This window comes from Gopherus evgoodei, chromosome 5 (assembly GCF_007399415.2).
Source record: "Gopherus evgoodei ecotype Sinaloan lineage chromosome 5, rGopEvg1_v1.p, whole genome shotgun sequence".
In the NCBI taxonomy this organism is placed as follows: domain Eukaryota; kingdom Metazoa; phylum Chordata; order Testudines; family Testudinidae; genus Gopherus; species Gopherus evgoodei.
The window spans coordinates 108,803,490-108,875,578 of NC_044326.1; the positions used below are offsets into that span (position 1 = coordinate 108,803,490).

The 72,089-nt window shown below is 42.0% G+C and overlaps 2 protein-coding genes across 2 annotated transcripts; one reads left to right on the forward strand and one right to left on the reverse strand.

The window, feature by feature from the left end:
- Positions 1 to 302: 302 nt before the first annotated feature.
- MTTP (microsomal triglyceride transfer protein) lies at positions 303 to 41,058 on the forward strand. The gene is made up of 18 exons (XM_030565081.1): positions 303 to 363; positions 6,862 to 7,049; positions 7,998 to 8,141; positions 10,950 to 11,057; positions 12,046 to 12,162; positions 13,696 to 13,835; positions 15,406 to 15,556; positions 19,699 to 19,856; positions 20,577 to 20,745; positions 22,110 to 22,217; positions 24,508 to 24,720; positions 25,866 to 26,077; positions 27,181 to 27,278; positions 27,378 to 27,499; positions 27,993 to 28,220; positions 35,987 to 36,111; positions 38,203 to 38,373; positions 39,434 to 41,058. The coding sequence occupies exons 1-18, from the start codon at positions 303 to 305 to the stop codon at positions 39,600 to 39,602; spliced, it is 2,682 nt and encodes an 893-aa protein (XP_030420941.1). The 3' UTR covers positions 39,603 to 41,058.
- Positions 41,059 to 53,758: 12,700 nt separating this feature from the next.
- Positions 53,759 to 70,978, reverse strand: C5H4orf54 (chromosome 5 C4orf54 homolog). Its single transcript, XM_030565082.1, has 2 exons — positions 64,969 to 70,978; positions 53,759 to 60,686 (listed from the first exon to the last, which is right to left on the reverse strand). Exon 1 carries the CDS (start codon positions 69,977 to 69,979, stop codon positions 64,988 to 64,990), a length of 4,992 nt encoding a protein of 1,663 aa, XP_030420942.1. The 5' UTR covers positions 69,980 to 70,978; the 3' UTR covers positions 53,759 to 60,686; positions 64,969 to 64,987.
- Between the last annotated feature and the right edge of the window lie 1,111 nt (positions 70,979 to 72,089).

Here is a 72,089-nt window from a genome sequence, read left to right on the forward strand (position 1 = left end):
TGCAGACTTGGTGAAGAGGAGCTTGTACAGGCTGAATCTGATTAGTATTAAAAAATGAAAACTGAGATGAACAATAAAATAGGTAAAAGCCCCAATTACTTCAGTTGTTAATGATTAACTGGAAGACCATCAATGAACTTAGTACCTGAGTGTGGAATTTGGAATCTGACCTTTACTACATCTAGATAAACACGGTTGCAGATTCAGAGGCTCTTTTTGCAAACTTCACTCCAATCTGAAGAGTTCACTTCTTGGTAGCTTTAATGTTTAATGCTGTAGTCAAGAGCTCAGACGAGACAAACATGATTCTTCTTACTGTGCTTTTCCTCTGCATCTTTTCCACATACTCTGCCTCAGTTAAAGGTAAGTCTACGCTGTGTTTGATTAATCTTTTGGTGGTAGCTAGCAGTGGTGAATGTACAATGGTATATTTTTTACATATGAAAGGAAGATCTTATGCTAAATGGGTTCTCAAGGAGCAGAATTTTTAAATGAATTTACTAAATAAAAATAAATACGCAGCACACACACTTGTAATGTTAGTTTCACCCTAGTTTATAGAAAAAGCCAAGGGGTCAAGTGCATGTGGCACTGGCCTAGAAGTCAGAAGACCTGGCTTCTAGTCTTGGCATTACAAGTGACCCGGGGCAAGTCACTTCACCTCTCTGCTTCCTAATTGTTAAATGGGGCTAATGCTATTTTGACTTCAAGGGCACTACTCACATGCTTAAAGTTAAGCACTTGTTTAAGAGCTTTGATGGATCAGAGCCAGAGCACTCAGCTCTGCATAACTGAGCCCTACATGCTTGTTCCAGCTCCCATTAAAATCAATAAAAAGACTCCCATTAACTTGAATGGGAGTTGGAGCTGGATCTGGATCTGCTCTCAGGGTGAAATTCTGGATGCCCACATAAAGTGGCTTTATGCAGGTTTCCTGCACAAGAGTCAGGGGTACAAAATCCACACACAGGATTCCCCTGCAGCCCCTCTGTACACTTCCGTGTCACCAGCCTATGGAATAGTAGAAGTTGTCCTTGCACAATGCCTATGTGGGGATATTCTGCCACTGTTTGTAAATGATGGAGTAAATGTACAAGACTTTTAGGCCAAACCAATCAACATTTTGGGTGAAAATGATGTAAGAGCATTCTGTTCTGAATCTGTACTTCAAGGGCCACATTCTTAAAACTCAGATAAACAGTAATTAATATAGTTTTATGCAGGTACCCTGCATCCATAATTAACCAACCCTCTGATATTAGGCCAGGCAGTAGGCAGCCTGTGGGACAGGTTAGTTGTTACTGCCTCTTCTTGTCCCTCATGTAGAGAATCCAGGTCATTGGATCTGTGTAAGCACAGACCAAGTGGCTGCTCCTCCAGCTCACTGCCACTTGGGTCCCATTGCTCTCTTCCACACCAGTATATGTGGAACCACCTCCTCAGTTTGCAATGGGTGCAGAGGCTCCCTGTGCATCTTCTCTGCTCACAGGGCTCATCATACAATCCCTCTACCACTAGGTGAATTTCACCATGCTGCCAAAACGATCTTATGCTGTACCTCTAGTATTTGCTATTCTCAGCTTCTGAGATGTTATTTTAGCCAAGCTACTCCGTGATGTAAAATAATATGGAATAAAAATCCTTAGCACTTTACATCTCCCAAGTGCTGTACAAACATTAACTCAGTCAGTAATTCTCAAAACAGTCCTGTGAGAAATCATTATGTCCATTGCACAGATGGGTAAGCTGAAACTCAAAGAGGTTAAGAGATTCGTCCAGGGCCAGAGGGTGCATCAATGGCAGAGCTGGGATTAGAATTCAGTTCTTGGCACTCAGTCCACCAGACTGTGCTGCCTTTTTAAAATACTTACAGAGAATTCTTTACGTTCAAGTCAGTCGGATAATTGCACATGATGCTTTTCTAGCTTTGGTTACATTATAAAATATTTTCAAATAAATACATGGCTTTCGTTTTTTTAAAGGTATCCAATATCATAAGAAATGGGCAATGTAATTTATGGTCACAGAGCCAGTTAGTGGTTAGAGATGCACATGTTGTGCATGCCAAATGTATTAAAAGGCACAGGATTTGACAGCTGTCTCTGCTCATGCAGTGTAACCTTCTGTATAATACACTATCATAATTTAATTATAGAATTGGCATGTTACCCTTAATGACAGACACTTAACATAACTAGTCAAACTATGTGTTATGCACTCCACCTTGAAAGCGACATAGTCCATGCAGGCATTTCTGACCCCAACACAGTATAGCAGAATGCTGTCTCTGGGTCCAGATCTGGTCCCCTTTAAGCCAGTGAGGGTTTTGCTATTGACTGCAATAGAAACAGGATCAAAGGAATAAACATCACAACATTATTTAGGACTGACAGTACAGATCTCCGAAAGGCAGCATAACACTAAGTCTCTGATTTTTGGGAGAGGTTTCTATTGGCTAGGAACAGAAATGCAGTGCAACCTTCTATATTATACACTATCATGATTTAATTATTTACATAAACAGTACTGCTATTTTTCCTATGATGGAAATAGTATGTGTATTTTGTAAAGCTATCTTGGGTATTGGTTTTGTGCATAACATCACCCAGTCCACATAAAACATAGCTGCTAATATCTTCTCTGCCTGTTAATCTAGCCACGTTACCCTACTGCCTCTTTAATCGACACTGACTTCCCCTTTTCTACTGCTTAATTCATGATTGCCCCCTTCCGTACTTGCCCTCCCTAGTCTCTTATCACGTCTTCCCACAACAAACCCTCTTCAGCCTTGTGACCCGTGTGTCTGCTTCTCCAATACCAGTCTGTACTTTCTTCCATCCTGCCTCCTATGCATAGAATGCCGTTGCTGAGCTGGTGCATAAAGCCACTATCCTCCCCACATTTCCGTACCTCCCAAACACTCATTGTTTCCTTGGCTACCACGAGAAACTAGCCGGTGAATTCATTTGCATATCCATTTCCTGCATGTGTGAACTTCTCTGTGTGGGGAGGGGATCCAGTGTTGGATGGGTAGGGCACAAAGGGAATATTAAATGAGAACTACTGTAGAAAAATACACATGGGCTGAATTGTGGAAGAAGGGTGAGAATAGGGGAATGTAGGGAGCTTAAATTTAAGAAAAATGTAAAAAGAGAACAAACAATCCTATGCTGTAACTAACAAGACCTGTCTATCGTCACCCTGATCATTTTACTCACATGTCCTTTCCCCCACCCTTCATTTGCCTTTGCCTTTTTAGGTTGAATGCTCTCGGGGATAAGGACAGCATCATCTTCTGTGGTTAGAAAGTACCTATCACAGTGCACTACCCCAATCGCAATAAATATTAAATACTCAACAGTGTGATTGGTACTAAGTTACAGTACACGTAAAACAAGCCATGGGACTTCAGCAAAGATTTATTTCCAGGAATTGGGGGCTGATAATGTTGAGTAGCTTTTATGAAGTGCTGAACACCTGCCACTGAAGTTGATAGGAGCAGAGGGTGCTCAGCACTTCACAGGAAGCACTCACAGACCATTACAGGAGCAGGCCCTTGATTTTTAAAGCTCAAGAAAACCCTCTTGCCCACAAGTGCTTCCCAGCATCATTACTGTAGCAAGAAAACAAGATAACAGCCCCAACTTTCAGCTCTAGGGTAGTAGTTCTCAATATCAGGGCCTGCAAAATCTCAGGGCCAGATCCTCAGCTGGTGCAAATCAGCATTGTTCTATTGAACTTCTATGGTGCTAAGCCAATTTACAGTGTCTGACGATCTGGCTCTTTGGGGGTACAGCCTCCCTTAGAGAAGTACGTTTTGTTTCCCTTTGACTGTACCTTAACCTGCTATTGACTATCACATCTGAAAACATTTGACCAAAAAATGGGAGGAGTTTTTTTTTAAACTTATGAACACTTGATTTTTTAAAAAAGAAATCCATCCTGTCATGGTGGATATCCAACATGTATCTAATCAAAGGAAGAATTTAAACTTTTACCTTCCATTTGAACAAACACAAACTTTGCATTTTTTCTTGATTAGATGTATTGAAACTTTTATTTAGCCAAGTCATATCAAATGGTGCAAGATACTATACAAATTGGGAAACCCTAGTACTGTCAATTCTCTGACAGGAACATAGAACACTGTCAAGGTATTTTTCCCACTTTGAACTTTAGCGTCCAAAAAGTGGGAACCTGCATGTACCCTTCTAAGCTTAATTCCTAGCTTAGATCTGACAGCGCTGCCACCAACCAGAAATTCTAGTGTCTAGTACACTCCTTGTCCCCCAAAACCTTCCCTGGGGGACCCAGGACCCAAACTTCTTGGGTCTTAAAACAAGGAGAAATAAATCATTCCCCCTCCCAGACTTTCCTCTCCCTGGGTTACCCTGAGAGGCTACACTGATCCAAACTCCTTGGATCTTAAAACAGAGAGAAATTAACCTTCCTCCCACGAATCCCCTGGTGAGTTTAGACCCAATCCCCTTGGGTCTTAAACAAGGGAAAAAATCAATCAGGTTCTTAAAAAAAGAGAGCTTTTAATTAAAGAAAGAAAAAGTAAAAATTATCTCTGTAAAACCAGGATGGAAAATGTTTACAGGGTCTTCAGCTTATATAGACTAGAAGGACTCCCTCCCACCCTAGCCTGAGATACAAGTTACAGCAAACAGAGGTAAAAATTCTTCCAGCAAAATACACATTCACAAGTTAAGAAAACAAACATAAGACTAATCCACCTTTTCTAGCTAGTACTTAATATTTTGAACATGAAAGACTGTTTCAGAAAGATTGGAGAAAGACCTGGTTGCATGTCTGGCCCCTCTTAGCCCCAAGAGCGAACAACCAACAAAACAAACAGCACAAACAAAGATTTCCCTCCACCGAGATTTGAAACTATCTTGTCCCCCGATTGGTCCTCTGGTCAGGTGTCAGCCAGGTTTACTGAGCTTCTTAACCCTTTACAGGTAAAAGAGACATTAACCCTTCACTATCTGTTTATGACAAACACACTGAGTTCCAGTTGGTTTGAGAATCTGCCTGAGGTGATGTGGGGGATTTTCCTTTTCTGTGTTTGCCAAGAGACTTATTCATCCATCCTGTAGAAAACAATACTACCTTTTCCAGTTTAACTCTGTTGCAGAGGTTTGAATGCAGTTTCTTCAGTTTAAGGGTCTGATCCTGCACCCACTGAAGTCCATGGCAAGCCTCCCATTAGTGTAGGATTGGAGCCTAGTAGGACTCAGCACTTTAGTTACAAATAGAACGTCAAATCATTATAATGGAAAGTAATTTGGAGGGCAAGGGGGAGGAGAGATCTCATTTTTGTCCAGTTAGTTTACTTTATGCCTTTGGCAGCCAGAGATGCTGAAACTGGGGGTGCTTCCCCACCTCCTGGCTTAAAGTGGTTTCTATTATATCCAGGGTTTACAGTTTGGTTCAGTGTTCTCAGCACCCCCACAATACAAATTGTTCCAGCGCCCTGTTGGCAGCACTTTGTATGTAGTCAGTCAGTTTCACATCCCATCTCCAGCCCCAGCCTCTATATGACAAGAGAATTAGTCAATACTCCCTTGCACAGAAGTGACCTTTATAACTATCAACAAGAGAGGAGAAAAACCCTTGTAAACATTTATTTAAAGGGAATTTTATACATTTATTTCACGGCATACCATTTAAAGGATGTGCTACCGGAAACTATTTTTTTTAAAAAGGTGAGTTAAAAAATTCCAATTGATAGCATCCTTTTAAAAACAAACACTTTTACTCAAGACACTTTATGGATCAAATGGGGTAATGGTTCCATGTGCTGCAATTAAAGTGAGTGAAACCTCTGCAGTGTGACTCTCATATCAGGCCTGTAGAGGCAAATCTAGCTCCCACTTCTGAGGCTGTGGAGGGATCCCTGACAGTGGAACTGGGATATGATGTGTTCCCCTGCTGTAGCTGTGCAGAGGAGAAGGGGGAAGGGAGGAGGGGATAGGGCACTGGGCACTCCGGGCAAGTTAGCTGAGATGGTGGAAAAAACCCTTGAGCTTTGTCTACACACTCCAGCTTCGGCCTACATTAGCAGTAGCAGAGCTGAACTGCTGGGGAACAATATGTGCCATTTTTGCTGGTGCAGAAGCGCTGGAAGTATCAATAGGAGGACACCTATGGCAGGGAGTGCCCTAAATTAGATGCCTAATTTGAAAGCTGGGTCTGTGATTTTATTTTATTTATTGGGGGGCGGAGATGTGTCTTTTAAAATACATTGTGTGGTCTAAATGTAACAAAATCAAATGATAACTCCCAGAGACATGTATTTTATTTGAAGAAAATGGGTTTACTGCTCTGAGTGCAAAAAACAACCCCACTGTTTTCTACTGATCTTCATTACTTTCATTTGTGTCTCTTGGATGGAGTCTCAATGCAGTGACTACAGGCAAGGTCCTGAAAGATGAGGAGTGATTCCTAATATAGGCTGAGTGCCTTCAACTTCCATTAACTCCCATGGGAGATCAAGGCACTCAGCACTTCTCAGGTTGCCAAACAGATTGCTTTCTAGTGATAGGAAATTCTTTATATTCTGAGCTCACTCTGAATTCATTTTTTAAAAAACCTATCCAAAGGGAAGAATTGGAACTTAAGCTAAACTGTCTATCATCTCTGTGTAAAGTTACAAAGGTTTTTTATGGACATTGTCTAACTCTCAAAAGCAGTCCCATTAAAGTCAATGTAACTCAGTAAAGGTTGCAGGTTCAGAAACGGAATCCTTTGTTAGAGAAAATGTCTTTAGTTCTTCTAAAGCTGATTCTACACGTTTGAGAGAGAAGATTGCTAAAATGATGCCATGTGCATTTTTTGCCTTTCTCCACCCAGGACATACTACAGGACCAAGAATAAATAATGACAGGCTATACAAATTCACCTATTCAACAGAAGTGTTTATCGACAGGGTTAAAGGATTACCAGAGGATAGTGTGGGCTACCGGATTTCATCCGGTGTGGATGTCAACCTAGTATGGAGAAACCCCAACAATGATGATGACCAGTTGATCCAAATTATGGTAGGTGTCTTCAAAAGCATATGAAAGCAGACAGATTACTTAAAGACCACACCTTTTTCAGTCGTCTGTTCCCACTGTGTGCTGCTTTGTGACAAGTACAATAAATTAGAGTGTTTATCAAAATTGGGATGAATTACTCAAACAAAAGAGATTGTTACACATCTACAAGCCAGAAATCTGTTACCTGTTGAAACAAGATATCTGAGGAAAAGCCCAGGCACTACAAGGTTCTGAGCACCTCCTGTTGCTATAGGAGACATCCATGTGAGGACAAGATCATCTAATGGGTCCTTTCCATCTGAAGTTTTGACTCTATGACAAGTCCTCCATTATGTCTATGTAACATATGTAATATTTTGGCAGCACGTAATGTTTTGTTTACTGGAGTGATTATACTTTGTCGGAGTGATGCTCAGATGCTAAACAAATCTCCATCCAAACTAAAAATAAAGTTTTCCAAGATCTGTCTATACAAAAAAAATCTAACTGCCTTATCAAACAGTCATTATGTATGACCCTGTTGTAAACATTATTAGGAGTCACAGATATTCTAGTAGGTTCTGTTTAATTGACAGTATAGGCAGACAGATCTTGAAGAAATGTTTCCTGTTGGGGTACACTTCTTTTTTAGAAGATGAGCATATCACCATGCCATCCTATCTAAGTCTCACCAACTAAAATTAGTTTTGTAAGTTCAGTAGCTGCCTACAGAATATAAAATCACTATGTGGTACCAAAACATAACACAACAGCTCCTCACCCAACAGCTTCCATTTAGGTACCAACATGAGCTGGCCAGATTGTCAGACATGCTCAGCATCCAGCAGCTCTTGTTGAGAACAATGAGATTTGCTAGGTACTTTTGAAAATCTAGCCATTTCAGTTAGGTGCCTTCCTCCCTATGATTGCTCCCTATGTTGTTGGTGTTTTTTGCTTTTACTTTTCTAGATAAAAGATGTTAAGATTGAAAATGTGAATGAATGTCCAGCAGCAAAAAACATCTTTAAAGGGAAACACTCAGAAAATATAATTGGAAAGGAATATCTGTCAGCTTTACAAAGGCCTGTAGTTCTCCAATGGACCCGTGGAAAGGTAAGTCCCTGCCTTTTAAAGTTCATTGACATTCCTTGCGGAAGCCCTGAACAAGCAATTTCTTGTTGGCATGAAAAGATTTAGTAATTTGTTGTCTCTTTAGAGTTACTAATACACCAACCTGTCTTACTTTTGTACATATAATACATTCATTTTGGGCTAGATTGTGACTTGCCCTTATTTGGATGCATTGTGGGGAAGACATAAGGAACCTGGATTCTTGTGTTATGAGAGTGCTCTATGTCTGTATATATGTAAATTGCTCAGGGGAAGGTGCTAGGAGATTTCATTCAAGAATATGTAGCATAGTTTCTAGGTAGGACCAATAAAACTGGCTTTTTTGCATTGCAGATAGCTTCCTGTGCAGCTCTTTACACCAGCTCTTAATACCTTGCATAGGGGCCAGCCAAAACTAATCCCTGCTTTCTCTGTGCACATCTGGAGGCAAACAGCTATGCAAAGGGCATAAGCCATGGAAAAAGCAAAGCCATGGCTGCACCCCCTCCAGCCCACAGAGTTGCTAGGCATGGCACAGCAGAGAGAGCAGGCCACAGCATCCCAGAGGAACAGAGAGGAGGAGGTAGATTGGAGAGTTATCGGTATACAGGCAGTAACTGAAGCTGCAAAACTGAATGATATCACCCAATGATAAGAGGTCAAATCCTGGTTCTGTTGCAATCAATGGGCATTGTGTCACTGATTTCACTGGGGCCAGGATTTCACCCAAGAGGCAGAGGGAGAAGAGGAGATATTATTTACCATGAAGGCAGACAATACTGAGTCTAGTCTGGAGCAATGTTAATCACTCAGGTAAGTATTTGAGTATATCCCTACTGTCTACAGCAGTGTTAGTGCAAATTACTGTAGTCAGATAAGTTAATTAGGCATGATATCCAAAACCCTGAATCAATTATTTCAGTGAGATGTAGGCTCCTGACTACCTAATCCCTTTTGAAAACGAGGCGTAGACTGTAAGTCACGTATGTATTTATGAAAACTTTATCCGAGATCACCATCCAACACAGCACTTGCGTCAGATCATCATGTAGAGCTTCCACTGGTTACAAAATAATTAGATAAAATATCCTGAGATTGACCATCTGAAATCTTCCGTGTTGTGTCTGTACTGTGACATTTTCATCAAGAATCAGGAAAAAAAAATTCCTTTCCCACTGGCAAGGGGCTGAATTGTCATTTTACAACCTGTCCCAAGTAAAGGGCAGCACATAGCTATAGTGCAACAGGAACAGCTCAGAAAATCCGTGGTGACTCAGAGAGAGCTCCCATTTACTCGGGGGAAGGAATAATTTACTTCACCCTCTTTCATGGAACAGCTTAGTTTCCTCACTGTGTCCAGCCAGCTACTTTGACCAATGAATGAGGAGGGTGGAGCCAAGCTTACTCCCACCTCCTCTCTATTCCCTTGCTACCCACTGGCTCACAGAGAGTCTATCAGTGGAGCAGCCGCTGCTCTCCCAGCTGAAGCCAGTGACAAACCTGCGTTGTGCTGAGCAGGAAGTGTGTGGGGTTAGGGGAACGTGGAGTGGAGGGGGTCACTCCTTTTCAGCCCTCTCCAAAGTTGACTAAGGGTTGTGACAATCTAACCCTCAAGGATCTTCACCTACTGCTGTTAACAGGTCTGAGCACATACACTAGCTGTCAGTTTGGCCTGCCCCATTGCAGATGCCATCAGGCCTGCTCAGTAAGTTTCAAACTTAGCCTTGTCATCCGTTTTACAAAACATAGAAAGGAACAGAATGGCACTGACTCTCCACTGTACGCATCTCTAAACCAGGATTAAAGTATCAGAGTAACACAACCTGAAAACATCTGCTCCCAATACACTGCAAATATGTTGGCAGATGCAGCTCTTGTACTAGAGGCTGAGATGTAGTTTTCCATATAGCAGTTTCTATAAACGCTTTTTCTTGCCAACTAGTATGTTACTCTATCCTAGGGTGACCAGTCAACAAATGTGAAAAATCGGGACGAGGTGGAGGGTAATAGGTGCCTATATAAGAAAAAGACTCAAAAATCAGGACTGTCCCTATAAAATCGGGACATCTGATCACTCTATCCTGTCACAGTAACAAGATCTCCTCTTCCATGCCTGTTCCCTCTAATGCGGCAACACTAACTGATAACATATTGATTACATTTACTGTTTCTAGGAAGAAGGGCAGTATAAAAGCTCCTTAAATGCAGATTGAAGGTGCAAAGTCTTTTGTTACTAGACAAAAAGCTCAGACGGGACAGTCTTCCCTTGTGGTTCAAAGGTTGGCGCATGCTTGACACGTCATTTAAGTCTCTCCAACTCTGATTTAGTTATGGTTCATTCTGACTAATTGTAAACTTGTGGTTAAAGTGCAATGGGTACTAGATGTATGTGGGGAGGGAATGGGGTGTGAAGGGAGGGATTACTATTGCATGTAATGGTTTTGTCCACATCTTTGAGAGAATAATGCTGTATGGGACCTATTTCAACATGCATGTAAGAGTGAACCACTTGTGATCTTATATTTAGTTTTCCATTTCCTTTCTAAATTATCTCTTATTAACACACAGGAAGTCCTCTCAGGTGAGGCCTTACTTACTTTTTGCCAGAGGCTTGAAACATCACCACCCCTTTATGGGCTGGATCCTCCTGTCAGTGGGGTTTTGCTTAAGAAAGAACTGCAGAATAAGGTCCAATAAGCTCAGTTTCCTGAGCTGAACTCTGGAAACTGGAGGGAGGTTTGCAGGGGATCACGTGGTGTTTTTCGAATTGAATCAGATGTATAGATTTACTGTTTGTTTTTGTTTCCACAGATTAAAAACTTCTACTCCTACAAAAATGAACCTGCAGTTATTCAAAATCTCAAGAGAGGTCTGGCTAGTCTATTTCAGATACAGCTGCACTCTGGTGCTGCCAGGGAGGTACTGTACTACATTAGCAATATAGAGATAAGATTGATAGAATCCAATTTGATAAAGTCCTGAATGCATGTATGTGGCTCCCATTGACTTCACAAGTATTTAAAGGCCAGGACAGAATTTGCCCTTTTAGTTTAAACTTCAGCTTGTGATTGAAAAGTTCATCGGGGGAGCCTTTGGTACATTGTGTTTGGCTATATTCAAAGTTGCAGACGTTTAACTGTATAAGGTTTAAAAACTAATTTAAACCTGAAACCAGAGCTACCCCTGCCTGAGCACACTTGATTTGATTTAAAAGTCCCTTGTTTCAATTTAATTTAGTTCACTAAAGAATCAACTTAAACTAAATCAACCTAAGTGAGGTTTAAATAGAATTAAGAGTGTTCAGGCAGGATTAGCAATGGTTTAAGTACATCGGTCTAAAGTAATACATTGAGCTAAACTCATGAGACTTTGATCATGGACAAGGCCAGAGTCTTGCCAAAATTCACTCCAGCACAGGCAAATGCAATGCTATTGTCAACTGTTTATAATTTAACATTTGTTTAATTAATGTTTACTTTGCTTCACATGCCACTAATAAAAAATAATCTCTGCCCATCCAAGAGAAAGTACTTTTTGCATAAGTTAAAAACAATCATACAAACAAAAATAAAACCAACAGCCTCTCTTACCCCCACAACTAGAAAATAATGAACCCAAAATGAAAATCAACCTCAGACAGTACATCACCTCTCACACAAGTACCCAAGAGTTAAGAAAACAGATAATCTCTGGAGTGCACCCTACAGCACACCAGATTGATTCAAGTAATTGTCCCTGGACATGTTGTTAAGACTCCTGCAGGTGCCTACCCAGTTGCAACACTACAAGCCTGCCATCCAGCATAGACGGTGTACATGTATGAGAGGGGAAAAACAAATATCAAAAACATGACAACAAATGAGAAATGGGTGACCCTGAAAATAATTTTTCCTTTTCCTTTTTCAAGGTGGATGTCTCTGGGAAATGCAATGTTACTTACCATGCTCGAGAAAGTCAAGTGACTAAAATTAAAGCCCTGGGCACCTGTGAAATAGAAAAGACAGGATTTACCAGCCATAATGAGGTACAATGTGGTTCATTTTTTAAAAAATAAATACAAGAATCAGCATGTCAGATAAATGTCTAAAATTAAAATAGCCAGCTCTGAGTGATAGTTTATTTGGTGTTTGCCCACACACAGTGGTAGATATATGTGACCGATGGAAGTCATTTTAATGTACATTATTTGTTTTACCTTAAAATACATTCTTATTATACCCTCTTTACTTGCTCTCATTATTCCCTTCCTTGCATTGTAGAGCGATTGCTACAGCTGCATGTTTCATGTAGGACACTTCCTAGTATACGCTTTATCCTCAAATACTATGTGCATTACCAGCAAACGAAAACATGGGGGTAGATCCTCAACCAGCGTAAAATGCCATCGTTCAACTGAAGTCAATGGAATTATAATATGTATACTTGCTGGTGATCTGATCCAGGATGTATTTTACTTGTACTGTCTATGGAGACTTCCAGGATGTCCTGTCTTCTTTGTGGTTTTAATTAATATATGTTTCTTTCTATGTGGGTAATGCTTTTGCCTATGTTGGCAGTGCTAGTAATAATTGTAAACCCTTCCCCAGCTATTATATATGTGTTTAGTACATACTGCAGATGTAGGGCCAGATCCCGACCCCTGATATGGCACTTGGGTGGCATAAGGAGGTAGTAAATTTGGCCTAACTGCACAGCTGGTTCCCCTGGCATGACAAAGGAGGTATGGTATATAATGGATATGGCCACAAAGTGGCTGTGCCCTAGTGATCCATGCCTAGCATAAATGCCCCTTTTAGGCTGTTACTAACAAGTGCAAATTAGAACCATGCTAAGGATATTCTAGCTAACCCAAGAGGCCAAACATGTCCTTGTCCGCTGAGGAGATCCATAAAGCGCAAAGGTGGTATACAGACATCTTTGCCCTGCTCCTTCTTGCACCGAGGGCAGTCCGGCCGGATCTAAGCATTGAGTGCCTAGTATTTCAAGCTTACCACACAGAATTCAAGTTGTTTCTGAACAGGTCATTAGAGTAGATAGCTAGTTTGCTTTCCACAATATGTTCTAGATATGGGAGGCCTACCATGTTGGGCCAGATCCTGCAACACCAACTCACAACTTAGGAGTTGCCCCACTGATTTGCTTGAGAATCTTCTTTTCTGATGGTTGCCTTTAAAAAAAAAAGAAAGAAAGAAAGAAAAAACCTTGATCTACACATTATTGGGTGTCTTTTCAGCAATATTCAATTCCCTAGCCCTCTTTTTCTCTCCCCACCACCCTCTGTGAGGGAGGGAAGCATTATTGCAATTTGCCAATGAAAAATTTGAGACAAATAATGGGGAAGTAATTGGATCATGGTCACAGATAAGGTGATCCTGTCAGAAATGAAATGAGAACTCTGGAGATCTTGGCTCCCAGTCCTGGGCTTAGATCCCTTTCCTATACTAGGGGATAGGCCCAGTCCCACATTCCTCAACAAGGCCTTAGTTCAGTTAGAGGTTTGCCTTGGGTTTGGACTGTAGGATCTGGCCCTATTGTCTTGTTTGTTATTATTTTTCAGCTTTTAGATGTCAGCACAAAAGTCACATCTGCTACAGTTTATGTCCTAGAAGACAGCTTTATTAAATCCGTGAGAGCAGAAGAGAATCATGTTTTGTCTTTGAATTTCCGGCAAGCAACAAATGCCAAAATAGTTTCCAAGTAAGGTGGCTAATTTGATTTTTTAAAAATGTTTAACTGTTAAATCCAACTAATAATGGCTGGGTAGGCATAATTAATTATATGTATTTTAGATGTTTACTTAACCTTATAATTAAAAATAGAAAACCACTGACTAGTGTATATATTTAGTGTATGTGACTATACTTTGCAGTCACTTCTGTCATCGTTCTCCCTCCCTATTTCCTATTGTTTGTTATACACACTTGTGGTGTCTTGTCTTAAATTAGGGCTCATATCTGCAAACACATGTATTTTATTCATGCAAGCAGTGCCATTGACTGAAATGAGACTGCTTGTGTGAGTAAAGTGTCTGCATGATCATGGCCTAAGACCATAAACTCTTCAGAAAGGATTTCTGTCTAACCTATATGTTTGTGGAGTACCTAGTTCAATGGGGTGCAAATGTACAATCATGCTACAAGTAATAAATAATGAAATAATAGTTGGAGCTGGTCAAACCATTTTGAAAAATTCAGTGTCTATGAAATTTTTTTTTTAAAGAGTGCTGATTTTTTTTTCCAAATTTTTTATCACATTCTTAATGGAGGTATTAAGTCATAACACCATTCTAGTCATTCCATTTCTGCATCCTCTCATTTCTTTAGTAGAATTTTAAACAGAGATTGACTCAAGCTGCAAGATGCAGCTCCACATCTAGACTTCCAGCTTCTGAAACTTCAGAGGTGTTTGGACCATGGCCTGTTATACAGATCAGGATCAACTGCAAAATTTGGAACAATGTCTGAGTCCAGACTCCAAAATCTCCACCAAAGTTTGGAGACATTCATATCCGGGGAATTGGTGCGGGAACATGCTTAAGGTTTGTCTACTAAGACTTCGCATGCAGCAAACCAGGGTGAAAATGTACAACTTACTAGCCTGCGGCACACAAAGTCACCGTGTGCTTTGCAAATGTACAACTCACTAGCTGCTGCACACTGAAAGATCCACAGTGAGCACTGACATACTGCTGTTTGGGTGCCAGGGTCCACATGGACAGTTAGTGCACAACAAGTTAGTGTGCTGTGGATTTACACCCCAGCTTGCAGTGCACTACGTCTCCGTGTAGACAAGCCCCTAGCATTATGGTGGAAGCATAACATGGTTTCAAGAAAGCAGGGCATTTGCCATTTCAGTAGTCAGAAGTTTCTTATACAAAAGCACATGAAATATTTCAGACTAGAGATCCCGCTTTAAATTATCTGGCAGTAAGGTATATTCACACCTACAAGTTCTGGAAGGCTGTTTCCCATATGTTATGGAGTTGAATCCTAGATAGCCTAATACTTGGGCACCTTATTGATTAGACAGATTGATTTCCTCCATTTCCCTCCAGCAACAACTCCAGTAGTATTAAATCCTCCTGATAGCTTAAAATGGAGAAAAAAGATTTACAGTCTTTTCCTATAACTTCTCAAATGAGAAATTCATTGATTCTGTGATTCACATCAATGGAATAATAATATATTTCTTTCTCCACATAATTCATTTACCTCTTCAAAACATATTTCGACTTAACAGTGTTTTTTTCCAATGTGTGGCTGTGCAGGCAGAAACTGGAACTGAAGTCAACAGAAACTGGCCCTAGAGTGATTGCTGGGAAGCAGGTTGCCAGCGTTATCAATACTTTGGACTCTAATTACATAGCAGTGGCACTAGTGGCAGAGCCAGTGAAGAATGAATGCAAAAACTGTCCCTCAGTAAGTAACTACACTATTAGAGACTTACCTTCCAGGAGGTGAGCAGAACAGATACGAAAAAGAAATGTCTATCCAACAAATATGCCAAAGGAAGACGTGTAATATATCATTATAAATGCCACAGGAATTCCCCCAAACGTCTGAACATTATGGTTCTCCTGTAGTGAGTCAAGAACCAAGGCTGAGTTGAGTTTTGTACTTAAAAGTGGAATTAATCTCTCTTGTTTTCTATGAATAATATGTATCTCCCTCTAAACTTACAGCACATATTCTTAAGAATAAAGAATGGAGTTTCTGAGAATTTACAAGTAAATTCAAAAATGTATTGATTATAATAACTTTCAAATAAAATGGGACTTTATATATATATTTTTGAAAGTCTAACCTTTCTTCTCACTCCCTCTAGCAAAACAATCTTGATTTTTTGATATTTGACTTACACACTAGCAAAATCTACGGTAAAAGCTACTTCTTTTATGGACAGTTCCCCTGGCATGATAATTTCTAGTTGTGGGGGTAAGAGAGGCTGTTGGTTTTATTTTTGTTTGTATGATTATGTTTTTAACTTATGCAAAAAGTACTCTCTCTTGGATGGGCAGAGATTATTTTTTATTAGTGGCATGTGAAGCAAAGTAAACATTAATTAAACAAACGTTAAATTATAAACAGTTGACGATGGCATTGCATTTGCCTGTGCTGGAGTGAATTTTGGCAAGACTCTGGCCTTTCCATGTTCAAAGTCTCATGAGTTTAGCTCAATGTATTATTTTAGACCGATGTACTTAAACCATTACTAATCCTGCCTGAACACTCTTAATTCTATTTAAACCTCACTTAGGTTGATTTAGTTTAAGTTGATTCTTTAGTGAACTAAATTAAATTGAAACAAGGGACTTTAAATCAAATCAAGTGTGCTCAGGCAGGGGTAGCTCTGGTTTCACTAAATTAGTTTTTAAACCTTATACAGTTAAACATCTGCAACTTTGAATATAGCCAAACACAATGTACCAAAGGTCCCCCGATGAACTTTTCAATCACAAGTTGAAGTTTAAACTAAAAGGGCAAATTCTGTCCTGGCCTTTAAATACTTGTGAAGTCAATGGGAGCCACATAAAAAAAAGGAGCTGTCCAATTCAGCAAGACACTGAAGTATGTGCATAATTTGAAGTCTTAATGGGTCTATTCATGCACTTAAAATACCTTGATGGTCTGGAGCCTGTGTAAATTATTTGGCAGTGAAATCATGCTGTAATGTTATGTTTTTTTCCTAGAGTTTCTATGGCCAAACAGAAGGGATATTGCACGGGTAGTAAAGAAGTTCTGAAGGGGCGGGTATATCAATGGGAGGCAAACAGCTGAGAAAGAGAGGTACCCTCCTTCCCCATGGGGTTGTGCTTATGAATGTTTACACTGAATAGTTTCTCACTTCTTATTGTGAGAGCTGAGGTCAAATCATTTGGATCTGAATTTGTCATAATAGTTGTAGAGTGAATTTCCAGGCCAAATTAAAAGTCATGGGGTATATTTACAGAGCACTGCATGAGGAATGAGGTATGGCATTCTCACTGTAAACCTAGTGGAACGGTGACAATGGAGTCCTACTTTCCTACCATATTTTACTGTAACGGCTCTACAAAGACTGGGTCTATAAATAGACCACTATATCCAGAACAGCATCATCATAATATTTAGCACTTCCATATCATAATATATATTAATGCTACTCTGATATAGTATGCCACACACCTTCACATTGTCAAAGGCCTTCACAAACATTACCTAGTTCACTTAGGTGTGGTTAGAATTAGTAAAAGTAACCATTATCTCCATTTTAAAGTAGGAAACCTAGATACAGAGAAAGGAAGGCCAACATTTTTACACTTGGAAGCTTTAAGGTTAGTTTAGGCATGTAAATTCATATTTAGGCACCTCACATAAGTCACTTGATTTTCAGAAGTGCTGAGCAATCATTGTTCTTACTTCAATGGGTGCTCAACATTTCTGGTAATCAAGTCATCTATTAAGATGGCTACTTTAGTCACGCACATTTGAAAATTTTGGTTTAAGGAACTTTCCCCAGGCTAAAGAGTAAATCAGATTCACAGGTGAAATCTGAAGCTGCTTCTCATGTAGTTTAACTATTAACTTGTCAACATATAAAAATAGTAACTGCATTATAATTTTTCTTTTTCCATTTTACATGATTTCTAACTGCAGTGGGTGAAGCATTTCCTGGCAATTAATGACGAGCCAGAATTCGAGACCCCAAGCTTCTTCTTGGGGTCTAGCCGCCTCAAACTGGTCAGCTGCTGGAAAATGCAAAAGAATCATTATAGCTGGATGAATGCTAAAAGATGCTTTAGAGTAATCTAAAGTAATGCAAAAGACATTGACTGTCTAAACAAACCAACCGAAGGGCATAACTCATCACAAAAATTAGTTTCTCTTCACTGTATATTTATTCATTTTCAGATGACAATAGTGATATTGACCTTGATGCTGGGCATCGGTGACCAGCTGAGATTAACAGCCCCCATCTGTGACCTAGGCCATCAGTTCCTCCCAGATGGTCATTAATCCCCAGGAAATACCCAGTGCCTCTGTCATTGTTGCCTAATTACTGTCTGTTACAGTTCATGGAAATTACACTCTGTACCACTGAAGTAATATTTCTGTCTGCAGGCAGGTTCAAGTGCTATAGCTTAATACAAACTCTATGAAGGTAGAATATTTTAGCAAAGATTGAACTGGTATTGATGTGATTTCCCACTTTGGAGAACTGCAATAAACACTGCTGCAAAGAACGGATGAGTTTTCACCAAGGAATGTCCTAGATAATACTAGATAACACAAGTGGAGGCAAGTGATAGAATAGAGAAAAGGTCAAAATATCTGTACAGATTTCTTACCAAAGGGCGTCTGAAAGTAACCCTCTCAATCTTTAGATTTCTTAATGCTGAACATGGGCTTCTAAAACACTGCAAATGGGAAGTATGGAAATGTATAAAATAGATGCCGAGAATTTAGCTGGATTGAAAAAAGGGACTGGACATTTATATCACTAACAGGAACATCCAGAGGTACAATAGTAAGGATTAAAAAAAAAAAGAAAAAAAAAAGAGAGAGGGGATGACAACAATTGGATGGGATATAAATCCTCACAATTAAGGACATAAACTAATCTCTAACCACAGATGGAAGGAAGAAACTTTTCTTTTGGACATACTGTCCCATAACTGCCTACTGGAGGGTTTCTTGCCCCCTCCCTCTCAAGTATCTTGTACTTCTCTGTGCACAGGATACTTGACTAGATGAACCAGATATGGTCTGATTTAGTATGGCAATTCTTGTGTTCCTCTAGTGCTGGTACATCACTTTTGACTGACTCTTTATCGTGGCCTAAATTTCACCCCCTTTCCCTTCTACAACAGCATGCTGTGCCCCACTTGACTGCTATCCATCACAGCAGAGGTAGTTGTATTTCAATGGTATACTGGTATAGTTTGTGGGGCATTTTAAAGATACTTTGGGATGACGTGCTATATACATGTAACATATTATTAATGATTCAACAACTGAAAGCATGCAAAAGCATCCTGTTTCCAATACTCTAATAACTACCATTTTATAAAGCAGCCACAAATTGCTACTCCTCATCACCATACACAATTGTAGAAGACAGAATGGAAAAGTCATATGGGGGCATCTGCAAAGGCTTCTTACAAAAGTGCCATCATATAAAAAAATGTCAATGTGGCATTTCACATTTCTTTCAATAGTGAAGTTTCAAGAAAACTAGAGCCACATCATGAGAACACTGTATTTACGGAGGCTGGGCAACCATGTTTTGGACCAAAATATATCACATTTCAGATATTATGTAGTATTCAAGTGATGCCGTAGACTTCAATGAGACGCTCAATTTTGGTTTCGCTGCAGTAATGTAATTGCTGGGACCTGGAAAAGGTTTAAGAAACACATGGTACCATAGCAGAGGCATATTAAATGATATCTAAGGAATCTCCAGTATATGAGATTTCAACTAGTATAAACTATACTCAACATATCTATCATGGGACTGATTTCTGAGAATTGAAACCAGTGCACAAGGTTTGACATCAATTTGTTTAATTCTTTTGCAGATTTCTGAGCACTGGCAGGCTATCAGGAAACAATTGGAACCTGAAAACCTTGCCAAAGCTGAAGCAACAAGAAGTTTTTTGTCCTTCATTCAGAACCTCAGGGAAGCTAAGAAAGAGGAGATACTTCATATTCTTAGAAGTGAAAAAAATGAAGTACTGTAAGTCACCAAGAGCAAACTTTTATGCTGTACTAAAGGGTTAACAAAACACAAAAAATGTGGGGTGGGAGCATGGGAGAGAGTAAGTCATCCACATACATGTGTAGTCATATTAGTGATATGCTGGATCTGTAATAGTTATCACTTTTCTATCTACAGAGAAGGGGAAGTTCTTGTAGGATAGTGCTTGCTTCTGCAATAATATGTTCTTGCAGTTTATTATTCAGCCCCTAGATGCCTTTGGCAACTGTATAGCATCCCAGGCAGTGTGGTCTCTGGTAAACAACAGAGTCAAAGCTGGAACTCAAGCTGAGTGAAAACTCCTTAATCTGCAGTTATAGCTCTTCTTTTTACAGACACACTTTTCCTTTTTCAGATTTAATCCTGTTGAGTTAAAAACACTGAGAACACTTTTAAGCCTTTTGTCATACTCTTCTTCTGTATTGGCATAAAACAAAATATCATCTACATGTATGGATGCCCCTTGCTGTCCTTCAACTATCTTGTCCTGGAAGATTTCAGGAGCACTGGTTTTGCTAAAAATGTAAATGCTGAAAGCAGTAGCGGCCAAAAAGAGTAATAAATTCGACCTATGATTTACTTTCCATGATCAGACCTGTTAATAGCTCAACCTCTTTGTTTCTGTAAGTAGCTGTGTCTTTTCAATACATTGCTTAACACACTTCAATAACTTATTAATTTCCACTCCTCCCTTTACAGTCCTCAGCTGGTGGATGCTGTAACCTCTGCTCAGACCCCAGCCTCACTGGAGGCCATGCTGGAGTTCCTGGACTTTAAGAATGGAAGTAGCTCTGTCCTGCAGGAGCGATTCCTATATGCCTGTGGATTTGCTTCCCACCCCAATGAGTTGCTACTGAAATCTTTAACTGTAAGTCAAAATGGCAGGAAAAAAAAACCAAGCTCATTTATTACTCAAAGAGCCTAAGCCATGCTGAGAGGGGAGGGAAGAGGTGTTGTTCAAGCACCTCATACCTTTGAGGTGTGCATATTCTGCTGCAGGTTGTGGTTCATACAGTACTCACAATGCATAGGATTTTGGTACAGAACCTATATCTACTTTGTAAAATGTCACTTCTGCTTACACCGCAGAAACCCTATTATATAAACAATATGTAGGTACGTCCCCAGTTCTCCTAGAGTAGGGTTTGCAAACTTTTTGGCCCAAGGGCCACATCTGGGTGTAGAAGTTGTATGGCGGGACATGAATGCTCACAAAATTGGGGGTTGGGGTGCACACAGGGGTGAGGGCTCTGACTGGAGGTGCAAGCTCCAGGGTGGGGCTAGAAACGAGGAGTTCAGGGTGTGGGAGGGGGGTCCGGACTGGGGTTGGGAGGGTGGGGTGCGAGGGAGGGGGTGAGGTCTCCAGATGGGAGTGTGGGCTCTGGGGATGAGGGGTTTGGGGTGTAGGAGGGTGCTCCAGGCTGGGACCAAGGGGTTCGGAGGGTGGGAGGGGGATCAGAGCTGGGGTAGGGGGTTGAGGTACCAGGGGGTAGCTCAGGGCAGCGCTTACCTCAAGTGGCTCCCAGAAGCAGCGGCATGTCCCCCCTCCAACTCCTATGCAGAGGCGCAGCCAGGTGGCTCTGCTGCGTGCTGCCCCGTCCACAGGTGCCACCCCTACAGCTCCCCTTGGTCATGGTTCCCAGGCAATGGGAGCTGCGGGGGGCAGCGCTTGGGGTGGAAGCAGCATGCGGAACGGAGCCCCCTGACTGCCCCTGTGCATAGGAGCCACAGAAGGGACATGCTGCTGCTTCTGGGAGTCATGTGGAGTGGCCCCTGACCCTGCTTCCCGGCTGGAGTGGGGAAAGCCCCAGACCTCGATCCCCACTGGGATCTCACGGGCTGGATTAAAACAGCTGACAGGCCGCAGTTTGCCCGCTCATCCTAGACACTACCAGATCAAGCAACATTTTACAAATTGTTCTTGTTAGTATACCAATTTAGAGATGAAATATATAAGAGCTAAGTATTTCTATAATCTGTTGACATCAGCTTCATAAGGAACTGCTGTGCCAGATATTCTGAATGAAATTTAGAAGGGAAAAACCCCCTACATTTGGTTATTACACCTGACGGCAGAACAGTATTCTGCTGAGTACAAGTGCAGTCCTATAAGGTGATGAGCACCCTCCTCTCCCAAGGAAGTCAACAGGAGTGGAAGGCGCTCAGCACATTGCAGGATTTGTACCATTCTATTTAGATGTGAAGGCTAACAGTGTTCCCTTTCAATACCAGAATAGACTCCAGGGCCAGATTGGAAATAGTGAAATCAGAGAAACCGTTACCATCATCATTGGTGCACTCGTCAAAAAGCTGTGTGACAAGGGAGGCTGCAAACTGCCAGTAAGTATTTGCTGTTTTTCTACTGGCCAAATTCTGCCATTGGATGCACATGCACAACCCCTGCTGAAAGTATTGGGAAACCCATGCAAGTGTAACCTTTCTGCCCCTCTGAGCTGGCAGCAACAAGGGCCGGGTTCAGTATCCAGGAGTTCCATTTCAATAACACAATGCAAAACCAGCTTAAGCCCCCACCCAGTGACCTGGGACAATTACATACCACCCCCGGGTGTCTCTAGGAGGCAATACTTCCCCACTCGCAAGCACGGAGTCCAAGTGTAGCAAAATCCTTTTAATAAAGGAGGGAAACAATGCTGCATCACATTGGAGAAAAACCACAAACAGGATTATAACACAAACCATAAGCAAAAAACCCACCTCCAAGTACGTTTGGCAATGTCCTTTCCCCCCTTAGGGTCTTAAGTCCAATCACCCCAAAGTCCAACAACCCGACAGTCTCTGGTCAGTGCCACCCCAGAGTTCAAAAGTTTATCTGCAGAGTTTTACCCCCCCAGCCTGGGTGGAAATGGTGGGGGCACACACAGGGTGTTAAGGGGCACCTTACGTGGGCCAGAGCCAACTGCTCCACCTCTCTGTGGAGTTCTGCTGCAGCCTTCACCACGACCAGCTCCACTCCACCAGCCGACCCGTGAGCCGCTCCAGCCGTCCCTGCAAACCGCTCCGCTCACTGTTCCATGGGCTCCTCCAACATGCTGCAAACTCGCTTAGCGATAGATCTTCAGGCTCCCCCACTAGTTAACACAGTACTCAGTGATCTCAGCTCAGTAAGCTTAGCTCTTTTAGTGATTTCAGCTCTTAGTGATTTCAGCTTGTAGTAGGAGAGCCCCAGTGCTGGTGCACCATTGGCCCAACGTGAATTCAGCTCAGCAGCCTCTAGATGGACTCCTAATGGAATCAAAATTAGCTCTGCTCTTCAACAGTGGAGAGAGGAGAATGTGCAATTGGAGTTCCAGGCCCTCAAAAGGGGCCCATACCATCAGATACACACACCAGTCCCCAACCTCTCTCATTTCACTGGGTTTTGGCACCCATGTCCCTTGTCTAGTAAGTGCTACTTAATTGATGTTGAGACATCTCTGTCATAAAGCAGTCTCATAGTTCCTCATTCACATAATCAGGGTGACAACACTTTATTCCTCCTGCCCCAATAACAAAGAAAGTGGGGATCCCAGAGCTGTCAAAATAACCATCCCAGGCTGCCGTGGGCTATGCTAGTTGGGGTGGGTGTGCCAATGCAAATACCTGAAATTCCTTTCCGCATTCCCCATAATTCACCACCAGATGCCAGGGTAGAGCTCATCCTGACTCTGCTTACATCAGCAACCCTCAGAATTTGCCCTCACGTTTTAAACATAGCTTACGGACACCTACCTTTAATACGATGGACAGACTTTCTTTAGAACAGGTTTTATTTTGTGCTCTGGGGGCCAGATTCTGATCTCAGTTACATCTGTTGTGCATGCAGATAACTCTAACGCCTCCTGATTTACAGTAGAGTAACTAACATCAGACCTCTCTCTCATCCCAAATGTCTGTATGTTCCTAGCCTGGCAGTAGACATGGTGCTTTTGTCTCGTTTTACAGAAGTTTTTGGCATCCCCTGAGAACTTTGTGCAGTCAGGGTCTACCTAAAACATGGAACCAACTTAGATTATAGATTCACTGGAGTCGGAATACTGGTTCAAGTGGTGGACTGTGTCTAATCTGTGCTCAGTGCAGGGAGCTCCTAGGACAGATTCTATGCCATTCTATGGGTCATGACAAGAAGTATAGCGACCTGAGGGACAAGGAATCCTCAGCTGGTCAGATCTGCTGGATGTAGGACTCCTTTGCACTGCTGAAGAGTCTCAAGCATCCAGACAGCACCCCACGGATTTACACCTTGTATTTTTCTGTTAAGTGCCATGCGTTCCTATACCACTGTGTTAATAGGCACGAAGGAACATTTCCTATGTCATTTCTTTCTGTCAATTATTTAAATTGTGTCTGTTGGCCGCAGCAGTGGAGTCAGTATGTTCCTTGAATCGACAGGTACATGCTGAGTGAGTGGCATGTTTCGGAATCATGCATCAGGGCATGCCTGTAGATGTAAGGAAGTTTTCAGTATGCAGTTGAAAAGTCATACCTTTGCTAAATGTGACCAATCATGTTTTAAACTAGCCAAGGGTATCTGGACCCAGTCCTGCAGCTCTTACTTAGCTTTGCACCTTGCAGGAAGTGCTCGGCACCTTGGAGGATCAAGTCTTAAATGTGGTGTCTATTTTCTTTTCAGGCTGTTGTGCGAGCTAAGAAGCTGATCTTAGGAGGATTAGACAGGGCAAAGAAAGAGGATGATGTGAAGATGTACCTGCTGGCAATGAAGAACGCCCTTCTGCCTGAAGCAATTCCGCTGCTGCTAAAATATGCTGAATCGGGAGAAGGGCCTATCAGTAATATTGCTGCCACAGCTCTGCAGAGATACAACACCTCTTTCATCACCAGTGAGGTGAGAAGATTTACTGCAAGGGAAAAAAGACAAGAGCGGACATTTAAAATCAAATGTAAATTAAGTGAAGCCCATTCTTCCTATCCCACCCCATTTCAATTTACCCTAGATATTTTTTCTTTCAATAAATGGTATTTTATACCCTTTCATGGTGTAGCCAGAAAACTATTCAAGGCAGTTTTGATCTCTACACATCTCTCTTCCCACAGACCAGTATCTAGAATTAATCTGTGGCTCCAGAGTCACATGCAACAATTATGGTACAGCATGTGGAGATCCCAGCTCTGACCTGAACTCCATTCACAGATGTCCTTGCTTTGCTGTGTGGCACACAAGAGAGATACTGGGAATGCTGAACATGTGAATCAGAGTAAACAGGATCCTTCCTTGCCCCCCCCAAGTAGCAAAGGAAAATGGGTGGAAAGGAAGAGAGAGAGGCACCTCTGTCTTCCTTCCCAGCAGCCAGGAAAGGGATTGGTCAAGAGGAATACTGAGAGATTATGGCAAATGGAACTACAGAAGATGACCCCAGAGCGAGGTCCTGACATCATTGCATTGCACTGTGTACTTCTGTTGCTGTTCTGCACCAACCACTGCTGACCTTGCATTGCCATGATGCAGTTTCACCACACAACCATCTCAGTCCATCTGCAGGCCATGACTGCTTCACTCTGTCACTCCATTAGTTAGGAAGTAGCTCTGCAGCCCTTCATGGTAGGATATCTCAGTAGCAGACAATCCTTAGCTTCTGGAAAATGTACGATTATTTTTAAAGATACCTCTTCTCTTAACCATTTAAAGAAATCTCCTTAGCCATTGTCAGCCTTGTATTAATTCTCCTCCACTATGCTCTGGCGAACAATCTTGCTGTCAGTGCTAATGTGTAAGGCCGCGTGTGAGCTATTGTTGAAAACATAACGGCAGCTCCATTGCCCCACACAATTACTGTACTACTAGTGTTTAACATGTAAAGTGACACTGGGAGCATAAAAAGCACCATATTAAAACATAAATATATTAGCTATGGACCTAGACTAGGCAGGAGTCAGGCTATGTGTCTGCATCTCTGACATCATAAATTAGTATGATTCCATTTTCTATAGATACCTGTGACTTATTAGGTGAATGTTCTGTTTTCTGATTAGGTGAAGGAAACCATGAACCGGATTTATCACCAGAATCATAAAATTTATGAGAAGACCCTCAGAATCACTGCAGCTGCCATCATCTTCAGCAATAACCCATCCTACATGGAAGTGAAAAACCTCTTGCTTTCTATTGGAGAACTGCCATTGGAAATGAACAAGTACATGCTCTCATTAGTCCAAGATATACTTCGTTTTGAAATGCCTGCAAGGTACATTATGTTTAGTATACGTTTATATACACACACACACGTACAGGCATACATAGATGTAAACAAACTTATTGCTCTCTGTACTAATGTGACACGGGATAAAAACAAAGCGTATTCAGTTAATAGCTAAGAAACGTGTAGTTTTTAAGAGGTAATAAGTGGGCACATGCTCATCTTTCTATTTTTGGGTACTGCCATTTTAAAATAAATCCATATGTTCCAGTGGCAGACACTGAACGCCTGACAGGAGATTTTCAAAGGGACAAATGGCACGGAGGCGCCTAGCTCCCTGATGATTTTTGATTGGTTAGGTGGTTCCCTGCCATTTATGCCTTTGAAAATCTTCCCACCTGGTCTTCATTCTTGATGTTCAGTGGAGCCTATGTCTTATGTTTCCAAATAGTGAAGCTCTTTGAAAAGTTGCAGCATTAAAAGAAAATCATTGAACTATCTTTCATTCTGGACTATGTTAGTTTTCAAATAAAACTATTTTAATTGCTAACCTTCCTACAACCAAACCCAGATCTGTGGCCAAGACCTTATGAAAGTATCTCAACAATTAAGCCAGCCAGGTACTTAACAAAAAAATCTTTCAGTAGTAATCTTTTACATTTCTTTTATTGAAATATCAATTTATATAAACAGATTAAAAATCTTACATTCAAAAGAACATTAAAGGTGCAAAGTGAAGCACCAAAAAGTCAGATAATACCTGTTCTGTGGATAAGAACTTTACTCCCCAGCGGTTTGTCCATCTACGACCTTAAAATTCTTTCAAGAAAAAGGAAATAATCAACATTGGGTCGAATTTTCAAAAGCACATAAGTGATTCAATGGGACTTGTGCTCCTAAATCTCTTAGGTGGTTTCTGAAATACCATCTATTATCCCGTATCTATTTATCTTCAGGTTTTAGGAACTGATGATCCAATGCCCAGTGAAGTCAATGAAAAGACTCTCATTGACTTCAGTAGGCCTTGAGTCAGGCATAAGCATAGTGTGAGCAAAGTTAAAACTTCTCTTTCCTAATAGGCCAACATTCTTAAAGTTCTTGTGGAAGACAGTACAGTAGCAAACTAGTTTTTTTATATTTTAATACTGCAGCAAAATGATTCGTAAAGTTCTGAAGGACATGGTTGTGCATAACTATGATCGCTTCTCCAAGACTGGGTCATCTTCTGCCTATTCTGGCTACGTGACACGTATGTAACCAGAAAAATGACTTTTTAAGCCTGTTTATGTTGCTGGTAACTTGACTTAGTTGCAGGCTTGATTCATATCTGGTGTCTTTGTCGATTAAGGTGGTCCTGATGCATCATCCACGTACAGCCTTGACATCCTCTACTCGGGCTCTGGGATTTTAAGAAGTAGTAACATGAACATCCTTCTTTTCAATAAAAATGCTCAACTTCATGCCAGCCAGGTAACTGTCATGCACTATGTAAACACTGAGCTAGCATATGGGCCTGGTTCTGGCAGCCTTTAAGCTAACGTATCTCTTATTGAAAACCAGTGCATGTGTGTGCATGCGCATTTAAGGACTATTGAGTCAGGCAGAGAATATGCCATCAACAGAAAAAACTGCTGACAATGAGTTACAAAAGAAAGGCAGTTCCTTATATAACAGGTCCAAAGTTTTACTTCTAGGGAAAGACAATATAGTCTACTGCTAGGCGCAAATTTCACCCACAACTAATTAATAGCAATAGCTGATATGAGACTACTTTACTGTCTCTTTCTCCTACTGCTTTTAAACACTGTTATGTTTTGATCAGATGCTTTTTTCACCTACAGTAAAATTAAAAAAAAATTGTTAACTTTAAAAGTTCAACTATTGTATACTAGAAATACTTGTAGTATTTAAAATTCCAGACCAGGCACTTTGTCCTGGATAGTGTCTCACTTTTGCCTTTTAGGTTGTGATTGAAGCTCAAGGTCTAGAATCCATAATAGCTGCATCTGCTGATGAAGGCGAGGAAAACCTGGAGTCTTTTGCTGGCATGTCAGCAATCTTGTTGGATGTTCAGCTCAGGCCCGTTGCCTTTTTCCAAGGGTATGGAGATTTAATGTCTAAAATGTTCTCGGCAACTGGAGACCCTATGAATGTGGTGAAAGGACTTATCCTTCTGACAGATTACTCACAGGTACTAATATCTCATTCTAAACTTTTTCAGTCTCTGAGGCGCGCACACACACACACTCTCTCTCTCTCTCTCTTTCCTAGTCCTGTCCCTCCAGACACATTATATTAATCTGACGGTTTGCTCCACTAATTTTATACTGAAGAGTCTATAGGACTTTACTTACTTTTCTATCAAAAGGGAAATCAGAAGACAGGAAATCAGCCTGGATAGAAGAGAGTTAAGATAAAGGCTGCAACTACATATCACTCTAAAAAAAAACACATTAATACTATAAAAAAAAACCAAAAACAGTTCCCTGTGGAAAAACCCTGCTGACTTCCAACATATTAGTAGTAGATACAGCCTCCTCTCTACCCAGTTATTTTGTAATGTACAGTTCCTATTAAAGTGGTGGGGTCACCAATAGCCATCTGTTTTTATAGCTCAGAAGTTATCCAGTGATCTGACACCCATCTTCTTCATGTTGTCAAATACTCAGCTAAGTTACCCAGGCTTGCATGCACCGTGTGATCTTCTTTAACTGCTCACTTTACAAGCTTAGTGCTAACATTATTCAGAATTTACTGTGAATGCACAGAGTGCAATGAGCCATTAAAAATAAGTCAGTGACATCAAAATGATCTGTCATCGAAAGTCTAAAAGGTCTTCTCAGTAAACATTCTTCCCTCAACCAAACTGGCACCAGAGATGCTAAAAAAAAAAAAAAAAAAAAAAAAAAAAGTTACAAGATATTTTCTTTTTGTGTGATGGGCCAAGTGTTTTTCACTGTCCTTGTATTGCTAAGCCACTGAATTATATTTGGTCAAACTTTCCCAAACAATTCCTCTTCAGATGGAAATCACCAAAGGTGAAGGGTTCAGATCGTTATAACTGTCTGAAAACAGGGATTTAAAATTGAAGCTATTATACAACTTTAGATGTAGTTGTCACTCCTGTGCCGACTATAGCACTGCAGATAACCTTTTCATCTTTAACGAATACCATATGAATATATGGTTCATTATGTTATATGTTTTTCTACTTACTTCATATGTATATCTAGCTTCAGATATGGAACAACCAGGCATCTGAGTAGCACAAATCTAGGACACTTAACCTAAATCAAAGAGACAGCATTTGGATTGATTTTTCTGTTCTGCTCAAATACAGGTGTGTGGAACTGGGAGATCTAATGGTAGAAATCAACCTATAAAGAATTGTAGGCTCCAGTTTTATCCCAAAGTAGTACTGTATTGGATTACTAGGCAAGCATGGTGCAAAGTGCTCCCACTGAAAAATTTCAGAGAGGCTCTGGTAGTGGAACTTCTCACTTCATAGACTCTCATTAATGTCCTCTACTTTTTGGTGGAGAAGAATGTCAAACTGTTCAAAGACAGTCTACCTAACATTGTACCTTTGACAATACCAACCAGAAATTATCCTGAGCCCCAAGTCTTCTGCACCAGAGGATTGGCATTTGCATTTCAGATCAAGCACAGCCACTTTTAAATGGTTCTGTCAGCTAAGAGTTTCACATCCAGTACACAAACTGTGAACTAAAGTTCACTGAGAAAACTGGTTGGGATCTAACAAGATTACACGCCAGAGGTCCAGCTATCAGACAGTGTGTCAGTGACTTATTTTACAAACCTGGCAGGTGGGAAACATGATCAGACCTTTATATTCTCAAGCTCAGATCACATAAGGGCGGTGTTTCCAGAACTAAATCTTTCCAACTGCCGTTCATTCCCAAAGCTCCCTAAATATTCTGGCAGAATCACTTGGCTAGGCACCCCGAGAACTCTGCCAGCCAGTGGATTCTGGACTCCTTAACTTCAGATAACCTAGTAAGAGTGCAGGGCACTCCAGTGTTGGAACTGCATGCCATCCCTCCCAACAGCAGGGCATATCATTTTAGGTCAGTCACTGAAATTCAGGAAGCTTTGGCAGTAGAACCTCTGTAACAGCACAGTGAGCAGATGGGATCACTCTCTGCTTTCTCTTCTGTGTCACTGACAGCACAGTTCCTATGCAAGCAAGCTGGGTTCCAGGTAGCAGATACCTCAATTGATCCTTCCTAGCCAGGAAATCACTGGTTCCTTTTAAGCCCCATTCACACAGGGTCCTCAACTGCTTCACAGGACTGTTTTAAAAAAAAAAAAAAGCTTCAGGCTAAACTGTTTTTTTCACAGTACAGCTAGTCAGTGTGTATGGGGCTGACTGAGATTATTTTTAACCATCATGTTTAAGATTAGAAACAGCCTTAACATTGGTTTGCCACTTCCATATAAGCCCACTCCACTGTGTTGGAAATATTTTCACCTGAAGTGCCTTTAAACTGTGCTCAGAACTAGAACTGTATCAGGAAACTGTGTAAAAAGTGTAGATGGAACTTGAATTGAATGGTAAGACTGGCATTTAAGAATCTAGATCCGAGAGAGGAAAAGTGTCACTGCCTGCACATGTGCTGATCCATTTCACCAATAGCCATGATTCACATAGGTTCTTACTCATGGTTTTTGCTAACTCTGTTTCCTTAGCCAGCATGGAGAGCGGCACACAGCCCCTATAAACCATACTGGCCAATGGTATGGCTTTATAAAGGAGTTTATAACATTGTTCATCCTTTTCTATAGTGCCCAGTGGTCAGCTACCTGCTAGCCTGATCCACAGTCAGTCCTGGCGTGGGGCAATATGGTTTCAAGCACAGACAGGAACAAATGTGTAACAGTAAAGGATGTAGATAGCACAGTTGCTATCGTATTTATAGGACAATGACTTGAAAGCTGAAAGGAGGAATTTAAAACTGGCCAATTGAACTTTTGAAAACTAATTTCAGAATATTCTATTTTATAGGGTCTCAAAACTGTATAGTCTGATTTTTTAGAACTGTTATAAAGGGTTTTCTACTCTTTTGTTCATCTGTATATGGATCACTGCAGGTAGTAGTTGCTCCACTGCTAACTGACTAAACAGGTGAAAAGAGTGTGTCAAATATACAACATAAAAATATCTGGAAAAATAGTTCTCTTTCACTAGTTCTTTTCAGCCGTAGTAGTCATTATTATAGTAGACAGCATTCTCAGACAGATGTGAATTCTAAGTTGATGATGTCCCTTTAAACTCCTGCTCCTGCCCACTACCCATGATGCAGTGTTTTTGTGTGAGAGGATATTTCAAAAATCTACAAATAAAAATCCTCAGGGTGCACTATGCATCTATTACCACCTTTCCAGACTCGGTTCAAAGGTTAAGAGTGAAATCATAGTCCTCTTCAAAAAAGAAACCGCTCTCACAGAATTATTTTTGAGCCCCAAAGACACCTGCATTAACGCTCCTGGGTGTAGGAACAATATTTCTTCTGGGTATTGCACCTGCCAGAAGAGCAGGGAAACCAAATCTTTTATGAGTAGGTCAAAGCAGCCATATGAAAACCAGACGCCCGCCTCAAATAAGTGCCTTTTTCAGCCCTGCGGTTTGCATTCCATTCCAGTAGTACAGAAGTGGGGTTTTTGTTGAAATGTGGTCTACTTCAGCATTTTGAATCAGTACCGAGACATTGATCCCAGTTTTTCATATCATGTCTTCTGTTACAAAGGACGCTGGTAAGCTTTAAATAGAAAGGCAAAGGAAAGGAGTGCCTCTAAAAGGCCAAATTGGCTTTATTGGGATTTGCACATGTTTAACTGAGGATAGAATTGAGCCCTGGAGTAAGTAATGGAAGATCAGGTCAACCTTGTTGTCAAATCTCATAAAAACACTAAACAAAGAGACACAGGGGTTCATGAGATTTTCTTTGAGTTTTAATAGCAAATTTAACTTAACTATTGCAGCCTTTTAAGTCCCAAATAATCACATCCACAGTAACTGTTAAATTTAATAATTCAGCCTTTGCAAATTGATCCCTCACTCAAATACTTAAATGCAATTTAACATGCATCTCAAAAAATCTGCTGCCCTGTTTGTGCACAAATGACTTTCAGAATGCATGCTATTACACACTCACAGACATTCAGTTATAGCCCAGTCCGATTCTAATTTTTAAAAGAGAGGCATGGAATGTCTCCAGATCCAAATGAGCCAGGCATTTGTAATTAGCTACCATGGGTGAAATCCTGGGACCATTAAAATCAGTGGCAAAATTCCCTTTCATTTCAGTTGGGCCAGGATTTCACCCAATGACTTTTAACTAGATAACAAGAAAACAGGACAACAACATGTGATTAGGCTAGTGAGGGGCATCCTTTTTATAAGCTACATCCAAGCCCACTGCATTCTTAGGTTAAATCTCCAGCCCACTCCAATAGCAACTGACTGCCAAGTGACAAGCCTATTGAACTCTGCAACACAGAATGATTCAGACCTTAAAAGGTGAACTAACCAGATACAGTCACCACATTTCTCCAGGCTTCATACACTGTGAGTGAAAGGTTTTAAGACCCTCCCCCACAACCAACCTCTTTAAGCACCAGACCCTGCTGATTGAGTTGGGGAGAGAACCTAGGTCTTTCTCACTGCAGCATGTTCCGCAGGAGACAGCAGAGCTGCTGAGCAACTAGCAAGGGAAGGCAGGGCTGGTGCAAGGATGTTTCGCGCCCTAGGCAAAACTTCTTCCTTGCACCCCCGCCCTGCAGTGCCGCCTCCTGCCCCCACAGCAGCTCCCCCACTCCGCCCTGAGGTGCCCCCTTGCGGCAGCTCCGTACCCCCCACCCTCCGCCCTGAGGCACCCCTCCCACCCCAGCTCACCCCTGCTTCACGCACGAGCAACCCGAGCACGCCGTGGCTGTTTCACTTCTCCCACCTTCCAGGCTTGCAGTGCCTAAGCTGATTGGCGCCGCAAGCCTGGGAGGCAGGAGAAGCGAAGCAGCTCACTCTTGCCCCGCCTCCTCCCCAAGCACGCCGTGGTTGCTTCACTTCTCCTGCCTACCAGGCTTGCAGCACCAATCAGCTTAGATGCCACAAGCCTGGGAGGCGGGAGAAGTGAAGCAGCTATGGCCTCCTCAAGGAGGAGGCGGAGTAGGGTGACCTGGGGCGGGGAGTTCCCCTGCGTGCCGCCCCCACCCCACTTGCTGCAGGCAGTCCTCCCCATGTTCCCCTGCCCCAGCTCGCTCCACCAAAATGCCAGTGGCGACCAGGGAGGCCGAAGATCCGGCTGCGGCGGTCACTGCTGAAGAAAATGGCGGCCCCCCCCAAATCCCAGTGCCCTAGGTGACTGCCTAGGTCGCCTAAATGGTTGCACTGGCCCTGAGGGAAGGACATAGAGAGACCCCTTTGTCCAGCCTAGGTGTGCAAGGAGGGCAGAAGCATCAAGCACTCCTGCATGCTGCAGACACCAGCAGTAGTACAGGGAACAACACAGGAGCAGGGAAACTGGCAGAGGGAGGGACCCAGATGGGGAGGAGGGAGGACAAGTATCCTCATCCCAAAGAGCCATGGTCACAAGGGAAAAGGAGAAAGAGAGCAGCAGATTTCACTGAGCGTAGATACCAGCAGTTTGTCCACTGGCCAGCCCCTCTCACACGGCTAGCCCTGCTCAGTGTGGGGGAATTCATCTCCCTAAGACAACAGGGGTGAAAGATGGCCAGCCACAGGCCCCTCTTCCCTCAACAGTGAGGGGAGACAGGCCCTCTGCCTGAATGGAGGGGAGAGAGAAGCCAGCTCCCATTGTATTGAAAGTGGCTGCTCCCATTCTTGTTTCTCCTGTGACTGTTCTCTGGGCAGAGTGCCCACTGCCTACTCCCCACACCTGCTATTTCCTTCAGGTGCAAAGGGGACAGAGGCTCCTGCCTCCACCATTACTGCTAGTGTTTTTGGAGGAGAGTGTAGCTTGATCCTGCTTCTTTAAGCCCCAGAAGGAATGGAGGAGCCAATGGTCTTTATACCCAGTGGCTTCTCAGAGTATGTCTACACTGCAATAAAACACCCGTGGCTAGCTCATGTTAGCTCATGGGGCTTGGGCTGCGGGGCTATAAAGTTGTAGTGTAGACATTCGGGCTTCAATTTTATAGCTCCACAGCCCAAGCCAGCTGATGTGGGGCAGCCACAGGTGTGTTATCGCAGTGTAGATGTACCCTCAGATGCCTGACTGCCTCCTCCTGCTGCCACCACATGGGAGGCCAAGGCTGCCTGTCAGACATCAGTAGCCAGGGAGAGGTGCTCTGAGGGCCCATACATTCACCCAGTTTTTAAAAAAAAAATGTACTGGGCAACCACTATCTTCTCCCAAGTGAGGCTCAGAGTGCTGCTTTAATTCACTAATTCTACATCAGGTAGAAAATCATCATTTTTAGAGTTAGACCAACAAATCCATTTTTTTGCTGGAAAATGCAGGTCCTTCAAAATCAGAATGCTTTGCAAAATCCCTGTTGATTTCACTCAGATTTTGTTTTGGAGAAAACAAAAACATTTGACAATATCAAAATGTCCCATTTTGACACTTTCAGAATAAACTTCTGGGGTTTTTTTTGTTGTGAACTATTTTAATATATTATATTAAAAAGTATAAAACAAAACATTTTGATTGATCCAACACTCCTCCCTTCACCCCGAATTTACCTTATTGGAGAATTTTGAAATGTTCGTGTTTCATTCCAATTAAAAATGAAGCCAAATTTAAAAATCCTTCATGAAATTATCCTCTGCATAGCTCTAATCGTCTTAACTGCACAGAAGGTGAACTGAGGCAGAGAGATTAAAAACCTTATCCAAAGCCAACTGGAGTCTTTTTATTGACTTCAGTGAGCTCTGGATCAGGCCCTAAGGGACTTGACCAAGGCTATAAAGGGACTCGGTGTCGGAGCCAGGATTAGAACTTGGGAGTTCCTGTCTCCCTGGTCTGTGCTCAGTGCTGTACCTCTCTCTCCACCAATGCTGTTCCATGGACCTTAGCAATGAGTTTGATTTACTGATTAGTGCCAGCCATTGACACTGCAAAGTTAGGTGGTGGGGGGTTATGGCCTAAATCACCCTTTTTCAAAGTGAAATGTACTTTTAAAAAAATGAATGAAATGATCTAGTTTTAAGGTGAGCGGGGCAGTTATATAAGGCAAATCAGATTACCAAGTGGTGTGAACTTTAAAAACTTGGCGGACTGTCAAAATTCAAATGTAACGAGCTGCTCTGAGGCTGAGCTATTATCACTTCCAAACCTGACTCCAGGCAATGCATTTCCAGTACAGCTGTAAAGGTTTCAAGCAGCCAGAAGCATGCCCAGTGCTGGCAAAAAGTGCACTGATAGCAAAATCTCTCTATTTGTGGTAGCCACCTGATTGATCAGAACAGATCCTTCCACTATAGTTCTGTATCATTCTAGATGGTCCTGCTGGCAACAGTGGGTATTCTATTGCCATTATGGGGCAACATACTATACTGGGTGCTCCCTGCTAGCAGGCTCCTTCAAGACAAACTAAGAGTAAGCCAGAATGCCACCGTGGTTTTCCTGGGAGGTGCAGACCTGTGTGGTAGCTCTGTCACACTTTGTGAGAAGGGGGCAGGATGCTCCCTGTTCTGCGCCTGACCAGTAATGCTGTATGGTGGGTGAGGTGGGAGGAAGGACACACTCGTGGTCCCAATCTCACCACCTCCTTTTCATAAGGGTGCTGGGCAAGAACAGAGGCTATGTATGCTCCCCAGTGAAGTTCTGTTCATCCCCTCCACAAGGATGGAAGAGAATAGAGGGGAGCGCCATGTGCTTTCTCCCCACTTGAACAGTCCTCAAAGAAAATGAACATCGTTTTGATCTGTATTTAGCAAAATGGAGTGTGATCTCTGCTCTTGTATGCTTTCAGGTCATTCAGTTACAGTCTGGGCTGAAGGCCAGTGCAGAGTTCCAGGGTGGACTGGCAATTGACATTTCAGGTGGAATGGAGTTCAGTCTTTGGTACAGAGAATCCAAAACCAGTGTTAAGAACCGGTGAGATACTTACAGTACACACTGTAACCTTATACTCTGAAATACGAACAATGTAAAATGAGCTGGTTTATTTTGAGGCTTTCAAAACAGAAGTAACCTTGCATTTTCATTAAAATTAAGGGAGATTTGTATTAAACGCCTTTTAAAATTAGAGTCACATTTCAAGGGGAAAATAATGTGGCAATAAGTATGTTGTCTGTATGAAAATGCCAGTGGAAAAAAAGATATAAAAATTAATCACCTTTAACCTGTTATAGAAAATCTGAATGAATGTTATTGCTTCAAAGGCTACATTCTGCCCTCTTTTAGACTGAGACAGCTCCACCCACCGGTGGATGTGAGAACTGAACTTGACCTCAGTCTTCAAAGTGCTATAAATATGCTGGGTAATTTTCTCCAAAGCGCCTATGTGATTTAGGAACCTAGATCCCATTTTCAAAAATGACAGGTACTTAAGTCTCATTGAAAATCAGTGAGAGTTAGACCCTTAGGTGCCTAAATCACTTTTGAAAATGTTACTTCCCTAATTAATTAGTTAATCCTCACCTGTGAAATAATTACCATCACTTTAAAGTGGGTAAAGAGAGGCAAAGAGATCAATTTACCCAATATACAGCAAATCAGTGTCAGAATAAGGATTAAAATACAGGAGTTCCTTGCTTCTAAACTCATGTCTAACCTGATAGATTATGCTGCCTCTTTAGAATTTGAGAATGGATTTGATATTACTGGATCTGTAGCTTGAAGCAGTACTGCAGAAGTTTACTCACTAAATCCTGACCAGAAGTAAGGATGTGACCTCCCTTGGGAGAATTACATCTTTAGCCCTCTGAATGGAAACTGGAGTTATGAGATGCTAGTCTCCAAAGGGAGTGGAAAAGGTGTCTGCCCGTGCAAGGTGCTAAGCATCTCCTGTAGGATGTTGAGCACCCTCAAGTTGTGTTGACTTCCATGGGCATTTTGGATGTGTGATGAAGTCCAGAAGGGTTGGCGTTTGAGAGAAGAGGGAAAATGGGCAAGGTTGTTAATGTTCACTGATGGTTTCTTGAACAAGATCTAAACACAACTTGCTTTAGGGTAGTGTGTTTTACATTAACGATGACTGTCATCAATAGATTTAGGCTCTCCTTACTAGCTTTTACCAGCTTTGAATGGCAAGGATCCCTCTCCTAGATAGTGAGTGAAGTTTACCCATCCATATAGTACAGTTCTTGACTGGTGACCAATAAAGCAATTACAAAACAGATGCCACTGCTTTCAAAGGTAAACCTGAAACAGAGACATCCTAGTGTAAGTGAGTGCATCTCCACTGGTCCCATTTCCACCAAGTCTGAGTTTCACTCCTTGACAATGACATTTTGTAAGTTCTGCAAGCCCCAGACAGCTTTGTCAAAAATGCCAGTGAGCAAAGATTTTGGGTATAAATTTGCCAGAGACCAGGGCCGGCTTCAGGCACCAGCAAAGGAAGCAGGTGCCTAGGGTGGCCAACAGAAAGGGGCGGCACTCCGTCCATTATTGGGGCGGCATGTTCGGGTCTCCGGCAGCAATTCGGCAGTGGGTCCTTCAGTCCCTCCGCTTCAGTCTTCGGCAGCAACTCAACAGGGTTGTTTTTTTCCTTCGTCGCTTGTGGCAGCAATAAAGCTGGAGCCAGCCCTGCCAGAGACACCTGGTGTGGTCATGTGCACCAGTACAAATTGAGTATAAAATACTACCAAATCAACAGGGTAGTTTTTTACTTCTCTTTACCTCATGTAGATAACTGAAGGAGGCCCTTTGAGGAATCAACCCTGGACATCACAACAGGCTACGCACCATGCTTTTGCAGCAAGCTCCAGTCATAAAGGATGCATGTTCCACCCAACATTAATGGTTCTTTTCTCCTCTCTGCATCTGCATGTGTGTGTGCGTGCGCACACGTGCACATCCCCAGTGGTGTCAACTGAAGTTCTCTAGCTACACTTACATAAGAACAAACTCCAAGAGAACAGTCAATACTATACTGTTCAAGTGTTAGGACTGTTTGCAGTTTAACCTCCTGTTTGTTTCTGAGCCCTGTTAATAATAAATTCTAATATCTGAATTTACTTGTAGGGGAGCCGTGGTGGTAGTTGGTAACATCTTTGTGGATTCCTTCTTTGTGAAGGCTGGTATGGAAACCAGTTTTGAAACAGAGGCAACACTAAACTTCATCTCCACAGTGCAATTTTCAGAATATCCATTTTTAGTTTGCATGCAGATGGACAAAATTGAATCTCCATTCAGGTAAGAAATAAAAACACTATCTGAGATTTCCAATTAACCATTTGGGAACTCCAGATCTTTTTTCCTTCCATGTGTTTGATGTTCACAAACATGAGGGATTAAAAACAGAGACTAGATTTAAGTGTAGTACAAGCAAGTGCTGTGCAAGATCACTCCCACACACAAATGTCTCTGCTAATGCCATTCATCCCTGACCTACAACATGCCAGAAATATGAATAAATATTTAGTAGAGACTTTGACAAGCACCACTGCACTTGCTTTGATTTCTCATTTTTGTTAGATTTTCCACCCAACTTTTAGAAGTAAAAACCAAGTGAAATAACCCCACTAAATTACCCCAACATGTCATAATTATAGATGGTGAAAAAACCTGAGTGTCAAACAAAGCAGCACTACCAGCAATGTCTATCCTCTGTTCATTAGGCCAATGACGGTGCAGGTGCTTAGCTGTAAAGCACTTGAGCCTGCAAGGTTGCCTTTATGACCTACTGCTTCCTGATGCTTGTGAAATTAGCCAGAATATTTAGTGCTCAGCTCAATTATCATGCTCTGTAATAGATACAGTACTTCAATAGGTTTGGAAATATTTTTTTTGACTACAGTCAGTTTTCTACCTTGACATTTATAATAACTATACAATAAAGTAAAAGATGTTTTCCAAGGGGTAGCACTGCATTGCCATGTAAGATGCCTAAGTTCGCTTTTCCATCTTGGTCCATATCTGCTAAGAATTGAGAATGGTCTGGTGACAGCATTTTCTGTCCCTGTGAGAAAGGCTTCCATTTAGTGCTTCTTGGCCAGAGGACAATGTTTACAATGATTGGCCCAATAGATGGGAATTTCCTAAAGCTCTCCCAGGAATCCCATCTCTCTGAAAACATGGTATTAGTTGTACTGATATGTATGCTGATTATATATACAAACCACTAGTCCCACTGAAACCAATCAATCAATCAGGCAAGGATGTGGTATGCCCTTACCTAGATTCACATGTATGGATGCAGATTTTATATCAGTTTTGCCATACTAGATAAGATAACAGTGTTGTGTCTTTGCAGGCAATATGTGACTAAATACGAAAGCTTGCCATCTGGCAAACGGTACATCTCTCGGAAAGGAAAAGTCAAACTGCTGGCAGGTTCTGAATACCCTCTCCATCAAGAGAACTCCAACATGTGCAGAAAGGTTTTCAGCACTCAGTCTGACTTCTCCAACAGCTGGTTTTGAAATGGGCACCTGTTCTTTCATTTTACTGAACCCATGGCCCCCTGAGTGACTTAGGTGTCTATGTACTGTACTAGCTCAGTGCCTGATCCTGCAATGTTGATATCAGTGGGAAATTTGTCACTGACTTCCAACAGGCCCAAGATCAAACTCTTATTATGTGCATAGTGTTTACATATTTACATATATTTAAGACTTTTGTAAAAAGCTAAGAAAAAAACAAAAACAAAACAGTTTGGAGGCAATCCATTCACTCCCCTTTGGGAGGCATGATTTCCATTTTTTTTTCCATTAGCAGAAAGACATTCATATTTTTCTCAAAGTGGGAATATAGAAGCCCATGCTTCTGATTTTCAGTAAGAACAATTATGCTGTAAAAAGAATGGATTATTTATAAATACATTTAGAGACAGCCATTTGTTAAAAACTAACCAGTTCTCATTTAAATACACAGCAGCATTGTTCTAAGGAGGACCATTAATTCTTGGTTGCTCACTGCTGTATGTTTAATCAAAAGCAGGGTGTATTTTTACAATTTTTTTTGAGCCTCAGTCTCATAAGTATTATCTATCTTTTTTTTTTTAATGGAGTGCTATGGTTAGACACGTTTGATTAAAAATTTAGGATGAAATTTTCAAGAGTGTTCTGCGTTGGCCTAACTCTTCTCCCACTGACATAAATTGAAGAATGCCTATTGACTTTAATGGAAGCAAAGTTAAGCCAATGCTGATCGTGTTTGAAGATCACACTCTGAAACCTCATGTAACGATGAAGCATCAAAGCAGGCACATTTCTAGAGATGAGCACTCACTGTAGCAACAGTATGAAATATGATTCGTTTTAAACTCTTGAAAATGAGTTGTGAATGCACCATCAAGCAGGTCCAGTCAGAAGAGAGAAAATTCTAGTATTCTCCTCTTTGGGAAATGACTTATTTAGACTAAAAGAGGAGCCTAAGTTATCATTACTCACACAAGTAGTTCTACTGAAATCAACAGTACTACTCAGGGCAGTAAGGATTATTTGTGAGAGTAAGGGTTTTACAGGATCAGGACCAACCTTGGCTGAAAAAAAAAATACTGTATTTGTTAACCATTTTGCAGTTATTACAATGTAATAAAAAAACAACTATTTCCCATCACAGAACACACTACTTTCCCAAGTGATCCACCTTATTTATCATTCCATAGGACAGAGTGTCTAGTGTAAGTGCTGGGCTCAAATAACCTAGGATAAGTTGCATTTCAGAACATGCAATCAGGCAGAAAATGCATTTGGATTGTCCCACATACGCACACCCCCACCCCCAAAATCCTTATCCTGATATAAAGCACAAAACTGCCAGTCTGTTCAGCACAAACAGCTAATCTGTTTTAGAACTATAAACAGGAATTTATGGACTGAGTACTGTATTTCCCAAATACACCGTTGATACTACAGCATATTTTTTGCCAGAGCCTAAAAATAAAATGGGGCAAAATAAAATAAACAAAAATCCTTCATTCACGCTTGGTTTTTGTTTGTTATTTGTGTGTTTTGGGTAGTTTTATTCCCTAAGGGGTGGTAATTGGGGGACGCTCACCTCTTGAGTTCCTTCTGCTGCTACACACAGTACCGCAGGTCCCTTCCTGCTCCTGATACCCCTTGTAGATTGTCAACCTTGTTTGGTGGGTCCTCAGTGGCTCAGTCGTCCAATCAAGTGTCAAATGCACCCCTTCCAGGTAGCAAAGAGTCTAACAAAACTGTCTGTTAACCCCTCATGAGGGTCTTCAGCCCCAGCTCTTGGGCCTTCAAATTCAGCCCTTCGCTCGGGCTTCCAAACGAGCCTTGTTCTCTTCTTGGGGTTTATACCACTTTGCCCCAATGGTGGAACCCAGGCCTGCCCACTACTCCTGATTCCATGTACTACTCACTTAAATTCCTTATTGTTACTTTCCTGGCACTCTCACCCCTCACCTCAGGATTAAAGTTCTTAGATCCTCTCTCCCAGTCTAAGCAAAACACAGCCAGAACCAAACTCTGATTATTCTCAAGCTCTTTTGGCCAGAGAGGAGCACTGTTCCTCACTAGTCGGACCCCAACCAGGATCTGATGGTCCTGCAGCTCCTTTTATCTCAGCCTGTGGGTGCTGATTGGTTGCTTCCATGAGGCCTCTCTAGACAGGCCTGGAGGACCCACCTTTGCTGCTCCTTTCCTGGGGTGGGTGTAGTAGGACCATTGGGCCTCCACCAGGTGTCCACAAAGGCCAGGTGCAACCCATCACAGGGATAAATGCTGCCCTTTGGTTCATAGCCAAGCAGCCTCTCCCTGAAGTGGAACTGGTACGGTTCTGTGATGCAAAGGAGGAGCAGGATTGGAGAAGGAAGGGCAAATAAAGAATGTACACTCTATGCATGGAACTCAACTCTGCATCTAATTGATAATCAAGCTAAAATCTTGTTTTACCCCACACAGAAGCCATTTGGGCCTCTTACACAGCCACAGAATCCATTATGCCCTACAAGATCCACTACACTCTATTCTGAGGATGGGAAATCATACCTCTAGCAATGCAAAATGCTGAAAGCCTATCTTCATTCCTTACCGGCAAAGACATTATAAAGCTTCCGTTGTGATGTCACAGTTATTATAGCAATAATGTCACACTGGAAACACAGAGGTATAACTTCATTCAGGATTCAAACAGAAAGATAAATTAATTTGTGAATGGGAACAATTTTCAACACCAGCAGGTGAAATCTTGAAATATACTAGAAAATCAATTACAGTTGGTAGGAATGTTCTTTTCCCAGTATGCTAATGTCAATTGGAACTTGACTTAAGCTGAATTCAATTTGAACGGATGCAAATCACACTCCTGTGCTATATACTGAGTATCTGATAACTTTTTAAAAGTTGTAAGTAAAGTCAAATTAGAAAAAAAACAAAAAAAAACCATCAACCCACAGGTATTTATAATAAGGGATGTGAGCAGCTTCCATTATAAAGCCCTGTTTTAGATCCATTACATCTTTGGCTTGGAAAATTGGTTTGGTCTGAAAATTGACCTGGTTACTCTGAAGGTCAAGAAGATGGAGTCTGGAAAGTTTAAAGAAATGTTGTTCAAGTATTTTACACTGTAAGTTTGTGGCAGTGCTGGAAACAGAGACCTTATCTCTGGAGTAGCAGCCCCATCCCTAAGCCACTAGATCACAGTACCCTTTATACCAGTTGTTTTCAATCTTTTTCATTTGCAGACCCGTACAAATTTTCAAATATAGGTGCAGACCCCTTCAGAAATCTTAGACATAGTCTGTGGACCCCCAGGGGTCTGCAGATCACAGGCTGAAAACCACAGTTTTATATAAATTGCTTCAACTAGTTGTGTAATTGGGATATTAAGATGTACTCACCTTTGTAAAGTGGTTAGCGGTCCAGGGATGAAAATGCACTACGTGGCCAGTAGAGTAATTTTGCCAGCAAAGCTGGGGAGAGACGGATCCTTACTGTACCATGAGACCCCTCAGAGGCCCCCAGTGATACACATTTCCTCCTCCTTTCCTGCAACTCCCTACCAATAAGGCTCTGGACAACTCCTTCTCACCAAACATTCCTTCACTCCCCCACCAAACCCCTACTCCCAAACCAGCTGCTACCCACATACCCAAGACACCCCCAAACTGTCTCCCTGCTCAGCTTCCCTTCTCAAGGCTCTCTCAGTCTGTGCCCTCCTCCCAACTCTTCTGCCTCCAGTGTCTCATCTGAGGCTCTGTCCCACCCACAGCTACCCTCCCACAAGATACCCCTTTAAGCCTGGGTCTTTTTCCTAAGACCACCATAGGTATTAATTATGAATATTGTGACTCCCCAAGATCCTCCCCCTAATACTGTGTACAGTCCAGTGCCCCATCAGCTACAGTGCCAATTCCCCTATCATAAAGGTTCAGTGTCTTCTCCAGAACCAGCAGGAACAGAATTACCCCTAAGGGCAAGAGGCTGTAGCTGCCTCTTTACCCAGCTGATCAGCTGGTAAGGTGCAGTGAAAGTTCTGAGCTGCACTAAGCTACAGTCTCTGATTGCTTCCTCCTCTTCCACCTCTCTCCCCTCCAACTAGGGCTGAAAATTGGTTGTAAGTGCACAGTGTCATTTCCTCCCCAAGCTCAAAGTTGAGATGGAAATACCCCTTGTCACTTCCTTAAAATTACACCCTGACTATGACCTAGCACAGGTGTTCTCAGTCTGGGTATCATAACCCTTTCTGCCCTTCCCATATTGCTAAGAGGGAGAAGGAGCCCAGGTAGATCAGAGGAGGACCTCGTGAAGTTTCAGAATGTCCAAAAGGAGTCTCGGTATGGAAAAGGTTGAGGACCTAGTGTATTAGGCATTAGTGGCAGCAACACATAGCAACTTAAGTGTCAGACCTACCTTATAATTTTTGGTACTTTTACCCAGAAAACAGGATGTAGTCTGGCTGTGCTGAGTATGCATGGCTAACTTAGCTACCTGGTGAAACAACATATCTTGGCAGGTGTGACTAAATGAGACAGGGCTCTGTAAGATCTAATATTAGTGTGGCCAGTGTTGCTCACTCCTTGAACTTAATTATCTGGTGAACTATCCATCCCATTTATTTAAAATTTTCTACACTCGGTCTTCATGTCCTACCAAAAAAAAAAAAAAGACTATATTAAAGAAACCCAGTAAACTCCCAAACACAAAACTTCAGCATAATGACTTGTTTAGGTTGCTAAATGATTATACAAAGTTACCTATCAAGTCATTTATAAAACACAAGCAATTAAATGCAAATAAATGAATAATACATACACACATTAATGATGCAGCTTAAGTAGTCTCAAATGCAAATCCACACAGGACATTTCCCATAAATCACTGACATTATTATTATACACTTTTCCTATTAAATCATCTCTCCAGCATTTCTCAAGAAACAATCATAAATGTTAATTGCAAAGAAATTATTCTGTCAATTGATAAATATCTTAACTAATCAAGTTCCATAATTTACAGTATCCCATAAAGGAAAATATTTAGATACCAATATCAAGATAAAAATAATATATTAAAATCCCAATAATCCAGGGGGCAGAGTTAAGGCTTTTCTGTTGTGATGAGAAATGCTGTTCTTTTATAAGAATAATGCCTTTATTACATGGACAGTGTAGGTTTTAGGTTGTGCTTACCTACTCATTTCCCTGGTTTTAAGTGCTTTGATTTTGTAAATGATGTGTCAGCTAACTACACTGCTGTTTTAGCAATCTTAAATTGTTTTTAAATAACTTTTTTATTTCAATGTCTTATTATTACTATTTATTATTTATAGCAGTGTTGTAGCCATGGTGGTCCCAGACCTGAGGAAGAGCTCTGTGTAAGCTCAAAAACTTGTCTCTAACCAACAGAAGTTAGTCCAATAAAAGCTATTACCTGACCCACCTTGTCTCTCTATTATTTGTATATTGTAGCATCTACAGATCAAATATGAGATCAGAGTGCTGTTGTGCTATGTATTCACACAAAGACACATGCACACGTACTGTGATCAGCACAGGCAGACACCACCACCCACTTAGAGCACTGCTGACTTCTCAATGCAGGATAGGAGCCTTAAGTGCTCCAGTGCATCCATACAGGATGTCTGTGGTGGGTGTCCCAGACCAACACCTAAACTACATGACCAGTTTCCCTCTCAAATTTATAATATACAACTGTTAAGAATTTTTCACATGCCCAAAGTTGGGGCACATGCTTGTAGGATTGGGCCCTTTGTATGAAAATGTAGCATAATATATGCCCCTTTTTTCAAAAAAATAGTAACACATAAAATGTTTTACAATTGTACAAGATCACCTCATTATTGCCACTCAGTTGGAGAGCAAGGTACCCAAAAAATACAATAATGCTAACTTTTTCTATCTTTTATGAGAACATGCACAAGTTTGTTTACCATGAGTAAGTCAGTCCACCTAAGACACTCATATGATTGGGCTTTTTTAAAAAAATTACTCATCTGGCACTAGCATAGACTGAGAAAATCTATGTAGCTGCATTATTAAAAATAAGTCCTTTCAGATGGAACAACTGTCTCCTAGGTCAAGTTTTCGCCTTTGACAACTTTGAGAGTGTCCCTTGAAATTAAATCAAATGGAGCTGTCGGTAAAAGAAAGTCTCTGAGGCCAGTGTTACTCCAGAAGTGATAAATGTCCTAATGGATACTACATGGTATCATTCCAGTGCATTTGTTTCTGAAGATATTTTACCCTAACAGCTGGACATAATGGAAATTCCTAAAGGGTTTTAGCCCAACAGCTGGGTAATAGAAGGTAATGGCTTACTTACACTGACTCTATAGTTACGGAAACAACAAAACTGACAATCTTCTAAAAATAAGGTGAACATAATACACCACCTACGCCCACATTTGAAATAAAAACATACTTAGTTACAATCAAAGCAAACATTTTTTATGCTTATCAAATAATTTGGGGCTAGCAGATGTTGAAATGTATTTACTTTTATTAAGCCTTTGAAATAGTTACAAATCGTCATTTTTCCAAATGACAAAATGTGGAAGTTAAATAATACATTATTTCCTCTAAACAGAATTGTATGCATGAAGTATTAATTCCTATTAAGGAAAGTCCACAAAAGAGACCTCTATAAACACAGCTAGTCGGGGGAAAAAAACAAGCCATGATTAAATAGATTTTTTAAAACCATCTCCTTATAATTTTAGTCTATTTTTAAAAGCTATTTCTCATATAAAAACAAATATCCTGATAAAGGCTTTTCAAGCCAGGCCTGATAGTACCTTCATGCACACGTGGTGGAATAAAATAAAACAAAAAAACAAAAAACTATTAGTTTGGCAGGCACAGTTTCTCTAGAGGGAAACTCTACATTGCATGAAATGAACATTTTAAAGGCCATGCGAACTGCTTAAAAAAAAAAATCTAGTGATCTACTACTTTTTTGGTGTATGTCACATCAAGGTATCTCCTATAAAAATACATATAAAACAAATTTATATATTATTCTATATACATAAATAATGTTCTTCCAGAAAAGTTCTCTACTGAGGCAATAGGGTAGCTTTGCGTATAGGACTCTGCCTCATGTGACCAGATTCTCCACCGATATAAATTAGCATCGCTCCACTGATCGGATTTCACTGGGCCAGATCTTAAAGTGGTATAAAATTGCATAGCTCTACTGATGTCAATAAGCTAAGCCAATGAACCCTAGTCGAGCGTCTGACCCAGGAGTAGAAATCTTAGAATTTCCCTGGCATTGTCAGGTGGAAATGTCATGCTATGGGCATGCTTATTTGAAACAAGAGGGCGCACAAGTGATGGTTAGAGCCTGAGGTCAGAGGTCAAGACTTGTGGGGTCTATTCCTGGCTCTGTTATTGATTCACTGTGTGGCTGACATAAATGTAAAAGGTGTCCCTTACTTTTCAAAACTGCCAACTCATTACAGACAGCCAACTTGAAATTTGAGACATGTAGGATCTGATTTTCAGTGATGCTGAGAGGCCACAGCTCCGATGGAAATCAGTCGAAATTGCAGGTGATCAATATCTCTGGGGCAAAAAAAATCAGGGCTTAGCTGTATCAAGTTGGCCACCAAAGAGTAGTGGACTTAAAAAAAAGAAAGTAGGTCCAATTAGCCCAATAAAGACCAAATAATGCCATTATTTGCATCCATGCAACCCCAAAGATGTTAGTTTTCAGAGAGGAGGTGAATTAAGTGAGATTGAACAGATGTAAATGAAGGCAGAATTTAAACATCAGTTTCTCAGAAGTCTCATGCATTCCTCTCAGGGTCTCTTTTCTTCTTTATATTCTTAAATCCCTCTCCTTTTAATGGACAGTTGGCATCGCTGTTGCTCGTTCTACAGTTAGCAAGATCACTGACCTGCCATTTCAAAGACCAGCCCCATGTTTTGTATGTAAATCAGCTAACCAGAAGCACCCAAACTACACTGCCATCACCTCCCTTGGTATACCCCCTCACTCCTGCATGGCTTCACTTCTGTTGTTTTCCCTCTTACAATTCAAAATGCAACATCTTTCATTTCAAGATGAAAATTTTGAAGCTACTTGCAAGTAAATAAATTTAAGCAGCTCAAGAATTGTGTAATTTACTTAAAAGTGCAATTTTGAAAAATACACAGGTTGTTCACACTGAAATCTCTTTCTTTTTTCAAATAAACTTTTCTTTCTAACAGAACTTTTTATGGATCAGCCCTAAAGGCACCACTCTTTCACCAACTTTAGTAAGATGATAGATAGACAGACAGACAATTTTGTAAAAATTTTGCTTATTTCTCCATCTAGTAATGTAGTTTGGAGTAGTCACTGGAGTCCTCATTAACTGATCATTTGAAATTAATCAGTGACAAATAGAAATGTATTATGACTGATTGAACATTATTACTTTTATAATTGTGTTTGCAATGCCAAACCTATGCACAGTGCAATACAGACAAGTAAATGATAAATGTCCCTGTCACAAAGAGTTGACAGTATAAATTCTGTCCTCACTGATATGAGTGTAAAAACAGGCGTTACACAGTGTAAGTCAATAAAGTTACATAGATGTAAAAATAGCATGAGCACAGAATAGCCTTCAGTTAAAAGTTCTCAATCTGGGGGTGAGCAAGAGATCCAGATGGTGTTACAACCACCCCCCTTTCCTTTATGGTTAGCTACGAGCAGGATCACAAATCCTTTTTTCTCTTGCTAGAAAATCACAGGAACAACACTGTGATCCACAAAGCCTGAGTTTGGTGCCTAGGGTGCCTGTACAATGAATGGAAATAGATAGGCCGTTGGAATAGGATCCACAAAAGCTAGTATGCTAAGTGAGGAACCACCTTTGCTAGCTACTGGGAGATCCTGATGGAAAGGGTGTGAGCTAAGACCTCTCACAGAGATAACTCCCCAAGTCCAGGCTACGGGAAGGCACCTTTCTCTGTTCAGTGATCCATAAATGGAAAGCCTTCTCCAGGAGTCAGGCAGCTTAGGGGCCTAGGTTATTCTTGTGGGAATGAGTTAGACACCTATATCACTGCACACAAAAACAGCTGCAGGAGATGGTGTTGCCCACCATATAACAGTAGCCCAGTGGTTAGAGGACTTGCCTCACATATGTGACACCCAGGTTTAGCTCCCCTTTCTACGTGAAAGGGAAAAATAATCTGAATAAGGGTCTCACACTTAATATAAGAACGGCCATACTGGTTCAGACCAAAGGTTCATCTAGTCCAGTATTCTCTCTGCTTACAGTGGCCAATGCCAGGTGCCCCAGAGGGAATGAACAGAGCAGTAATCATCAAGTGATGCATCCCCCGTCGCCAATGCCCAACTTCTGGCAAACAGAGGCTAGGGACCCTATCCCTGCCTATTCTGGCTAACAGCCATTGATGGACCTATCCCTCTATGAACTTATTCAGTTCTTTTTTGAACGGTTACACCTCTCAGAGAGGTGCTCAAACCATTGATTTATGGGATATTCTTATGTGGAGCTTCCTTCATCTCTCCTGCTAAAGCTGTTCCACTGCAGATAATGAAAGAGTGATTTGAGCAGGGGGACTAGCCCAGAGGTCTCCCATTCCCCATATAGGCACCCTAACCACTGGAATATAAAGTCATTCTCTCTCTAGTTCAATGACTGCTCCGCTGTGATAAATATTAAACAGTAATTGGGTCAGAGAGGGAGTGAGAATGCCTATAAGATCAGGCTGTGCACTCAAGATCATGGGGGAGCACCCACCTTCCGTCGATTCATGGATTACTCTGGGGCTTAGGCAAGAAATAGGCATCCAGACACCTAGATAAGGCAGCAATATATGTGCCCAGAGGCAAACACTTAGGTGCCTACAGGGTTCGGCAGGAGGCTTGTGGATCACAATGGTGTCTAAAACTGGGACTTAGGTTTAGATGCTAAATCCCCTCTTTTCCCCCAGTGAATATTATCCCTGAGCAACCTATTCCGTGGCTCACATGACTACAAGCAGTTATTTCTGTACCAAAGATTCATAACTCTCTCTTGTCCATTCTGACTTCCCCCTTTCAATCCAGTCACATATCTGTTTTTCTTAAGTATCATGTGGGATATCTCGCACAAGCTGACTAATACTGAACTAACTTTTCTTCCTAGGTCCTCTCCCTGCCATCTCCATTACTTTTCTATTCTATACAAGTTGTTATACAAGTTCATCACCAGAGTATTTGAGCACCAGTGCATTAAGTGACATGACTAATGTCACATCTGGTTTCTTCTTGCTCTAGTCTTCTCCCCGGGGGAGAACTGTGTGCACAATGGCTCGTTTGGTGATGGCAGGAGATTCTTGTTTTCTTTTAACAACATTTTCCCCATCACTCAGAGTGACAACTCTGCTTTTTCCTCCCTACGCATCCATGTTGTCACCAAATTTCACTGGTTATTTTCTCCACATGAAAAAAAATAATAATAAAATTTTAAAAAAGTGACTCTTCTTTTCTGTCCCTCTGGAAAAAATGTTTTTACATTCCTTGATTATCCACTAGTCTTGAAATGCCAATCTCCCCCCTATGAGATCCCTGATTCCCATCTCACTCCTTTCCAATCTCTCCAAGTTGCTGTAATTAAAATAAACTTCTGTGCCTGATGTTAGGATAGCATCATCCCTCTTTTAAACCTTCCACCAGCTTCTTCTCACTTTCTATATTAAACTCAAGCTTCTCGTCTTCAGAACTCTGCAGGACTCCCTTTGCTTATAGCTCTGATTTCTTTTTTTGTCTTAAATTCCCCTCTCAGTGTTTCTTCTCTCAGTAACTCTGGCTTCACCACTCCCCTCAAATCCTTCTCCCATTTTCATCTTCATACCCTCTTCCATCCTGCCCTGTATGTTTGGAATGCCTTCCCACTGCTGGTGGGTGGACAAGGCTACCACCATTACTTCATTCAAATTACTAAAAATCACTCTTTCCACAAAGCTCTCCAATACTAACCTAACGGTGTTGTCACCTCTCTTGTTAAACAATAAAAGATGGTTCACTCGAAGACAGAACCATTTCGTAGGCCCTCTGATACACTGTATCTCAGCTTTGTGCTGTCAGCTTAGATTTTAAACTGTTTAGGGCAGTTTAGTTTGTGTCTCTTACAAAAGCACTTTGCCTACTATTAGCACTTAAGAAACACCACACTAGAATGTCCCATGGTTTAATCCAAATGCAGGTTAGGGCTCAAAATTCTGAACAACCCAAAATGTGAAAGGCTAATATTTTAATCAACAAGCCACCTGGACCACTAGTCACAATTAAATTGTACTTGTTGCAAGAGAGAAACAGTGCTGCTATTTTAACATGAGTCTTGTAATATTTGATGTTCGATTTAAAGCCCCAGATCCTGGAGACAACTGATTAGGTGAGAATATCCACTTTCATTACCGAAAAAAATAAAAAGTTTCAACCCCCTATGGTTACAAGGAAAGCTTGAAAATATGACTCATGTGCACCTAAAAGCTCAAAACAAAAAGGAAAATATAAACACAGCCTTTTTTTAAAATAAAAGTCTCATGAATTTTAAACTAGCCTAATAATTTTCCGGTTCCTGACTAATTTTTTAGTATTTGGGTTGGCAATACAGGAAAACAGCCCAACTTCCTTTGGGATATGTTGAACACAATGGACTAGCAGAAGATTTTGCCCACAGATAATTCAGGCAATACCACTATATGCCAGCAGACTGATGTGGCTTATGATCCTGGCCCAAAATTAGACAACTGCAACAGAGAATGACAAAAAGAATTATGAACTTCACTAATCTGTTTATACAAGGAGGAAGTGTCATAAAGAGAGAAATTGACCTGGCTCTTGTGATATCCAAAATCATATATCAAATTTAATCAAAAACAATTTAAAGAATTTGGGGGGGGGTGAGGGGCAAGGGGCTGAAGAGTTTTTTTTAATCATCTCCCTTTCAACTGTATTATGGTTTGAGATAAACCTACTCATTACTAGTTAATCTGGAATGATTTTAGAAGACAACCTTCTTAAACTCCATTGCTAACTTTCTAACAATAATTGTTTAAATTTACCACATGCTGCTGCTGGGTGACCTGCATAAAACCAGCTGTCACCTTGTCTCTTACTGTCTTAATTCAAAACATACTTCTATTATCATTCAGAGAATGAAATTTAGGGGATTGGGAATTTTTTTAAAATGGGCTGCTTTAAGAGATACATTGTCATTGCTTATTTCCTTTGGTAGAAATAAGCACAATTATGGTTCCTTACCCTCTCCCATTCTAATTCTGTTTGTGCCTGCCACTTTTTCAATTACACCGTCATTCTCTCATTCAGACACAGTTTACTTGCTATATGTAAGAATGGGTTTGAGCCTGATTTTCTTTCAAACTAGTGTAACTTCACAGATGTCAATGCAGCTACATCAGTAAAAAACAGGTGGGAGAAGACAATTAAGCCCATTGGTTTAAAAAAAAGATTCAAGATAGGAAGCATTTGTACTTTGAAAGCTCCCATAAAAGGCAAATGTTTAAAGAAGAGCACTGTAGTTGCTTGACAAAGGGTGATTGTAGCATGCTGAACATGAACAAGAAGAGAGCCTCAAAGCTCAGGGCCCTGAATGCCCATGAAAACCAACGTGTTCCTCACTGGACTGGGGCCACGGAGCATATCATACATTCTAACTCCTTTAAAGGGTGACTTTGAGCACTGGGGGTATGTCTACACTGCAATTAGACACCCAGGGCTGGCCCGTGCCAGCTGACTCAGGCTAAGCAGCTGTTTAATCATGGTATAGAAGTTTAGGCTCTGGCTGCAGCCTGAGCTCTGAACCCTCTTTCCCCCCCCCCCCCCCCCCGCTTTCCAGGATCCTAGAGTCTTGACTCTAGCCCAAGCCAGAGGATCTACGCTGTAATTAAACAGCCTCTTAGTTTGAGCCCTGTGAGCCTGGGCCAACCAGGGGTTTTTAATTGCCATGTAGACACAGCCTTAGACTTCAATCTTTCTCCCAAGAAAGTTAATGGGAAAATGCCAACTGACTTCACTGGGAGCTGAATTAGGTTCCTAATGACATACAGCAGGAGTCTTAGAATCCTGGGGTGCCCATGAGAGAATACAAGTCTTTTCACTGTTCATTTAGGGCCTGATCCAGTATTCATTGAAGTCAATGGCAAAGTTCACACAGACATTAATGGTGCAGGATAAGGACCTTATTGGCTTGGCTCTGTGAAAGCCTAAGAAAAACTTATCAGTCAGCGCTTTTTATACTCTATTATAATGGAGTACTTTATCTTGGGACCTGATTGGGCACAATCTAAGTCAATTGGAGTTTTGCTACTGACTTCAATGAGGACCAGAGATCTGCTCTTGCTGTCCTCCTGATTACTTAAATAAATAGCACAGTATTTTCTACTTGATTTATATCTTGATTAAGAACCGGGACAATGCCTCAAAGCACCAAATTTTGCCCTGACTTATGCCACTTACACACCTTCTAAAGTCAGTGAGGATGTATTGAAAATAACTGGTCCAAAATACTACTGTTCCCACAAAATATCCTTTCCACTGAAAAAATGTTTTTTCAATGCAGAAGGAGCCTCAAATTGCTGATGGGGAGAAATGATGTCTGGCAGCACCTTGCAGAATTGGGTCCATAGGGAAGCTAGATACTTTGCTACAGAGTAGATTTTCTCCAACTTATACTACAAATTATTTCAGAAGAGAATCACCCTTTCATAGATTCCTCCTCTCCGACACCCCCAATAATTACATGGCTCTCAACATATCTGAGCCTGTGGACTACAAGGAAGTAGACAGTTGGTTGGCCTATGAACCACATTATTAGTACCAATGCTGTAAAGTTGCACCCTAATTCAAATCACTGAGGAGTTCAGACAGGAAAATCATGTTCTGAATTTGCTTATTCCTATGTAGCTTTTATATTCTGTGACAGCGTTTTGAGATACAAATTAAAAAATCTTTTGAATTTGTGGGTGTACATTTTGGGGCTTGCTATATAGTGTAAACTTTCCTTCTGTTATTTGGTATTTTATATGTTAAATAACATCCATAATAATGCCATGACAAAAGCATTCAATTTCACAAAAACAAGGTCAAACAGTTTATGCTTGTTTGCAATGTGTCTTTTACTGAAAAATACATTTCATTTGTCATAACATTCAAAAAAAAACATATGCAAATATTTGCCAATGAATTACAAACTTCGGTATTCAATGGTTTAAAACAGTCCATTCTCACATGATTCACATCTAATTAAATTTTTGCCTTGTGCAACACACAGTTAGTGCAATTCTCAGAGCTTTTTTGCTGTAGTTTTTGTCCTTAAATTCCAAGCTCACAGCATTCTGTAATGTGATCACTTCAGACTTCAGCTAGGAACTTGCCAAAATGTTGTCTAGGTTGAAAGCAATTTAAAGAGTCAAATTCTCTCCATGTATATACCTTCCATTTTTCCACTGGCAATAATACATTGTCATTACAAATCCTTCACAACACTCTGCCTTTACCATTTACAATGTAATCCACTATGCTCTAATCAAACATACCATTCACATTCTCTAACAATCATTGTCTTTATTTCGTATTTGCACTGTTCAATGCCTTAATACTGATGTGTCCCCCCACCCCGCAAAAAAAAACAAAAAAACAAAAAAAAAAAGATCATCTTCCACATCAAGCATGTTTTAAAGTACTGTATGAATTCTCAGGTAGCCACAAGTTTACGGTAATTTCTACGAAAAGGAATGACACTCTGGCCATCACCACTACATAGTAAACTCATCTTCGAATGCAGATGGGAATAAACACACAACCCATAAATATACCTTTAAAATTATTCACCGAAGTGAGTATGTACCAATAATTCTAAAAAGAGTGAAATTCACCCTCTTGCACTGCATATTAACACAAGGACCGCTCGAGTCTCATTTAAGCCTTCAAGCAGGATAATATTCAAAATCCACTGCAATCAACAGGACTCTTTATGTTGACTTCAGAGGACTTTGGATCAGGCCCACAAGGCTTACGTGGAACTTGAGTAGTGCCTGGGTTTTGTGCTGATTCTCTACAGACGGGTGAATTTCACCCTAAGGTACTATGACCACAATATGAAACATACAATACTAACAGCTTGTGAACCTGACACAGAGGGCTTGATTCTAATCTAAGATATGTGGTTACACATAACTACGTTAACTTGACAAATTCACCACTGGGTAAGCACGCATAAGCACCATATCACTACTCTTTAAAGCAATGTATGCCTGCACATTTCATGTCAGACTCAAGCCTGGAGTACTATTTGTACACACATAATGTGAAGGACCTGGGGCTCCATCTTGCAGGATGCTGAGAGTTCTGGCTCCAACAAGGCAAAGCACCAAAGCACATGCTTAATTAAACATGTCAGTGGAGCTACTCAAGTGCTTAGAGTAAAGACATACTCAAGCGCTTTGCTGGATCAGGACCAAAGCACACAACACCTTGCATAACTGACACTTTATGCAAACATGTAGTCTGTTTAATATTAACAGACAAAATTAAGCAAACACTGTTTCAATCCTAATGTCAAACATTCTATTGAAGAGATTTCCCCTGAGAAAACAGATAATTGTTGATACTGCTTCATGTTATTGCTTTCATTTTTTACAGGTAGTTTAACAAAAACATTTACTACAAATATTTTTTGAAATACAGGGCACCATTTTTTTTCTTTCAAGTACACTGGGCAAAACTGTAAACCCTGAGAGTTTGTGTGTGCAAACCTACATCTTGTAAACTGTAATGTGAAACTCCTCTCTGAGCACCGTTATAGAAAAAGGTATGATGTCGCTAATATTTTTAAATGCAGATGCTAGTATTATAGTGTGTGTGCTATACATATATTTGTGTAACTATGGTCAATCTACTTTTGTAGCTATACTGTCCTGCAGTCTGAAGTACTGTCTGTTTTATATAACACAGAAATCCTATTTATAACATATACAGACTTTTATCATTATCATTCATGAAAACGGCAAAGATGCATTCATTTTCTTTTAAAGACACCTGAATAGAAAAGCAAAATTCTGATAAAAATGTAAAACTTATAAATCTAGGCAACATTATTGAGGAACACAGGGATGAACTTTACATGCTATATATTCTAGTTGTGCACTTCAGAGTTCTTAAAGTGGTAAAACATTATTTCTTTCACCTGATTTCCACAATGATGCAGGTAAATGAGAACAGCATATGTTAAATCACTCACTACCTGTATACGTGCAGTGCATTTCATCCTGAGGATAATTTCAATTTGTGCCTGCAAACAAATAAATTCTGGTGAAATAAAATCACACTTGTGTACTTCAAGACAATTGTAGCTCATTTTTTATATTTTATACCTCATCAGTGGAAACAAAACTGTAAATTAAACCCTAAGATTTTCCTTAAATGTGACAAACACTACAATAAACAAATGTATTAAAACAAAAATTTAAGCAGTTTTGTTTGTTTGTTTTTACTTTGATAAGGTATTTTTCAAAAACTTTCATATTAGTCTCAAAATTTTCATATAAACTTTAGATTTTTATTCATTGAAAACTCCCATTGACTTCACTGGCAGTTTTGCCAGAGTAAAGAATGCAAGGAATAGCCCAAAATGATTTGGACAGAACCATCTAATCCTGTACTGCCTTTATTATATCACTGGTAATTATTAAAGTGGGGATTTTAGGGCTCAAACTAGCTGAAAGCAGAATACGTGGCTACTGGTCCATAAAAACTGTGTCAATCTCCTGGGTTCTACGTTTCCTAAGTTGAATTTTTTTCCTTCTGTGGAAATGTACTCTCTTCAATAGCTGCAGAACACTTCAGTAGGCATTAGCTATATCTCCATGAAATGAAATGACTTTCATTTCATATAAGGAAACAAGGGGATTTCTCTGATCATGCTCAGAGAACACTATATAGAGAACTGAAACTCCCAAACACCTGCACTCATCCATTTCTAATGATTCAGATTCCCTATTCCTACCTTAATGACAAACCATGTGCTGTGCACTGGAGTGTTATTGCAGCCTATCCATGACACTTGTGTTTGGAGCAACTCAAGCACTGTGGATTGTTAGAGCACACAGTTGAATGAAAGTCAAAGTTGAATGAAAGTTAAAAGTTATGCCAGCACAGCTATGTCAATCAGGGGTGTGAAAAAACCCACACCTCTGACAGATGATGCTGTGCCAACAAAACCCCCAGAGTAGACTCAGCCATGTGGACAGAAGGCAGCTTCTGTCAACTTAGCTAACATCGTTCAGGGAGGTGATGTTCCTACACCGATGGAAAAACTTGGTAGGCGTAGGCTGTTTCTACACTAGAGTGCTATGCCAGCATAGCTATAACAACACTGAGTGTGTCTACACTACAGAGCGTATATCTCTCTCCAGCAAACTGCTAGTTTCCCAAAGAAAGGAGATCAATTCCCCAGATATCTTAAAGGAATGAGTTCTCTAGGGAATTAACCTGGAGAAGTTCTGCATTTGAGTTATTGTTAGGCTGACAGGTCAAGACATCAATCCTAGGAGAATCCCTGAGCAAGTTCAATGGAATCTCCAACCGCATTTTCAGGAGTCTAATTTCCATATACTCCATATATGGAGTATTCCATATATATGACAAGGATTTATTGTATGGCAGGGATACACGTTTCATTCTGCGGACTAGTCTGTGAGAGAGATTTTCTCAAAACATCTCTCCTCCCAATCCCCTATTGTTTCAATTTGAAAACATTTTGTTGTAGAGACCATTTGTGATCCATGGACTGTAGTGCAAGAACCATTACTGATGGCACTTGGGCCACGCAGAATCACAGCTCTTGTTGGCTGGTTTCACAAATGAACCTGTGAGCTACAGAAAAGAATGAAGAGACCAGCAATTAAACAATGGACATGGGGCAAATAGGTTCCGAACTCCAAAGTCATTTTTAAAGCTTTAAACATGTGCTACAGTGGAGCAGTCACCACACCATAATTAAGGTTACATTATATATAGGTAGGTCATCAGAGGAAAAATCTCCAAAACCTGTGAAGAAGAGCTACTTTGAGCTACAGCTGGAATAATTCCAATGTGCTGAACGGCCACAGGTGGTTGGGGAGGATGACAGTTACAAAGAAAGCAAGAATCAGGCATTCTGGGAGGCAAATTTATTTGCATGAGCTTTCCAGCTGTCTATCAGTTCCACAATTTTTGGCAACTGAGCTGTTAGATTTTATTTTATTAGGGCTTCGGTGGAAGGCAGACCTTTCTTCTGAATAGGTCAATGCTTCCCAGAGCCAAAAGCCACAGCCTTCCCAGGCTTGCATTGTCAGAAGGCTCCAGATATTTTCTTCTGCAGAAAGTCATAAATAAGAAAGTTGGGTATTCAATACAATTAAACATATTGTATTTTTGAACAGGTTTCCTCCATTGATCAAATTCAACTGCAGTAAGTTTAAATATGGAAAACAACCTTTTATATTAAAATATGTCAAATGACTAAATGAATTTAGAGACAAATCCCACACTCCTTACTTATAACCTGATCCTATTTCCACTGAAGCCAGTGGCTAAACTGCTAAGCGAGCAAGACTGGGTTATGTCTCCTTACTCTGTGAAAAAGGCTTTGAAATTAATGGGAATTTTACTTAAGGACAGAGTAAGAATGCAAGATCTGACATTTTGAATTTTGACATCTTGTCAACATTCTTTTAGATGTTATATTTATAAGTATTCAAAATTAAGTATCTTTCTTTACTCAACTTAAGAACCTGAAACACATCTCATCCAAGCACCTGTCTATACAAATACTGAAAGTTCCCTAGGGGTGCTTTGACCTACTCCCATTTCAAAGCAGGGTAGCTCAAAGAGCTCTATAGAACCTTTAGTCTGCAGCAACAGTCTCCACATGAACACTTCATGTACAACAGGCTAGCGTGAGGTAGATTTCCCAGCTTGCCATGAACTAAATATATACTTTTCTTTGAGATATACTCTCAAAGAAAAGTTTGCTTTCTCTTACACTTGGGAAGTCTCAAGTCTTTCTGATGTTTTAAAGTTACACTCATTTTTAGTTCTTACGAACCGGTAAAGCAAAAGTCTACTTCAAATCTTTCACACAAGATAAACAGGTTATAGTTCTAAACATTTAAGTATTTTAAGCCATAAGTATTTTAGAATGGCACATGATATAGAGTTTTCTAAAACTAAAAAAGATAATCACCTTCAAAAGGTGACAATTTAGCAACACAAAAGAGTAATTTTGTTTTGCTGTGAAGTTCCTGTGTGTGTTCTAAATAACTGAAAGTGTACTTGATCTTAAAATTGGTTCTGAGGCTCCTCAGTCATTCATTTTCTAAAGTCTATGATTTATGAATAATTTCTGACTTCTAGGTACCAAAGCTTTGGAATCGAAGATTATTATTGACCAGCAATGGAAACTACTGTGTATGTAGTTAGAATTGGCAGAGCTAAGGTTGTCCCCTACAATACTTGGGTGTTCTGGTTTAAATTTCTACCCTATTCTCTGAACAGCATAGCATTTTACTAAAAAACAAAATGTTATTTTTCTTTCATATACAAATCAAGACCAGGTCAGATTAGAGGTTGTTAACAGTTAACGGCAGACTGTAAAATGAGGGCACATTTTGGAACCGATAAGAGAAAACCATGTATCTCGATATCTATACATACACGTCCTTTTTTATTTTACTTTTTAAATGGCATCAATGGACGGCATGCTATGCCCCTGAGAGAGCTTTAAATTAGATACTATAGGCCTGGTCTTGCATCCCTTGCCCTCCCATTGATTTGTATGGGAACTTTTTGAGGGCAATCAATACATGAGCAGGTCATTGATTAAAATCAACTGTAAAGCAGACCTACCATCATGGTAACAGATCTCTTTTAATAAGACAAATTCATCATTGGTATAACACCACCAGCTTCAGCAGAGTTATAACAGGCCCATATCTGTCCCATTCTGACTAGCCATCTATTGTATTTTTTTCCCCTTCAGAAAAATTTCTAAAGCAAATATATTGTTAATTTGGGTCTCAGATAAATCAGCTGTATAATGGACACAAAAGAACACAATACTGAACAAACAACACAACAAAGGAACTTTGTAATGTGGATCACTGAGATTAAATTAATTTAGAACAAAGTTACAAAGTTAACAAAAGACTGCAATCTTAAAGAAAAATAAATGCTATCCTTTCCTTTAAAACTGGGGTCTAAAAAGATTACATTCAATTTCTGGCTGCCTAGTATTTAAAAACTGCCATGATTAAGGCAACTTGTCATGTCAAACACAGTACAAAAGAGCGAATAAAAAATGACAACAATCAAAACAAGTTCTGTGATAGTTTCACAACCATGTTTGAAGCCATGCCAAAAATACACACTAACGATAACCTAAAGACTACATATCACTATGATTGCTATTCAAAGTGTACACCTATAATGTTATAAACTCGGGGCCTGATCCTGCTCCCACTGAAGTCTATGGCAAGAGTCCCATTGACTTCAGTGGGAGAAGATTTAGGGCCTCTGTTTGGTAAATTATATGGCTGCATTATATATTCATAACAAATTCTGAGTACCTGTAAGAAGATATATTTTGATCCAAACTTAAAATCATGTCACATTTACACAGTTGTTTTTACAAAAACAGTAGAGTAGTACTAACACCACTGAGTAAGTTGTTGGTTTGGTTTTTTTGGTAAAGGTAAAAGAAATGGAAGTTTGTGAACAATGCTAGCATTTTCACTTAGCCATACGAGTAGGGGCATGTATAATGTCTGCTTGGCTTCAGTATAAAAAGGAACAATTTTACAGAAAATAATGCAATTATTCAGCCTGCTTTGCATAATTAAATGTATACAGACACCAAAAATGGGGGTATTGAGGAGAAAACAAGAAACTTACACACTTGTTTTGTATGAAGCAAAAAATGAGAAAACTGTGGAAGCAGTTTTTAAGGATGAATGCTTAGTGTTACCACGTTTCATATTAAAGGAGGAGGATAAATCTTCTTCCTTGTTCCTGTAAAAATACACCAATGAAAGAAATTAAATTCTTAGAACGTTGTACAGGTTTACATGAAATTCTTAAATTAAATTAATTACTAATTTAAGCACTCTATATTATTGCAGAACAATAAATAACATTTTACTTCATTATTACAATAATGTTACTGACAATTTCTTAATCTGTTGCCAATATCAAATAATAGTGTCTAGAAGATTTGATGCTTTGCTGAATTGTGGTCTCAGTTTTTGCTAGATCAGGGACCTTGCACAACTGAATTTTAAAGACAGAACTTTAAGTGTAGGTTGACTTAGGCTTAATAAAGTGCATCATCATGTGCACAGAATAGTTCCATAGTTAAAAGAAAGTCAGACTTTTAAAATGTGACCATTTCATTTGGTAATTAAAAGTGCTTACATGGATGGAGAAAACACAACTCACTTATAGCCTGAGCAGTTATAAGCCAGGTTTCGACTCACAGCAAAGATATAAAACCAAGTTATAACCCTCCAAGAATGTAAAATGTAAACAGGCCGTGCAATTGCTCAGGTGATCTAAAAGGGCCAGGGCCCTCCCAGTTACTGTGACAGCGGTGGCTGGGAGCCCCGGGCACAGTCGGTGGGTGTTCCCCCCCCACAGGCCACCCGAGTGTCACCAGCCCTGGAATGCAGGGCAGCTGGGCGGCATGGCCCCAGAACAGTTTTACTGTTCTTTAAATCTAAGGATCCCATCCAGCAGTGAACTGTGTAAAAGCAGGCAGAACTCCATAAACTCATACAGGTGCATGGGGTCCACCCATAACAAGTTCATTGCAAGACAGGGGCTTTTGTTCATGATAACCTCACAGGAACTTGAAATCAAACAGCTCTCCTTCCAATGTCGGTCTTTTCTATATAGCAAACAGGCTCTCCGCACTTCATTCCACCAACCATGTATTCCAAAAGAGATGAAAATTTAACATTAATTTTTATTTACCTATTTGTATGTGCACCAGCATAACTGATGCCAGGGAAGCAGGAAGCTTTAATTAACTGCTGCTATAGAAATAGAGGAATCCTAACAAGAAAGAACTATTTTACCAGCAAGCTCACAAGAGTGGTCATTCATTTTTCCAGGGAGGAATAAAGAGCAGGCCATTTCTCAGGGATAAAGCAACGTATTTCTTGATATATGCTGTATACTTAGAATCTAAAAAATATTCAGCAAGGTTGCACTTTAACCAGATAGCTGACTAAGAGCCCAGTACTGCATGCAAACACTTTCTACCAGGTCCACTCATATTGAAGTTAATAGACCTACTCACAGCAGCAAAGAACCACAACAGGAACAAACATTTGCAAGATGAGGCCCTAACATAAGACAATCACAACCAATAGCAACATACAAAGAAACAAGACAAAATGAGTCCAGCCACATTAACCCCCAAAAGATACTAGCTTCTGATACTGACCAGTCCTTGGCACAGTGACACAATTAGTGATGGAGGATCTGAGGAAGGAGAATGATATGCTAGCAGAGAGAGGGAGAGATGAGGTATAAGATGAAGAGAAAGACGGGAAGAAAGAGGAAAATAAGGAATGGAAAAAGGGGAGAGAGGGAAACAAGAACACTCATATACAAGCTTTTAGGTTAGTAAATTATGTTATTTCTCGGTCAGAAGCTAAAAAGAAAATGTGGTTTTAAACTCCTGATAATCCATGGCTAGCTCATGAGATACAGCACTTATTTCAGTTCATGGTAGGCTCTGTAAAAAGTTCTGCACTCAAAACACTTTACAAATGGACTTGGAAGCAGAGTGAAATTAATTAGCAATGAACATTCCTAGTTAGTGGGTTTTAGTTGCAGAACTATTGAGTGCACTACTACTGTGTCTACTGTTCTGGGTTGGGCAGGGAAAACAAAAAGAGAAAAAGTAAAACAAAACAGACAAATCAAAGAGAAAGGAAAGTAAGAGAGAGAACAGAAAAAAATAAGAAGGGAAAGAGGCAAAAGTGGAAGGAGATTTTATATATATAAAAAGATGCAGGAAAAGATACAAAGGGGAAGTAAGATAGTAAGAGAGAGAATGAAAAAACAGGGAGGTGGAAAATGAGGTCAACATACAGAAAAAAAGAGAACAGGGCAACTGTTTATGGTTACAATTTTTTCATTGAAAATAATATTGGTGACCAAAGCTTGAATTAAAATTTGTCTTGTGCTATGTGACTAAGTAATAAAAACTATTTGTTTCAGTTAGCTTTTTGTTTTAAAGTCAGGGGTTGAGAAAAAAGCACCATATGCTGTATCACTTGTCTGATGTTTACCTCAGTTCCACATCCTTAAGGGTAGATACATTTCTTCCCACTTTAGAAGAAAAACCAAGTAGATGAAATTTTAGGCCTAGCCAACTTAACAGCAATCTTTTGAGTATAGAGAAGTCAAGTGAGTTGCTGTAAACCGTTGAATTATTTTATGCATCAAATTTAGTATCATACATTTTGTGCCACCAATATTTTGTCAGATAATGTATCTTTCATGCTGCACTCACAGGCAAAAATGTTCAGCATGATGCAAAGGGATATGGATGCGATATGCCCATCACTATCAAGGGGTATATGGACTACTGTGCTCAAAGCATATCCTTCAGTCAGAAATATTTGTTTAGATAACTAAACAAATGGTAGAATAACCCACTAACATTAGACACAAATATCATGAGAAGAAAGGTGAACTTCGCTTCCCAGAGTAATAAAAAAAAGTATTTGAAAAATGTATTCTTTTCTTTTGTACATTTGTTGCAATTACAATACTGTGCCCCTAATATAGCATATATAAACAGTCTGTTTTAAAATAACTGAAATATCTGCACAATAATCTAAGGAATAAATTACTCTCCACAATAGCACCAGTAACTTGAGATCTTTTCTAAAGAGGAAAGAGGGGAAACCAGGGAGAGCAAAAAAGAGGTGTACAATTTTCCCAGGGGAAAAATTCCTGCTGGGATTAACTAGATTAGCAAAAGGATAACTGTCAACCTAAACAATGGATTATGAATCCACCCAACTGATGTTTGGCTATTTCTTGGTGAATCCAATAATTAATACCGGAAACAATTCGATTTAAACGTAGAACAAAATAAAATGATTTACAAACAATTACAAAGAAAAGACTGCTGGATGCACAAGGCACCTAACCTAAGGAAAGCTGAAGTCAAGTGGAGACCAGTTATTCAGTTCTTGTAATTTTTTGTACTCCCATTGATTAAAACACCAAAAAAGACAACAAAAAAACTAGATAAATTCATGGAGGATTGATGGACCATCAATGGCTATTAGCCAGGATAGGGAGGGATTGTGACCCTAGCCTTTGTTTGCCAGAGGCTGGGAATGAGCGACAGGGAATCAATCACTTGATGATTACCTGTTCTGTTCATTCCCTCTGGGGCACCTGGCATTGGCCACTGTCGGAAGACAGGATACTGGGCTAGATGGACCTTTGGTCTGACCCAGTGTGGGCATTCTTATGACAACACAAAATAGGGGAAAGAAAAAATTAGAAACAAATGTGGGACTAAACAAAGCAGATAGCAAATTAAGGCTAAACCTAAAACGTTGGGAATTTATTAAAAAGACTGTCAAGGGCACTGTACACAACTGCCACACATATTCTTGGTAAAGATTCCCAACCGTTTTTCTGTTACATTTGTTTTGTAATAAAATGTAAACTGGCCTTTGGTAATGATGTTCATCGTCTTTTTAGAGTTGCCACCCATCCCCACAATTAAAAGGCTACTCTGTTCTGCAGCCTGACTTCTGCATTTGTTGAATACTGCTCTCAATCCCATCTTCCCTCTTGTGTGATACATCTAACCTCCCTGAATATTCAAGCCATGTCTACACTGAAGGTTTGCCCTGATTACAGTTATCTGTGGCCAAACACTGGTGTAATCGCACAGAGGCAAACTCTTCAGAATAGAGAAGCTAAGCTGTGATTTGCCCTGGTTACATTTTAGGTATCCTTAAGTTTCAAATTAGGCAAGTGTTTTAAGAAATACCCAAAGGGAGAAGGGAGCACAAACCAGCCTTGCCAGGGAAGATTAATACAGATCCATACAAACACCATTTTCTCCCACTTCGCTGAGTACACCAGATTGTATCATGTGACATTTAAAAAAAAATCTTTGAGGACATTACCACAATTTCTTACAAAAGCTTGAATGCTCTGAGATTAAGTATTATTTTATTATACCTAGGGCTGCTTAATTGTGATATCAAATTGCTCCTATCACCTGCATTTTTAAGAGCACAAACCAGCTCACCAGTAGCCTCCTTGGTTTATCATCTGTGCTCCACCACGAACCTCATGGTGGTACCATCAAAGGAGGGCGGGGCAATTAGCCTTGGCCCCATTTGCTGAGATGTGATGCTGATGACGGGCTTCCCCTCTGCCGCCCTGAGCTGGGCAGTGGCGGCTGACGACTGGGATTTGCCCGTGGCGATATAATAAGGACTTTCCACAAAAGTGGCCTCTCCTCCTCCCCGCAGTGCTGCCCCTGGGCTGCTGGTCTCGGCAGGGGCGCTGACGTCGCTGCCCGGGAGGGAGAGCTGGGGCTGCAGGGCAGTAGCTGGCAGCACGGTGGTGGGCAGGAAGCCAGGGTAGATCATGTAGGTGGCGCCATACGGCCCCGGGTTGAGCGCTAGCGGGGAGATGGGGAGCGGCATCGGGGCCATGGCCGGCTGCTGGGGCATGGGCACCTCCACGTACTGCCCGGTCTCGGGGTCAAAGAGCCTCTTCTTGAGGGGCTGCTGCACAGGCGCGTCCACCAGGTAGTACTGGCCAGTGCTCAGGTCCAGCAGCACCTTGCGCTGCGTCGGCGGGAAGGGCTCGGCGGCCGAGGGCGGCGAGAAGCAGAGCAGCGGCGGGGGCTGCGCGCCGTGCAGGGCGGCCATCGGCAGCGGCTGATGATAGATGGCGGCGGGCGGCAGCTCCGGAGCGGCCGCGGGCGGGGCGGCGGGGCTGGGCTGCTGCTGCTTGGGGCTGAGGCTGCCCCGGCTCTTGGCGGCGCTGAAGGGCTGGAGGGCGGCGGCGGCCGCCGAGGCCGAGAGCGGGCCCGGGTGGCCGCCGCCTCCTCCCGCGGCCGGCGGCTCCTTGAGCGGCATGGCCAGGTAGTCCCCGCAGTCGGGCCCGGCCGCGCCCTTCTCGGCTTCGCCAGGCCCCTTCCCTTCGGCGGCGGCCGCGGGGAGCTTGAGGGAGCGCGGGCCCGGCCCGGCCTGGCCCTTCAGGCTGCGGAGCGGCGAGGCTGCGGCGGGGAGCTTGGCCGGGGCGGCCGCCGCCGCCTTCTGCGCGGAGCTGATGGTGAAGACGCTGCTTCGTGGCGGCTGCGGGCCGGGGGCTTTGTGCGCCGCGCCCGCCTCCCCCCGGGGCCCGGGCAGGGGTCGGGGCCGTTCCCGCGCCAGGCTCTCGAACGCGGCCGCCCTGGCCGAGACCTTGTCGGACTTGGGGCCAGAGCCCGGGCGGGGCTGGCGCTCGGGTGCTGGCGGGGGCGGGGCCGCGCTCTTGGCCTCGGCTGGCCCCGCGGCCCCGCGCTCCTGGCTGGCGATGAGGGAGAGCACGTGGCTGTCGGTGATGGGCCGCGGGTCGCTCTTGCGCTTCCACTCGTGCTTGCTGAAGCTGTACAGCTCCTCCATGCTGCGCACCGCCGCCGTCAGCTTCTCCAGCGCGTTGCGGCTGGGCGGCTCCTCGTCCGCCCCCTTGCCTTTCTCAGCGGGAGCGGGAGCGGGCGGCGGCTGCTGCTGCTGCCGCCAGGGTGCGGAGGCTTTGGACACGATCTTCAGTACGGCGGGCAAGCGGCGGTCGCTCTTGTTGGGGGCGATGGTGGCCACGGGCAGCCTCCCGGAGGTCCTGTGCACCAGGATTGTCCCCTCTGCCGTGGCAGGCAGCACCTTGCCCCCCGCCTCGCCTGGCCCCTTGTCCTCCCTGCTGCTACTGACCGCCTGGCAGGTTATCACCATGGGAGACAGAGCCCTGGGGATCCCCGCTATGGCCAGCTGCCTCGGTTTCTGCTCAGCGCTGCCCTGGTCGGAGAGCGCGCTGCTCCTGTCGCTGTTGGTATCGCCCGAGTCGTGGCCGTACGAGCTCTTGATCAGTTTCCTGACGTCTCTTACCTGGTGAATGGGCCCGGGGGCTTTAGGCTTGTTTTCTCTTATATCGCGCACCAGGAATTGGGGCACCTTGTCCAGGCCGTCCGCTTTGAATGCCTTCTGCGCCTGGCCTCGGGGCTCCTCCGCTGCCTTGAAAAGGGTCGGTGCGGTCGCGGCTAGTTTGGGGGTGAGCAGCTTAGCGATGTCAAAGGGGTGATCCTTGCTTGGCTGCACGCTGCCCAGGCTGATCTTGATCTCGGGGGCTCTGGGCTTTACGGGGGTGCCAGCCCGAGCCGCATAGGTGGCTGTGGAGTATTTTGTCACCTGCGTGCCAGGCTGCTTCCCCGTGGGGGTGCGCTGAATGTTTGGGACGAAGAGACGAGACATTTTAGTGCACTTGCTGGTTGAGATCTCACCCAGATCGGCCCGCCAGTCGTACTTGGCGGAGGAGAGCTGAAGTTTCCCGATGGGAGCTCGCTCTTCTTTCTTCTTCTCTGACTCTCTTTCTTTCCAGGACCTGAACGCGCTGTTCTGGCTGCGGAGGAAAGTCGCTTTGATGGCCTCCGAGGCGCTCTTCTTAATTTCGCACACGTCCTCCAGGCGCGTTTCCGACAGGGGTCGGTCTAGGCGAGGGGTAGACGCCTTGGAGGTCGGCGACTTGCTGTCAGAAAACTCCCCCGGGTCCTCTGCGGTCACAATTGTGTAGTCAGAGCTGCCCTCGGAATACCTGGAGTTCTGCCGCTGCATGCCCCCATCTTTCAGCTTCTCCCTGGCCGAGCCCTCCTGCTCCTTGCCAGGCAAGGACGCGGCCAGCCCAGTGTACGAAGTGTCTGTGATCTCTCCCCTCTCCATTTTGAACTCGTGCTCCCGCTGCATTTTCTTCGAGATGACATTCTTGAGGAGGCTGGAGGCGAATTTCGATTTATTCGAGGTGCCCTCCTGGACTTCTGCCGCGGCCAGCCCGGTTTGTTTGCTGGCCTCCTGGCCCAGGTCCCTGGGCAGCGTTTCCGGAAGCTCATCTGCGCAACCTGCCCCTGCGGCAGCATGTCCAAGACGTTTCGCGGGTCTGGGGACACCAGCATTAACATTGCTGCTAAAATTCAACGTCTCCAATAAAGTTACAACCCGGGAGCCCGACTGGATCCGCTTCTCGAAGCACGCTGGCGTTTCCACGTGGGTTATTTCCCCATCGAGCTTGCTGACCACGAACTCTAGGGCTTTCGTCTGCGATTTGTTGGAGCGAATGTAGAACTGGTCACTGCATGTCTTCGCTCCAGCGCTTCTGTGCCATCCGGTAGGTTCGGCGCTGCTCTTTAACAGGTTCTGCTCCGTTTTCTGCCCGAGATTGCCGCACTTCAGGTCTAAATAGGTGGACCATCGGTTGATCCCCAGCGCCTGATCCGAAAGGGACGCAGAGGACTCCCTGGAGCTGAAGTTCAGCGTGTCAAAGTAGGGGTAAGCCAAGCTCCGGAAAGCTCGGGCCGTCAGGTTTCGCACTTCTTTATCCGCATCATCCAGCTCGCTGACCGCGCTGGAGGCACCGCTGGCATATCCTCCCACTTCCTTCGCCCTTATGGCTCCACACTGGGTTTGCAAACGCGCGGGGACAGCGATATATTTTTTTGCCTGGTCATGAATCGCGTCTTGTTTGAAACTGGCTTTGCGTTCGGGAGCTGTGGAGACACGGAGGCTCATGTCGCCTTCATGCTTGGCAGCGTAAATAATGTTTTGCTTCTCATGCAGGTTGCTAAGCTCATTTATAGCCCGGGAAGTCGGTTTGATTGATAGGAGAATGTGGCCTGCAGCTGGGTTCTCACTCATGTGGCCGGGGTTCTTGGGCTGGCTTTCTTCCGAGCTGGCGCATTTGTCTGTGCTGGGGGTATCGTTTTCAGAGTTAATGCTGACTATCTCCGTACTGCTGGTATTATCGATGCTGTCCGTCTGGTTATTGGCATCGCTGGTCGTGCTGAGATAACAGCTATTGTCCTCCTCCGTCTGCGTGTCCCCGAGGGTCTCGTCGCTCCCAAAGGAGGCGTAATCCACGAAGGAGTAGATCACATTGTTGTCTTCAAAGTCCCACCTGGAGGCCAGGCCAAAGTCAAAGTCCATGTCGTGGTCCACCTCGCTGAGCTGGATTTCGTGTGTGGTAATGTAATGCGCCTCATCGTTAGCAGGGCTGGTCTCGCTGCAGTCGGTGGGCTGGGAAGCCCCCCGGCTCCCCCCTCTTGCTTTGCAGTCCGCATCCTCGTCATCGTCGCTTTCGTACCCAAAGGAAGAGGAGGAGGTTTTGCCCTCGGTTGCGGTGTCGTCCGTTTTGGGGAACGCGCTTGCCTTGTTCACCGGGGATGGGCAAGAGGATGACGACTCCGGGCAGCCGCTCGGGTAAAGCTGCGTGTTGGGGAGTCCAGACCAAGTGTTTTCATTAGATCCGCCCGAGTTGGAGCCAGCCCTGCATCCCCCCGCCTCATTACCCTTCCTCCCAAGGGATCCTGGGCTGGCCTCTGGTTTAGAGTCACGGGTCAAGGATGCTGGATTTCCACTTGTCGCTGCCAGCGCGTTGTGAGCCGAGCAGCTAACAGCGCTGATCTCACAAGCTCCGATTTTAGGGCTGAGAAAGGCCACTTTTCCTCCGCTCCCTGCCAAAGTCAGCTTTAGGGTCTGGGGACTGGCTTCCCTCCCTCGGGGGAAATCCTGAATCTCCACATAGGTCGATTCCTTGGAAGTGATTGTGGTGAATGGCTCTGCAGGGCGGCTTTTCATCCTGCTGTATTTCGCTCCCGCTCCCCCTTTACTGTGGCTAGTGGCTCGCTCGCTGGGCGACTTTGAGAGGGCTTCCATGCTTATCCCGTCAGCATGTGGCCGAGGATGAAGGGAATAGGCAGAGATATGGACCCAGGACTGCACAGTCAGCGGACACACACGTGTCTCCTGCAGGGTAATTCCCAGCTTCGCTCCTCGCTGTTCAGTGGTAGCGGTGGACCCAAGAGTGTGTCCCGGCCGGGCTGGGGTGGAGGTGGCTGCCACTGCTGTTCCTGCTGCCGCTGCCACTGTCTTGTTCAGGAGCTCCTGAGTACAGTTGTTGGTTTGGCACTGAAAGCTGTCAGTCTGAATGCCGTTGGTAACAGAAGTAGCAGCAAGGGCAGCAGCTGCAGCCCGACCCCCAGCCATCCAGAAATGAAGAGAAAGCATATGGAAATTCTTCTATTTCTCCTTATGCTACAGTGGGAGGTTTGCCTCATTCCACGGTCATTATTGCGGGGCCGTTAGCCAGCCCCGTTTATAAATTGGTCCTGGGGTGGAGGCAGAGAGAAGACAGAGAAGCACATGTTCTGTTACTAAAAGAGTTACTTTCTAAAGCACACGTTTCATAGACTATTTGCATGGGTGTTGCCAGGACACTGAACTAAGGATTTTCAGAAGTTTGGCGCATTGTTTCTCCTTGAGGATAAACTTAAGCAAACCGGTAGTGTTCAGTTAACTTTCCAACGGGGAGGGGGGGGGTCTTCATCTTATGGGTTTCATATGTATTTACAATGTGTCCACTCAGTCATTGCAAAGGTATCCAAAGCTGTTCTTCCAAAAGCTTTTATCTTACTCCAGCCATGCAGCAAGATTAATGAGAAATCATTTTCCTCCAGGAGTATTTAAACACCTGTGTTTGTTGATATTTGAGCAGTCCTGATGGTCCTGTAAAGAATATTTATGATTAAATGTAAAAACGTTTTTACAGACTTAACTAGATCTGATGCTCTGAATTACATCAGGATAACGCTTAAGATGCCAAGTGATAGTTAGATTTAACTGGTTTAAAGTTGTGAGGGCCATTCTATAATGCTCTTGAACTTCTAAAATCAAGAGCAAGAAAATTGAAATCCTATTAAATACAGATCAGTTCCGTTAGATGGTTTAGTCAAATCATATTTCAAAACACATTAAATGCAAATGATAACAAGGTATAACAAATAATTTACCCTTTATAAGCCTGAGAAGTAAAACAAGTCTCCTTGTACTGGATCTTCATAGATGTATTTTGATTGATTCGGGAAGAGGGGTCACAGCTAATCCGATGCAAACCGATCCAGCTTTTCTTAGCCACTTTGCTTGAGGTAGTGCGGTTTTGTGCAAACAGTGCCACTGGCCAGGTCACCACTATTAACTATACATAGACTATGCTGTCATTTATGCCGATTGAATAAAGTACTATTTAAAACGTTCACATTTGTGTATAACTAAAATAACACAATCAGCCATCACTTACTGGAATCACACTCCCACCAGCACAATGTTGTTACTCGTCTTTGGAGTTTCAAATATTTAGAGCAGGGGCTGAGTATTTGGCTCATTGGAAGAAACCTGAAAAGGGGTGTGTGTGGAAAACATACCTATGTGGAATGCAAAAAGGCAGAGAAAACATGCAAGTTTCTACCTACAATTATTTGCGCTCACCTCCTGCATTTAGTTTACTATGGTTAGAGAAAATTGCTGAAGTGGAAGACTAACTTGATTCTTTTGGATGGACAACGTCTCAACAGATTTTCTGGAATCTGGACTCTCTGTATGCCACACTCTTACAGAAACTTTGGTCTTTAGCAAAATGATCCTTCAAGGAGATGCTCCACTAAAAACACTATGTAACAGGTAGGCATTACTAAAGTAAAAAAATACAGCTGTTCATATCTGTATATCTTCAGTATCTGATAGCAGATCTGTCAAAGGCAGTTGTTTTTGTCACCAAATAGATCATTTTGCCTGGTCTTCCTTATAGAAAATGGAAGTGTCATTAATAGTAAAATGCTTAATGGAGGAAGCATAAGGATAAGATATAACTAGAGAATGAAGCCAATTTTTAAAAGGAAGTGGAATCAAACTATTGGGAAGAGGCAGATAAATTAATGGAACAAACTGACCTGCTAGAGGTCCCTTCAACCGCCACCAACCATTCCCCCCCTAGAGATGACTTGGAGGCAGTTGAGAACTCTGTCCTGCATGCGATTGATATGCATTACTCCCATTAATATCAGTAGGACATCCAGGCACAGATATGGAGCAGTTTGTGCAGAGTAGATTTTACAGTTGACTAAGAAGGGTCTATAGCTGGAATCCTGGCAGAGTTTGCAGACTCGACTTACTGAGCAATTATTAAATTCCTAGGCACAAAAAAAAAAATCCATCTGGTGTTAGGGTAGTGAGGATTTTTTAAAATGTGATCTTAACTTTGTGTCCTCCCATCTTCATAATTATTGCAATTTACAGAGGGGAAGACTTTGAAGGGCCATTTTCTATAAAACACAAATTTAGA

What these genes read in the sequence shown, in the direction of transcription:
- C5H4orf54 (XM_030565082.1), bottom strand. Translation starts at nt 69,979, where the DNA reads ATGCTTTCTCTTCATTTCTGGATGGCTGGGGGTCGGGCTGCAGCTGCT.
- MTTP (XM_030565081.1), top strand. Translation starts at nt 303, where the DNA reads ATGATTCTTCTTACTGTGCTTTTCCTCTGCATCTTTTCCACATACTCT. An exon ending in GATTTACCAGCCATAATGAG is followed by an intron (nt 12,163 to 13,695) that starts GTACAATGTGGT and finishes ATTATTTTTCAG; the next exon opens with CTTTTAGATGTCAGCACAAA. An exon ending in AAAATTGAATCTCCATTCAG is followed by an intron (nt 38,374 to 39,433) that starts GTAAGAAATAAA and finishes GTGTCTTTGCAG; the next exon opens with GCAATATGTGACTAAATACG.